This window comes from Uloborus diversus, chromosome 8, assembly GCF_026930045.1.
Source record: "Uloborus diversus isolate 005 chromosome 8, Udiv.v.3.1, whole genome shotgun sequence".
Classification (NCBI taxonomy): Eukaryota; Metazoa; Arthropoda; class Arachnida; order Araneae; family Uloboridae; genus Uloborus; species Uloborus diversus.
In genome coordinates this window covers 151,377,035-151,449,123 of record NC_072738.1, presented here as the reverse complement: position 1 = coordinate 151,449,123, position 72,089 = coordinate 151,377,035, and the positions used below count along the sequence as shown (strand labels likewise).

The 72,089-nt window shown below is 35.4% G+C and overlaps 1 protein-coding gene across 1 annotated transcript; it reads right to left on the bottom strand.

Moving 5' to 3' along the window:
* Positions 1–49,455: 49,455 nt before the first annotated feature.
* On the bottom strand, positions 49,456–70,080 carry LOC129228254 (uncharacterized). Its single transcript, XM_054862921.1, has 4 exons — positions 69,993–70,080; positions 57,368–57,481; positions 53,790–53,903; positions 49,456–49,574 (listed from the first exon to the last, which is right to left on the bottom strand). Exons 1-4 carry the CDS (start codon positions 70,035–70,037, stop codon positions 49,536–49,538), a joined length of 312 nt encoding a protein of 103 aa, XP_054718896.1. The 5' UTR covers positions 70,038–70,080; the 3' UTR covers positions 49,456–49,535.
* Between the last annotated feature and the right edge of the window lie 2,009 nt (positions 70,081–72,089).

The window sequence follows — 72,089 nt, the reverse complement described above, 5'->3', positions numbered from 1 at the left end:
ATGGACAGTATGCAAAATATTTTCCTGAATATATTATCGTAGAACAAAATGGATAACCGAGAAAGAATTTACTTTATTCCTTTTATTCACAGCTGAAAGGTTTCGCCAAATTTGTTTAGGGTTATAGTTTTAGTATAGTGCGAGCAAAGTAGCCTTGGCGAGATTTCGCGTTTTTAGTTAAACCATTTTTAATTTTTATCATGAGTGGAATAAAATGGTAGTAAGATTACAGAATTCGATAAGTGAAAAGAAATAATGGTCAATCAACTGAAAAGAAAACTACCACCATATATCCGTGAGAATTTTGTTGATGATTTGCATAACATGACACAATTAAATCGTAACTCAGAAATTAGAAAAATCGAAACAGAAAATTTTTAAATTAACCGATTCGGGAATTCGAGAGAAATAACTCAGCTACAAATGGAAAACAATAAGCGCTAGCCAAGCAAGGCAAAAAAGTATCATCTTCTTTCGATAACAATTTGTAATGTCATATTGAATTTTCTAGCATTAATTGTTATTCTTGTCAGGCCACATTTATTATTTAGTTTTATCAAGAATTGATAAATATCGAATTCAACATCGTGGAAATAGCTGCTTAGAACTACGAACTACGTAGTTTGCATTAATCTTTGACGTTTAGTAATGCTTCTTGAATTCTCATTTCTTTCTACGTGGGCCAGAATATCCACAAGGCTTTGAAAATTAATTTAAAAAGAATAAAGCGAAAAAATCATACGTACGAACAAAAATCACAACACTTTTAGCGTTTTCTTCGTTACCATGTGCGTTTGTTTTAGTTTTTAAGTCCGCCATTAGACAGTGACTTCAGTGTCCCCTATAGTTCGTTGGAGTTGCGTTGGAAATGATCAGAAATATTATCTCAATGATTTAAAATTTTTAACTGTTGCCATCGTATGTTTGTTAACAAATAAAATATTTATAATTAATTCAAGCAAGGTTTTTAAAATAACTTTCAATTTTCGCTCTTTGCTTTGCTTTTGCAATAATTCAGACATTGGGATGGTCGTCTAGTTTTTGCATGTGTCATTTTGTTTTTGTTGGGAATACTGCATATTGTCAAGCATGGGGAGGGATCAGAAAAAAAAAAGAAAAATATAGAAGAAAGTTTCGTGATGGCCACAACATACTAGTTTTTAAGTTGAGGAGGGTTGCTTAGATACATTTTGGGTGAGACATCACTTTCGGGTGCATTATTGGTGGTGTTTGTGGCTCCACCTGCGCTGTTAAAACTGAACCAAGTTGACTCAACTAGTTAACTCGTGGGTAAAGCGAACGCTTGGCATGTCCGGATGAGTTGAATCAACTAAAAAGTTGATTCAACTTATCGGGATGACGATGGTAGCGGCTCATGTGCCTGATGAGTTGACTAGCGTGGGAAAGATGTGGGGCGATTCCTTCACGTTTCTACTAGGATACATTTCCTGATAACCACCCGATTGTGAAGTGGATTCAACTAAGTGGTCTCGTATCTGGGATGCCCAAAGCAATTAATGCAACAAAGGCAGAATTGTACCTGATTTTTTTTTTTTTTTTTTTTTAAGCAATCACGATTGCTTATTGCTTTCATTTGACTGTTTTGATGTCCTAAGATTTTATTTTCCCGCCAGCACCCTCTGCAGCAACACCATCGACCGGCCGCCTCACGATGGTGCTCCTATAGCGAAAACCGTCTCCAGGCTACGTCCATATCCTACACACACACACGCATACATACACAACTAACACATACGCATACATACACAACTACACACGCGCACACACATACAAACACATACCTACACATACGCCTACACGCACATACATACAACTATCCACACATTAATGCCTGCACACAGACACAAACACATATGCCTACACACATACACATCCCCCTCCCCACACACATTCATACCCACAACTACCCACACTTATGCTTGCACACAGACACAAACACACATGACAACACACACATACACATACCCCCTACACACAAACCCACATACACACACTCGTGATTGCGAAAAACATAATTTGAATTTAAAATGTCAAAATTCAAATTAATTTTTCTTTTTTTATTTGGATTTAAAAAGTAAAGAGTATATAACATGATACTAATCATGGTCTAGTAACAAATACATTTTTTAAAGTCATAGCTGATAAATGAATAAGTTAATGCATGGCCCCACTAGATGGCGCTGGCGCTTAACAGGTCTTGACAATTTATCCCTTTTCTGTCTTAAACCAATGCAGCTCATGCATCCACCAATCAATATCAACGTTTCAACGTTTTTTTATTATTGATTAGACGTTGCCCATTTGGACCGCAAGAGGCGCTACAGGGAACGCCTGCATCCATCAATCAGTGGCAACGTAATGGAAACAGGGGTTCTCTGTAGCACCCTCTTTGTTGCCATGAGTTTCAGCGATTGTCACGACCTATAAGAATTAGTTAGGCCATGGTTAATCATGTTACAAATTCTGTAAATAGTAATTATTTTTGTGATTAATTTGTCGTAATCTAGCTAAATTTGGGCATTTATTCCATTATCGTTCATCTAAAATTATTGTAGTAACGTAACCTGTAAATAGTTTCTTGTAAGTAATATAAAGCCCCCGTACATCCGGCTGAAGTATACGGTCCCCTCATTTCTGAATGATAAAATTTGTGAATGGAAAGAAATAAGAAAGTGTAGAACGGTGTAGGATTTTCTGGAATAGTTGAGAGTTCTCTTTCGATGTCGATAAAAAACCGTCCCACATGATAAAAGTCAGTCTCGATTGAGAAGTTGTACTGAGAGTGTATTAGCTTTGTTTATTGCGAGGCATTTCGCCGTGTTGTTTTACGTATTTGGATGTAAATACGTGTGTAACCGTTGAGTTTACGGTGTTGATTGATATTTGCTTAATTGCTGATGATTAATTTAGCAGTTGTTGACGATCTTTTCTGTACATAGTGTAAATAAAGTTCCTGTGTTTTTCTCAAGAACTGTGTCGTCCTTTCAAGAAAGTGGAAGTCGCACCAGATCCGTAACAATATCATATGCAATTTAGTTTATTGGTTACATGTAGGAGTCAATTCACGAAATAAAAATTATATGTTTCGGATTTTACTGTCAAAGAATCTTCTGTTTTTGTGGAAAATAACAAGATATTGTCTACACTGTAAAAAAAATTCGGAAACGTTTCTGAGTATATCGTGCAGCTGCGGTTCATGAAATTTTCAAAAACGTTTCTGAGTATTTCGGAATTCTCTTTCTGTAATGTCCGGAAACGTGTCTGAGTATTTCGGAATCCTCTTTCTGTAATGTCCAGAAACGTGTCTGAGTATTTCGGAATCCTCTGTCTATAATTTCCAGAAATGTTTCTGAGTATTTTGGAATCCTCTTTCTTTAATTTTCAGAAACGTTTCTGAGTATTTCGGAATCCTCTTTCCGTAATTTCCAGAAATGTTTCTGAGTATTCTGTGCAGCTGTGGTTCATGAAAGTTTCGAAAACGTTTCCGAGTATTTCGGAATTCACCAAACAATTTTCAAAAACGTTTCTGAGAATTTCGGAATCCTTTTTCCGTGATTTTTTCTAAAAAATAATTCTTTTTTAATAGTATTGCATGCCATATCAGTTTCAATTCTTTCATATCTAAGAGCAATGAAACAAGCAATTTTAGAATCTTTCGTGGATTTTTTTTCTGAATTTCTAATGACAAATAGCATGGTTAACAGCATAACATATGCACAGTTATAAATTTTTGAAAATTTATGAAATAATATAGTAGTTTCATTCATAATCACAAAATCGTCGGGGGAGGGAAGGGGAGTACTTTCTCAGAAGTGGAATTGTTTGTTAAACAATATTAAACTTCAGTTTTTCTCTCAATATTTTCAAGACAAAATTATCAACATATTGTATTTTTAATGTAGAACTTAAAAACATATCTTGTATCAAACTTGATAGCTTTTATTTTCGGATAAAATTTGACAGAACTTACCTACACTTTGCGTTCCGAAATTCGTTCACGTCAAGTCAATTTCTGTGACGAACAAAGTGTACCGAAAAGTACCAACAGAGAAATTGATGAATTTAAATATGACACCAAAGTCCCCCTGCTGGAACCATTCGGGTTTATTCCTCTGTTCTTGCCCTTTTCCAGTTTATCACAAATATAGATACTTAATCAAAATAGGTTACTGATTTAGAGTGTGCGCAAAATGCATTATATATTTTATTTATTAAAACATTGAACTCTATTACATGATTATTCCATTTCATATATACGAGAGTTCCCTCCCCCCCCCCACACCATAAGAGTGATGGTGCACCCATAAAATGATATAAAGCGCCCCCACCTTAAAAAAAGTAACCTCTTGAAAATGTCAATGGCAGTCTGCGTGGTGAACGCCCCTCATCTTCTCACCATATGTGCATTGCATATTAATAACATAGTATTTAAAAACTGATCACTTTTAAAACGATGACATGAAATAATATTACTTTTTATTTCAGCATGTAAATGCAGCTGTTCCATTTTTGCCACTGACTCATTCCTCCTCACTGTCCTACATTAAACTAGTATATCCACGAAGGAAATGTTATTTTCGGAACTAATGTCAAGGAATTTTTTAATTGTTAACCACATTTAACAAAATGAATAAGCAGATGAATTAATTTCATAACTATGTTCTTACTAATAGATAACATGGTCATTTTCTAATGGTATAAATATTTTTAAATGAATGAATAAATTATAATAAAAAAAGATAAATTATACCGGCACATTTTTTGTGAAGCATATTACAATACTAGAAAATATTTGCATTACCATATTTCTAATGAATTAAACAATTGATTTTTTTTTCTTTTTGAACCAAAATGTATGTACATCCAAGTATTTCGAAATAACTTTTCTGTGATTGCTTCTCAAATATAAATCTTACTTCTTTTGCGTAATTAATCAGTTTCAGTTAGTTACAACAAATAGTACACCGCGCACATAGGTATGTAGGATAACTTTAAATTAATTCGATAAACCCAAAAACAGTTACAATTGGAGCCTCATAAAATGCAAATCAACAAAAATATAAATGTATATAACAACATGTTTTAAAATATTCATTAATACTTACAAGTGAACATGAGCGGAAGAAAATCTAAGTACCTCCATTACAACTGAATAAGTAATCCAAAGGGTTTCGTTTCATTAAGTATAAACACGGGTGTTAAAACTATTCACGCTTGAACACACAATATATATCTAATTATGAACGCATTGGAAATTGTAAAGAAGCAAATGGTTATTAACTAACTTAATAGCTGCGTACATCGTCTAAAAAGTCAAGGGCAGTCCAAAATGCAAAGGCGTAAAATTAGTTTCGACACATTTTACTACTCTCTAGACATGAAATAACAAGCAATCCAATGCTACACAGTTGCTGACTGCAGCAACCATAGATAAGAAAAAAAGAAGTTCTCGTTATTTCCGACTCATTGGCGCCTGTGTTGGAAGGATGAAATAGGTTTCGAAGCGTTGCGTCATCACTTCCGCTTCTAGATATCTTGAAATAACAAAAAGCTTTCTGAATATTGAGGAGTTCGCTATTGGATGAAGGATTCCTACTATTTCGGAAACGTTTCCGATATATCCAGAAACGTTTCCGAAATTTGTTACAGTGTATACACAGTTATTTAATGAAATACCTAGTCATTTCATGAAAGAACTGATTAGCTGTTTGATGAAGTACCAAGTTTCATGAAATAACGGATTTCATACTTCAACAGCCATCCCAGATTTTTTTTTCAAGTCGAACATATCTTGATGGTGTGCACTTAAAGTCATAATTTTGTAATGAAAGGACCAGTGCCTGTTTTGCTAAATATTCCGAATAAAAAATGATTTGGTACGAATTCGGAAACTAGTGCGTTACAAATATTTTAATACTACCTCAATGGAAGAGGATAATACCGTCGTCCTAAAGCAATATTTTTAAAATACTATTACGGAACTTAAGAAAAAACTTATTGTTAGAAATCTACAGATAATCGTATAGAATAAACATTCAGCAGTATTTTGAAATTAATATTTTTAATTAGCATTTGCTACAATATTTGAAGATTATTTTGCGTTATTTTTTCAAGAAGTGTTATTTTTTGATAAAGCGATCCTTTATTTTAAATTTTATAGTTTGATAATTGTAAATCTTTGTATTTACCATGCTGTACACTATCAATTCATGTTTTTAGTGCTCTCAATGCTCATTACAATTTCTTAATGTAATGTAAACATTAAATGTTTACATGATCTTAAGAACTGAAATGCCCAAACATATTGTTCATACAAAAAAATTCCAATCCATAGTGTATAATATTTTATAACTACGCTATAATAACTTCTTCGAAACGTGTTTAATAATATCATTCGAAATATGAAATATAAAATTCCCGAAAAAAAAATCCTGATATCACACGTGCAGCAAACATTTAATGATGATTTTTACGACGATTTAATTAAAGTCATATTTTTTTATCAAGCAAGATCAATGACTTATGAAGTGTGATAAAATCATGTGGAAGCGAATGTTTATAAAACTCAAAAAAGTTTTAGGGAACTGATGTGATATACCCCACCCTTGGCGACTTTTTCCAGTTGGCGCCAAGAAAGCGTCGCCAAGAAAACGATGTATGACGACATATGTCATCATCGTTCTTAGCGATGCTTTTTTAGCGCCAACAGGAAAAAATCAGATAAAAAATATGATCAAAGAACTTCAGAACACAATGTATATAAAAACAACATAAAACCACAACAAAAAACACCACGAATATACGCTTCAAAAATACCAGAAACTAGAAAGTTTTTGTACACAAAGAACAATGACAAGAAAGTATTTAAAATGCTTAAATTGACAAATTACTATAACAGCTCACCAATGAAATATGTACCAATAGAAATAAAAGCTATTTTCTATCATGCATCTCATCGAACAAAAACTTTTCTCATACTCTGCTAATAAAGAGCAAAGCGATTCAAATCGCGATGTTTAAAGCGGAAAAGATCTCCAAAATCCATAACTATTTCAGCCAAAAAAGCGCTTATTTACTCAAATTTCGATGTATGAAAAGTAGAAATGTTTTAACAAAACATCCTAAACATAAACAGTACAAAAATACCATACATTTATTTGCTATCCAGACATGCTTTCAAAATGCCTATTATATTTTACATAAAATAACATCTTCATATTTTTATAAAATGCTGGAGTCGACTTATTTTCAGAAATTCAGTACCTAAAGGAGGCACGTTAATAGAATGTCTAAATAATTCGTGGCATCGATAAGAATTAACTTTTAGAACAAAATAACCGTACTATTTTTGAAAAATTAATTTACAAACAGTAAAAATAAAGTTAAAAACTACAAGAACCCCTCAAGGCAGGGGTGCCCACAGGGGGGGATTATGGCGCAAGTTGCGCCATCAAAATTTTGGGGGGGGGGATTTTTTTCCCAGATGGGTTTTTATTTAGAAAATAAAAGTTTTGAATTTTGGAAAGAAAAAATATTTAAACTCATTCAACAAGAAATAGAAGCATTAATTATCCTTTTTCCGCGTACTTTTCAGAGCCGTCGCTTTACCAAGCTCCCCCCCCCTTCCCGTTTTTCAGAAGTGTGGCCGCCAATTTCATTTTAGTGATGCAACTAACGAAGAAAAAGGAAAACTCTTCGTTGTTTTAAAAAATTAAAATAATAATTATAAATGAACAAGTGAAATAATAGTGACAAAAAGGATTTTTTCTGTCAAATTTGAATAGAAAATGTAATCTTAAAATACATTTTAGGAACAACCCTGATTCTCTTTTATCAAGAGTAAGTAAGGGCCCCGGAAATATACACTTCAAACATTTTTATTAACACACAAAAAAAGTATTCAGTACAGTACACTCTTGACTTCTCCGCAGAGTGCGTATATCTGCCAAGTCGGAAACTATGGGTTCGGCTCGAATTTAAAACATTGTGCATAGAGTAAAATGTGAATAATGGGAGGAAGGACAGGCGACCAAACTAACATGTTCCACGCCTTGTCTCTCGGCGGCCCTGGTTGTACAAAACCATACTTCATGATTCTGCATTTAAAAAAATAAATAAATAAATAAAAATACATAAATAAATAGGACAGCCCATAAGATAGAGGTCGCCGAAACATTCCCATATGTACATACTTTTTTTTTTTTTTTTGATGAAAAATGTTGTCCTAAAAATCATTGCTAAGTGGAGAAAAATGTATTGGTTGCCGAAATAAATTTGAAATAGAGAGATAGAGAGGAAAAAAAAACAGTTAAATGCAAAAAGAGATTTAAAGTATTATAATGAATACTCACACCAAAAGTTCTAAATGTTTGAATGTAAAAATCGTAAGTAAATCAAAGTTTGACCATGAGATGCAGGTGGCACATTTAAAATAAAATGAAGTGGAATAGAGACCTAAGGTATCGCAGAAAATTATTACATCCGTTCAAAATGTTTAAAGCCCCTTTTCTAAGGCCGCAAATGCTTGTATTGCAAGAAAACAAAAATATTGTGCGGGAAATTGAAAACTTTATTATGGAAAATCCAAGCAAATAATTGTGTTCGGTAAATGAAAATTGGGAAAAAAATATTACCACAATATGTTTATCAATTATTGAAATTTACAATGCAGATAGGAGGCACGTAGCCAAACTGAAAGGAAGAGTGGGAATTCCAAACCCTTCTTGTTACCTCCCCAAAGCTGGCCTGGAAATGAGTTTTTAAAACTTAGATTTTGAAAAATCCCGGGAAAACGTTCTCAAACCCCATCCCATACCATAACGTCATTAAAGATGGCCTACACCTAAGTATTTAGGACTGAAATTTCGAAAAGCTGTGAGAGTGCTTCCAACGTAACTTCCGAGAAACGCCCTGTCAATTAATCATTCATCATCATTCAAGGTCGAATAAATTTCGTCTTTTGGACTTTAATTTAAAAAAAAAACTTCCTGGGGTGTCCCGAAACTGTCGTTCTCCAAAAATTACCGACGATCCTCAAAAATTTCATGGTTAAGGCTTTAATTCAGAAATTTTTTCGGGGAAGATCTCCAAAACCTTATACTCCTCTAACACTATTTAAAATCGTCTACGATTGCGTTAATTAAATTTAATTTTGAAAATTTGCCAGGGGACGACTTCGAATCTCTCTACCCATTAACAATACCGAAAATCTTCTAAAACTGAAATTTCAACAGACCGAAATATTTTCGAGAGCATTCCGCTCCCCCCCCCCCCCCTCTCTCTCGCCAGTATCATCGAAAAATGTCTTAAATCTCGCTTTTAGTGCTTCAATTACAAAACATTTCTGGTCTCGAGCCCTTTCAAAACTCTCCCCTTTCATCGAAGGTTGGCTTAAATTGCGTTTTCGGAGCTTTAATTTCAAGAAACTGGCGGTGCACTAAATTTTAACAAAAAAAAAGCCTACAATCGCGTTTTAAAGGCTTCAAATTTCAAACAATTTTCGCGGGGGGGGGGGGCACATCTCTCTCTTCCTTAATATCACCATAGATCATCTAAAACTGCATTTTTCAAACTACAATTTTCAGATTTTTCCCGGGGGAGAGCTCCCAGTATAACAATCACAAATAATTCACAATTGGGAATGCGTGCTTGAAGTTTGCACTTTGAAAAATTATAGAACGATGACCCCGAGTCTCTTCCTCCCTAACATCACCATAGGTCGTCTAAAACTGTGTTTTTTTAAATAACTATCTTGAAAAATCCCTGGGTTGAGCCCCAAACTCCCTCTTCTGAACATAATTAAATATAACGTACGGTTGGGTTGAGAATTTAAATTTGGAAAAATTATCGGGAGAGGTTATCCTGGACCTCCTCTCCCCCTTCCTCCCAAACTTAAAATATAGTCTAAAACTGCGTTTTTCTATCTTCAATTTCGAAAAAATGCAAGAAGGTAGCCCTCCGACACCTCCTAATTCTGACTGAATATTATCCTTACGATTAAATTTATATTGCTAATACTAAAGTCAAGTAATATGACTATCCCTGCTAAACCAGAAGCCAAATCTTCTCTCTCTCTCTCTGCATATTGGAATATGCGTTTGAAACAATTAACGGGCCGCCAAAAGCGTACTCCCCTCCCCTCCCCAGTTTTTTTTGACCTAGCGACGGCTCTGGTACTCTTTCCAAAATTTAATGACCGTGTCTCTTTTTCAATGAAGGGAACATCACAGACGGCATGGAGTTAGTGTCCGTTTCAAAGCTGGATCAGACGATTTGATTTCTTTTCAACTTTTTAAATAAATTTTCTGGAAGTAGCACAATTCTGCATGATGAATGCTTGTGTAAAAATGACGAGAGGTAGAGAGGTCAAAAATGTTTTATCGTTTAATAATTATGACCAGTATGCTCTAGTCTTCCGTCGATTCATTTGCACCTCGACAATCGTTAAGAACTTGTTTTGAAGTTTGCGAATAACATATTTTTTATCCCTCCAATTGAAAATTAATATATTTTCTTCATTAACGAGCTTAAGCTCGAGAAGAATTTTTCTCCTTTCACTTTACTCCCATCTTCTCTACCATTTTTAAACTAATTGATTCAATTTATCATTAGATGATTTTTATTACAACTTTCAGTGATGTTTGCTACAACAGTCTGTTCTTAAGGTGCTTAAACTATGTTTCGTAAATCATATTTACTTTCTTCTATATCTGATATGTATAGAAGGATATTTGATTCATTAAAATTCTCGAGTTCTGATTTTCGATGTGTGCTGAATAGCCGAATCCATTTTTAAGGATTTCCGAAACATATCTGTCACTGTGTCTGATCCATCTTTTTTGGATATGCAACTTCAATTTTGGAAAACTTCCAGGAGAGCGCCCCCCCCCCCCCCACTGTAGTGCCAGAATAACACCCTCTTTATCATCAAGAGTCATCTAAAACTACGTTTGTCGAACTGCAATTTTGAAACATTTATAGGAGAGAGTCCCTGATTCCCCCTTTTTTCCTTAACATGATCAAACACAAGCCTAGAATTGCGTTTTTGGAGTATCAATTTCAAACAATTGCCGGGGGAATGACACCGAAATTCACCTTCCACTAACATTATCCAAATCTATCAAAACTGCGTTTTTAAAACTACAAAATCGAAAATCTAGGATCTCTTCTTTCCCTAACATTACCACAGATAGTCTAAAACTGCGTTTTCAGAACTACAATTTTGAAAACAAAGGAAAAGCTCTCTTTCACACAAAGTTAAACAATCTACAATTGTGCTTTTAAAGTTTCAATATTGAAAAATTACCGGGAAGGGCACACTAAACATCTTATCCCCCAAACATCACCGGAGATCGTCTAAAACTGGTTTTAAAACTACAATTTCGAAAATTTTCCGGAGAAGAAATCCTCGAACACCCTATCTAAGTGACAGTAAAATAAGATTCATATTTTATAGATTCATATTGCAAACATCTAGTAATGACTCCATCCCAAGCCAGAAAGTTGAATCCACTCTTCCTGTCGTTGTTCATACGTTTGAGAAAAAAATAAGGTGTAGCAAAATTTAGGGGTACCCAAAACTTATTTACTCAAGGTGCACGTTGTAAAATTTGGGAAGGCAAGGCAGGTAAACAATCCAACAATATTTCAGTTCAGATGCTACTTGTTAGCGTACCCCCTCCCCCCCCCCTGATGAATTTGATTAGAAATTAAACACTCGAAAAACTGTTATATTTAACCCGATTCGAAAGCGAGAAAATTTTTGGGGGGGAATTAGCGCCATTGAGCTTGGGGGGGGGATGGGCACCCCTGCCTCAAGGATTTGTAAAAACAAAGAATTTCGGAAGTGAAGTTTTTTTTTTTTTTTTTTTTTTTTGAATTCTAAAATAAAGCACTTACCTTTTTATGGTATAAATCCTCACACTCAGTCTAAAACAATACATCATATGACAATGGCACGTTACAGATACACACCACGTTGGAGGTAACTTTTAATTAATGTTCAAGTTTGAAGAAACTGGCATTTTCTAATGTTTTTACTTCAAAACACAACTACTGATTTTAAACTAACACAAAATAAGCTTTCCTGTAAGGTATATTGCACGAAACAACACGTATCTCTCCTGCGTGAAACCAAGTAAACAAGTTTGAACAGATCTAACTAGCTTGCCTTTGGGTTACCAAACACAGGTTAATTTCGCCAGGGATGCCATGCTTAAAAAATTATCGCCTCATTGGCGAGATAAATATTTCAATTTTCTACAAAAAATCGGATGTCGCCAAATGGGGGGGGGGGGTATATTACATCTGTAGCAGTTTTAGATGCACACTATTCGGTTTTGAATTAATTTGTATTCTTGCCATATTGAAAAGGGAGAATGCAATCGGAAATTATTAAAGATGACAAAACTTGTGAAGTTGTGAAAATAAGATCTAAAGCTGCTAAAAATGCCACAAACATCTAAATAGATTTTTAAGCAAAAATACTTAACGAGAAAAGAAAATGAACGGGCTGATGTGTGCATCACATGACTTCCTTTTACTCCAATTTAAAGATAATAGTGCCTCCAAGTGCGCAAAGAAACACTATAATATTTTCACCCCAAGTTTGTTGCGAACCGAAGCAAAGAGAACTTTATACAGATAGCTTTTCGCAATATTGGCAGTTTTAATGTGATTCAATGGTTAACTCTCTAAATATGGCGAAACTGAAACCAGATTTAAAAAACCGCCAAATTCGTCGCCAAGTTGACAAAACTTGGCGACCAAAAGCTTGGCGATATATTTCCAAGTGTTTGCCAAATTATAGCACCGCTTGAGTTTACATTAAAATTAACAATAATTTTACCCCAAAAAGGTGTAAAAGACCCCCTTTGGAACATCCGAAACGCAACCAAAAGAGAAGGTGCACAACTAGACCCCACTTGGAGTCTATGTACCAAATTTCAGCTTTCTAGGGCATACCGTTCTTGAGTTATGCGAAATACATACACACATACACCCATACAAACATACGCACATACATACGCACATACATACGTACATACGGACGTCACGAGAAAACTCGTTGTAATTAACTCGGGGATCGTCAAAATGGATTCTTCAGGTGTCTATATGTTCTTAGGCATAAATCCACGTGTGGTCGGGTTGGAAAAAAAAATCAATATTCATTCGGGGGTGAGCAAAATGAAAATTAAGGCCGATTTTTGAGTAAAAATTTTTTCACGAATAAAATACTTCCTCTTTTGTAAAAGGAAGTAAAAATGAAAATGTCACGGAATTCCACGCCTTTGGCAATGTGCCACGCTATTATCACTCCGACTATATATAGCTCTTTATATACTACCTGAGTATTGAGTAACTTATTTTGAACACGTATATCTGCAAAATATATGTACACGTATATCTCCATAATATTATCTGGGTAGTTACAAAATTTTAAACACTGCGGTGAAGCATCTAAACAATCGCATGTCATAGATGGAGCAAGTGGTTGTTCAACAATATAATTTCTAATCTTACCTTGTGAATTGTTTCTTCTACTTCCGGTTCGTAGTACTCGTTTAAAGATCGACTGGAAGCTCTAAGAGCATCTCTTGTTCCCCTCAGGGTCAATAATGTTTGATCTGTCTCGTAGTCGGCTGCCATATTGGATACTCAACGATCAGCTGATTGCGTTTAGAATACCACTTTTCCACTGAGAATGGTAAACCGCTCTTTTCCCATCAAGTCCAGCTGTAATTGAATCTCGAATTTCCGTTCTCAGAGCGCTAAATCTCAATCGATTCCAACTCCACTTTTCTCTTATATAGTTTTTGAAAAATCGTCTGCAGATATTTGAAACAAAAAACACTTGTTTTATTTTTATTCAAATCCTATTTTTAATTCTGTTTGAATTCTGCTGCGACTGCTTCAAACATGAAAATTGTTGAAATGATTTGACTTACTGATGAATAAAAATTGTAGAAAATCTTCTAAAACGGGGAAATCAGAATTTCAACTAATAAAACTATTGAAATTGATCATTTCATATCACAAGAAAACTATTCTTTGTACTTTAAAGGCATTCTTGAAGTAATTAATCGGTCATGATTGGGCTTTTATGTCAAAGATATGTTTCACAATTACGTTTCTTTTTTCAAATAAATAACGCAGTTGTAAATATTTCGAAAATTCGAAAAAAGTATTTTTTCAAAAAATATTTTTAAAACTCATTGACGAATGTTACAAAACTGAGTACTTTAATATAAGTATTTGATATGATTACGTGAAATATTAAGGCATTTATTGTAATTTCACATTGGTTGGTACAAATTCCATCCTTTTTTTTTTTAGAAATTCACCGCCGAATTGATATATAATTTCTCTTCGTATAAACTAATTCTATAAAACATTTGATGATGCAGTTGTTACTTTGAAATGTAACTAAAGATTGTATAAAGTAATACGCAAATATATCTCACACTTCGAATCACTTTTTCAAAAGTGTGCTACTGTCAATCAAACTAAATATCACACTTAAAAATATTTTCTCCAGTTTTTCAATCAAGACATATAAAGTACGAGAGCGTATTTAACACATAATTACTCCGAAACAGCTGTTATTGAACAAGATGAACACAGGCGTGGCGTGATTTGAACTTTTACTTCAGCAACACAAGCTTCCAAAATTACTTCACAAAATTCTAAAGGCTTTCTTTATCCATTTATTCTTTCCGAGTGTGTAGCAGCGGAATTCTTCCGAAACTTCCAAGTACCGACTCATAACACCAGAAAATGAAACACGCTTGCTGTTGAAATTTGAGACAACACTCACAATCCAACAACAAACAATCCTCCTCCACAGCGCGTAGCTGTAACTCACAGAAGCTCTGCATAAAAAGATACGAGCGTTTACTACGTCTGTGTAGAGACTCGGAAGATTTTGTCTCAGCTGCCAGGTGCGCATGCGCTTGTTTTCGAAAGCACTCGCTGCGATCGATTCCTTGGGTCAAATGAGCCTTTTTGAATGGTGTGGTCGACTGTGTGATAACTCGTGGGCTGTCTCTGAAATTGAAAAGAGCCTGTTGTCCTTTCCGCGCGAAAATCAATACGAAACATTGTGTCTTTTCGATTCACTTTTATCTTAAATCTGTATCGGGTGTTATCTGTTTTTTCCCCCTATGCAGGGCTGTGGAGTCGGAGTCGGAGTCGGACTGATTTTGGGGTAAAGGAGTCGGAGTCGTTAAAAAACATGTCGACTCCGACTCCGGGCTTCTTTTTTCTTTCCTTTTCACTGACTCTCCTTGCAATTTTTAAAAACTGACTACCAATTGTGAAATACACCGCCGGGCTGATGAGTGCTAAGAAGCACGAAACTGCAGTCCTCGGCTGGAAATGACTGAGCTGGCGGTGTATTTCACGTATTTCTGCTTTAGTTCTGGCTAATGGGCGGTAATTTACTGACTACCAATTGGTTCGATTACATGTATAAAAAGATACTAATGAGAAAATAACAGCCATTATGGCAATCAGCTAGCTTGAGTGCTTACCGAACTTTTTGTAGCCGTCCCCTAGTTTGCTTGCTTTTCAACTTAACTAATAGCAACTGTCAGAAAACGGTTTTGTTGCCTAACATTTTCAAGTAATCACTTTCAATTAAAAATAGAAATATAGTGTTTTGTTCGATCTCAGTTATAAAATAGTAAAAGAAACGTAACAAATTCGTAAATCGAAACCCGCAGCTAAGGTTGAAACGTTTAAGGGTGATCGGCAAATTCAAAGAAGTTCTGGCGCGAAAGCACGAATCCAAAAGATTCGATGAAATAATCTAATGTTTTTCTCTTTATTAAGACTATTTCCATAAGCTTGGTTCTCACTAAAAAGTATGGAACAAAATAAGTGTAAATGATTTCTTGATTACAACACTCAATAATTGCAGTTAATCTTAAAATCTTCATATTAAGGTTAATTCTAAAGCAGCCAATAAAATTTAAATTAAAAATTTAGCGAAGAAGAAATATAGGTACAGTAACAGCTATTCGTACAAATTTGTATACCGCCGCATTTTGTGTGAAATTAGCTCCTGACGTATATGTGCCCTATTTTCGTTGAAATTTTATTGATGAAATATAATTTAAAATATATTCGCGAAAATTTTCAGAATTAAAGTACTTATATTTCTTATAAACTCTGAAATTAACTTTGGGTGTCATCTAGCAGATGGGTGTCACCTGGAGCAAACCACCCCCTCTCAAGAACTTGGATTTAGAAAAAAAGCTTTTTTTCTCTCAAGTTACAGCTTTCAAAAATTGAAAGCACACGATTTGATCAATATCTATTTGTTAAACATTAAAAGGGGGCAAATTACAGATAATCCTTTTCAAATTTTTTAAAAAAGGATTTTTAAGTCATCTCACTTTTTAACTCGTAACTATTGGAAAATTTGATTTTTAAATTGAATTTCTAACGTTGTATGCGTCTTGGGTTTACAATAAAAAACAAAATGCGAAATTTTCATAAAAAGGAGTTAATATTTCAATCTCTGTTTAGAGGTTTTCCCCCTTACCCTGAAGGAAGAGAGGGAGTTGAAAAAATACAATAAAAATAAAATTTTAAAAAATCCGGAGTCGGAGTTGGGCGTTTCAAAATCCAGGAGTCGGAGTCGGCCATTTTCCTTCCGACTCCGCAGCCCTGTTTATATGCACATTTTACTCTGCGTAGGCATTAAATCTATATATATAAAAATGAATGTTTGTCTGTATGTCATCCATGAACTCAAAAACTACCCGGCAGATTTGGCTGAAACTTTCACCGTTTGTTATTTTTGGTACTGGGAATGTTTATAGACTAGTTCGAAAAAAATCCGATCGATAGTTCCTTTTGTATTCCAATTTAAGTCACAATCCATTGGATAAATACGAATAAAATGATCGGCTGCAGAAATTAATTCGCGTGAAAGATCTCATCGATAAGAAGTTAGCTGTTGCCATTTTTCTTGAGTTTGAACAAATAAATTCTTTCTTTATTGTTTTATGGCTTTTCATGCAACGGGGGGATTTAAAACTTTTTCTATTTGATATTTTTAGCGATTGATTGATTTTGCAAACTGCGTGAGTACAAAATTTGAGTAGTCACGGCTTCACTTGATACCTGGACCGATTATTATGAAAATTGCTATATATATATGTATTTTTCCACGGAGAAGGTGCATAATATGCTCATTAAAGCCACTCGCCACCAGGTGGCACTGCAGAGTAGCAACTTCTGCCGCGTTCAACCGATTGTCATGAAAATCAGTATAATGATGTATTTTTTTGTTGGCGTAGCAACGCGCGTCGGGTACAGCTAGTATATTTATAAAAAACATCCAGCGTTCATTTGAAATTTGTCGCCTTGAATTCGAATTATGTTTTTCGAAATCACGAAATACGATAGCACCCTACTCGTTGGGTTTCTTGTTTCTACTAATGGAATGGAATGGAAACGAAATTTTGCAACCGTCATATTATGACTGGTGATTTTCTAGAATAGGTAATACGAGGCATATTCATAAAAAAGAAACGGTGTTTAGGATGCTGTAATAATAGGGTTAAAGATTTTATGGCCGATATCCACCAGTTCACTAATCATAAAGATTTTTTTGCAGCGTAGAGCGTGATGTATTTTTGTTTGTTTTCAACCTCAATTAATGAGAATTAGTAATCTGGAAATTTTGTATTTAGATGAAGTTTGCTGTTTAGGTTCATCTATATAGGTGTTTTCTCTTGAAAAAACGTAATTTTACACATTTTTTTTTCTTTTTTTTTTTAATTTTAATGTCAAGGCGCAGACGATCTGTAACTATGTGGGGGGGGGGGAATTTTGCTCTCTAAATAAACATTAAAAACAACCGTTGCCATGGTAATCTAAAAAATTCAGAGCAACATCAACTTTGATTAAGTGAGGATTATAAGCTATTTGGTATTGCTCAACAAGGTAGGATGCAAATACAATATTTTTCAAGTTGAATAATTTTAAGTTCTTACGAATATTTTAACAGAAGTTTTTCAAAAATCTTACTAAACTGAAATGAGTTAGACAAGGGGTACACATTGGAGAAGCAGCTATTTGCTAATACTAACAATGTAAACTTCATAAAAGTGTACGAAACATACAATCAAATAACTGCGATTTAGCATAATTACAGTAATATTTTTCGCCCAGTTTCTAATTGTGAGGGTAATCTGCCGTGTGCAGGTAAACGGCAGTATCTGCATAAATGAGATTTCGAGATATTTGAAGAAATCCATTTTGGATTCAAAATTAAGAACAGCAATGTTGGAATTAGACGGTTTTCTCGCGCTATTATTTCATCGGATAATTTCAACCAAATAAGAAAGCTTGAACATTAAAGCTAACGTAAACAGATAAAAAAAAAATGTAATTAGTGGAAAATTTTCAATGGGGTTGCTTCCTTCAGTCAAAAGTAGTACTTCTAGTCACTGAAATTGATAGAATAAGCAAAAGAAATAACATGAACCCAGAAAATTCTTTCATTTTCCCAACAGTTATTTTTTAATTAGTTTTTTAAAATGTCCGATTTTGCAAGCAAGGCGTGGTCTTGATGGCATCACAAATGATGCTCTTTGGCGCATTTTGTGCCGCGTTTCCACGTTATGATAATCAAGAAGCGAATTAAAATTGCGCTCTACGCTTACATCAACCATATCGTTGCCAATACGCGTGAGTAAAGATGCGAATTAAATATTTTGCTCGGTGAAAATGGCATTACTGAATGGCATTTCATCATTTGTGATGTCATCGGTAAGAAATGTAAACAATAAAAGCGCAACGATTTAAGTAATTTTTTAAATATGTTAAACTTAAATAAAGTATTTAAAAAATGATTAGGTCCTATGTTTTTAAGCATGTTCTTTCAGAAAAAAATACTTTTAAAATTTTGGAAACGACCCCATTCCCGCCCTTTACTTGCCCACGCAGCCATGTTCTTAATGCGTTCTATAAGAATGGATAAATTTGATTACTACATTAATTTCCAGGTATACTCCTCACCACGTTTATACTTAATTACCTTAAGTTCTAATTTATGTACTTTTAGCCAAAAAGGTTAGTGCGTACTTACATTAATAGGGAAAATCCACAGCAATAATTGAATTTCAATGTATTACTGCGTGTCGGCACAACGTAAAATTATTTTCAACGTAATGGCGTTGTCAGAACATCTTTTGCTCATTTCCATCCGCAAATGCATTTCAATCATAGACTAATAATAAGAGTAGACCCAGCTTTCCCAGACTTGCTGATGAAAAAATTGGTTCATGGATACATCATGTGACCGGTGGGAGGCTTGGCGAAAGCTTTGGCAGTATGGTTGCTAGATGGCAACATTATCTATAGTTTGGCACTCGACATGTATTTTAAGACATAATGTGTTTTCATTATAATTTTTTTTTTCCAAGTGCAGAGATTGAACTGTTTTTCTTTCAGTTATGCATTATTTTGACATTAGTAATTAGTTTTTGATCACAGTTTTCAGTAGCTTTTATTTCATTCGGAACTGCTACGTCAGCGTTGGCGTAAACGTAATGGCGTAAACGTTTTGCGTTAACGCAAAAATGTACTAATCGGTATCTTAAATTGATATTGTAGGTAAAAATCTTACCATTTGCCGATTCTTTTTGGGCGCTTGCATCTTAAATTGAATAAAGAAAATGCACAATACTATCTAAATGAAAAACTCACTATATTAACAAAATATTTACAACTTAGAATAACAAATTTACAAATCGGACTCCATAAAATATCATTCTTCCGTGTTCCATCAATTCTATTTATTTTACTTCTCGCTCGCGTTGATCGTCTGCTACGATCAACGCCCGCTGTTACTAGGACATCCACCAGTCACATGGTTTGGTTTATGAGCAGCAAAAGGGTTGCCATAGGTCTATTCTTATTATTAGTCTATGATTTCAATGTAGCTTCATCAAACGGAAAAAGGCGAACAGTTTTTTAATTTAAAAAAAAGTTTGTTTTTTTAATTCATCACTTGTGAAACTAAGAATCCAGCATCCAGCATTCGTTTGAATTTAGACGGCTTGAACGCAAATGATGTCTTTTAGCCTACATTCCCTGTAAATGTCAGAAAAAGAAGAAAAAAGCATGAAAGAAGGCTTAAGAGCCATTATTTTGAAATTCAGACAAAAAGCGGAAATTTTGGCAGTGACCATTTTTGATTTCCCTAATTTTTTTATATGTCAAAGTAGGTCATAAGAAGTGAACATTCTGAAATTTTTAGCTTTCCAAAAAATTTTTTTCGCTCGTTAAAAATTCCCAAAGTTTGAGGTTTTGCAGCACTTTTTTAGAAAAATTCTATAAGTCGCATTTCAGGCGCTATAGCTCTTTACAGAAACACCACCTCACTGTTATGTATATATTTATTGGTTGTACTGTATCTAGTGATGATGACTTCATAGTTATTTTGGTTGGGGATTGCTGCTTTCTTCAGATAAGGGGTCACAAAGTATGGATTTTATCCGTTTTCGCTCAAGTTTAACCTACGATATTCCCCCCCCCCCCAAAAAGCCACCCTCCCCCCCCCCCGAAAAATGTGACATATACTGAAAGTTTATGTTATGAAGAGAGTAAATAGCACAAAATTTGTTTGAGGTTTAATTTTTTTAGGAGAAAAATGCCCTGATATTTTTCAAATTTTCAAAAATTGTGCTTTTTTGATCGCAATTAACTCAAAACAGCGTCACTAGGAAAAAAAACCTTTTATTTATTATGGTACCTGGCTATGTGTAAAACATCATGAAAAAGAAAACAGCATTTGATCTCTTCTTGTTTTCTAGAAAATAATTTTTTTTTGTAGCTCATGGTATGCGTTTTCTCGTGCGTAAAACGTGTGTCCAGTATGCAGATGAGATCTGCTAAAACTGAAAGGATGTAGTAAAAATTTATGTATGTATGTATAAAGAAAGAGAAAAAGGCTAGCACTACTTTATTTTTCTGATTTTTAAAAATTGGTGGTATTTTAATTGCAGGTAAATCAGAAAACGGTAAATCGATATCATATATATATATATATGTATATATATTGATTTATCGTTTTATCGTATCAATCCCAAAATAATTCTTTCTTATTTATTTATTTATGTCCATAGCAATGTAAGAAATTTCATGAACAATATCTGCTTCACTTTTCTCTAAATGTCTATTTTTATTGTTATCTTCAAATACCTCTAAAAGGCTGTCGGTTCTTGATAAATCAGTATTATTTGCTTTTTTTTTTTTTTTTTGCTTTGTATATCGGCTAAAAGCAGCTTGAATTTGACTTTTTTTTTTCAGGCTAGTTTAGGCAGGAAAAGTCCTGTGGCTCCACGGAACCGTCTAAAAATGAAATTTTGAGGTATAGTGATTGCGTTGGAGAAAAGGGGGATCCGGGGTCCTTCTACAAAAGTTCTTGAAACTGATGTTTGAAAAAGGTAATTTTAGTTAGTTTTTCAATACGTTAAGTGAGAGGAGGTGGTATTAGGGGCCTCTCTAAAGACGCTAATTGCGACTGTCTTTGGTAGCAATGTTTGGGAATGGATTTCGGGGCCCTCCATCGCAAAAATTTCGAAAAAGAAGTCCGAAAAATGTCATTAAGCAATTTTTGATGACATTAGGAAAGACTGTCCTCTGAAAACACATTTTGGATTTTAGAGCCAACATTTTTAGGCTATGTTTGGTTAAGTTAAGGTGGAAGGGGTGAATCAGAGACTTAATTGGGTCCTTAAGATCGGTGGTTCAACCAGCAAAATTTTCCGAAATTTAAGTCTTAGAAACGCAATTTTAAGCCTGCTTTAGTCTCGTCAAGGAGGTCATGGCATCCTTTTGGATCTTCGTTTTAGAGCTACATTTAAATTTGCTTCCGGTGCAAGAGCCCTGCCCTCTTACCTGATCTGAAACCGGGCAGTTCATTCGATTTTAATTAGAAAAAATTGACGTAAAGGGGGAAAATTACAAAATTTTAGTTCGTCATTCAAATATGTTTGACTTTCAGGGGAGTCGCAGTTTTCCATTTTCTCTCCACGCATCCACAATTGTTGAACACAGAATTTGTTGTTTGAAATGCTTGCGAGAGTATCTAATCAGTATAGCTTTTTTTTTTTAAATAAATAAAATATGTCATCATTGTTTAGGTCTGTAAAAGTTTGGGGGATAAACATTAGTGGCCGCCCTCAGTGCTCCTTTTAGAAGGAACCCTTTCATGCTTGAGGAGAGGGGGTCATTTCCTTCAATTCCCCTCCCCTGTATCCATGCCTGATTAGCGGTCCTGTCACAAATTTTGCAACCAAATGAAGCATATGTGTAAGGGGTAGATATTAATGGGCAATAAACCAACAAAATGTTCCCTAACATTCTGTTTTTCCTTGAACTATGCTATGCTGTCGGGAAATCGACACTTACTTTGATAACTGAACATTTGAAATTCAACATATTTATTCGACTTATTATAAGTTATCTTGTGAGAAATTCTTGAGGAATTTTGCTAGATTATAAGAATTATATGATGCCGCCCCTTGCTTTGGCCGCCCTTGTGCGGTGCATACCCGCTAGGATCGGCCTTGACTGAACAGATACAGATCTGCTCACACGTAAGTAAAGAGTGGTCGTTTTACATGCGTGGATGCTACGTCATCGCAAAACCCTCCCCATTTACCCGGGCTTGGGACCGGTGTAGGGACGGGCTTGGCCACCCAAAGCCTCGCTCATCTACAGCTGGGCTTGAATAGGGAAGTTGCAACCTATTAAATGTTCATATTTTGGCTATTGGATATTGTTAATTGACCCTGAAAACTAAAAAATTCACCATCGCCGCATTTTTAAACACCGTGGTTGATTTTTAATGAATTTTTAAAAATCCACGCGCAAAAGTGCGCGCTTCTGAAACGTCACGAGCCTACGTCACAGGGCGCGAATGGGCAGCCTTCCGCCGAAGATCCCTTGTTTTCGCTAGGAACATTTTGAGCGCGCTGATATTTTTATTTTTTAGAAATTCAATAATCCTTTTGAACACACTAGGAGACCGGATTCGTTAAAGCACAATCTAAATAATCTTCCTTCAGTAACATCAATGACGATATTCGAATATTTCCGAGAGGATGAGAGGTTTAATGTTCCAGAAACGCGAGGAGTTAAATGCGAGGAGATAAGCCTTTTACGTTTCGTCTTCGAAGTCGAATGCGTGACCTTCGGCTTCTCCCCTATCGGAAGAGGGCATGACGTCACTTCCTATGCCATTTCACGTCACAAGAGCTTGAACTTTAAAAATTAATTTTTAAAAAACTACTTATCGTATCGCAAAATTTTTTTTACCTATGATGTTCATACATGTTACTCTATCATACAAAAATAAAATTGAAAAATATAAAACTTCCCTATTAGGTGGTATGTAACTCGCAAAATGGACGAACATTCAATCTAAATACTTCCGAAAATGCATTACCGACATGTAAACATTGAAATAGCGGAATACCGTTTTGAAAATAAGCCATTCACGTGGAAATCGTGGATAGAGCAGATTTCGATACTACTACGTCGCCCATGAATAGCGCAGGATAGGCAGTGAGAGGGTTAAAAAAAGGAAATACAGAGTAATTTTTAAATTTTATTTTTTTTCGTAAGAAATATTGCTTTCATCTGCTGTCTTGAGGAGCAGGCGATCACAGAAAGCTAGGCAACTGGACATTTTCCATCTTTGCATCTCTGTAGAAAAGAAAAAAATAATTTGATTGTAAGGTAGAAGCTGCTTTAACTCGAATAAAACTAATATTTAATATTATGCACACAAGACCACTAACATGTTTAATTTGACAAAAAAGATCCGTAATACAACTAGATGCAAGAATTACCTATTCCATTATATGCAGAGATAATAAATGGAAAAAAAAATCAACACAGAAAGAGCACGAACAGCAAAATTTGGAGGCACTACTCTCAGAGTTAACCTTAGATCCAGGAAGTAGTAAATGGAGGGGAGCAAATCCAATTATTAGCTTAGCAAAAGATTAGGCAAAGACGTCAAGTCACGTGATACAACAACGACGAATGGTGGCCACGTGTTGTGCATAAGACTAGCAAAAGAGACCTGATTTCTTCTAATGCTTCGCTTTATCATCTACCATTTCACCTGCAGAACAATGGGAAGTTCGGGGGAGAAATCTGAAAGTTGTTCTTAATTTCTTACGCTCTGGATTACAGGATATTTTTTCTTCAGATTTCTTAAGCTCCTTAAAATTACGATATTACTTCAATCTTCATTGAAATTAACATTGATCTGCCACAAAAACCTGGAAAGAACATCCCGTTTGAAACGTCGGATAAAACAAAAAGGTTTAGTCAAAAGTATGCCCCAGATAAACTCTACAATACGAAATTACTAAGATACATGCGTACGCACAACTAGACACCGCGTCGCGAAAAAAAACTGCTGCTAATTAAGAAGGGGATGGACAAAACGGATATTTTTGTTTTCAATTCGTTCATCACTGCTGAGTCATAGATGAATCGACTATATCAGAAAGGGCGTAAGTCCTACAGAAATCCATTGGACTTACGCCCTTTCTGAAATAATCGATTCAGATGTAGTATAATTAGATGCACAACTCCGTAGCTGCAACCACACTGGCCGCCACAGAATGCGAATCTCGAAGAGAACGGGCGAAAACGTAGGCTAACGTTTTTGGCCGTTCTCTTCGAGAAGGAGGCTGCAGCGCTGTTTGCATGCCTCGCAATGAACAAAGCTAATACACTCTCAGTACAAATTCTCAATCGAAACTAAACTTTTTATCATGCATAACAGCTTTTTATACACACCGAAAGAGATCTCTCAACTATTCCAAAAAATGCTACACCGTTTCACACTTTCTTATTTCTTTTCATTCACAAATCTTATCAATGAAAAAAATAGGGGACCATATACTTCAGCCGAATGTATAGGGGCTGTATATTCATTACGGGAAACTATTTACAGGTTACGTTACTACAATAATTACTATTTACAGAATTTGTAACATTGCCCCCTTCCTAAGGACTGCACGTCCCGGGCAGTACAACCCCCAGAAATGGTGCCAAACTTCTATCACAAGTTCACAAATACACACGCTAAATAATAACCAATAATGCATAGGAAACACAATAATAAGAAATATTACTAAACATAAAAAGCAAAAAAATTATCTACAACTTTTATGATATCAACCATGGTTGTTTGCGTAAATACTCATGAGCTATGGCCATAGTATGGGGCTAACCGATCATAATGTACAAACCTAGGTTTTGCATTAGGTGATTTTTGGATCCTCACTACGACGTCATTCAGTCGGTTAAGGACTTTATAGGGTCCATCCCAATGCGACTGCAATTTGGGTGAAAGACCTTTCCGTCGGATGGGATTCCATAACCAAACCTTGTCGCCTTCGTTGAATTCATGTCCAGTACCTTGTGTCGTATCGGGTCTTCATCTTCTACGCCGCGATGTTGATTCGCTCTCGTGCGAAGTTATGAACGTCTTCCAACCGGGCCTGGAGATCCTGGATGTACTCCTCAGGCGATACAGGCGCATCCGGAGGACGACCGAAGACGAGATCACAAGGTAGCCGAAGCTCTCATCCCAAGAGCATCTGAGATGGGGCATATCCGGTAGTCTCGTGGACAGCACTGCGGTAGGCCAGCAGGAACAAAGGAAACTTCTTGTCCCAATCCTGTTGATTTCTGGAGACCATAAGCGAGAGATTATTCAGGATTGTGCTGTTACATCTCTCCACCATACCGTCCGATTGTGGGTGTAGTGGTGTTTTCCTAGTTTTCTCAATTCCGAGAATTTACATAGGCCCTTAAACACAGCAGAGATGAAATCCCTCCCTTGATCGGAATGGATCTGCAAAGGTGTTCCATATCTGGAGATCCAATGCTGGACTAGAGTCTCTGCTACGGTGGTAGCTTCTTGATCTGGAATGGGATACGCTTCGGGAAATTTGGTTAAATAGTCGATGGAAACCAGAACGTATTTGTTCCCATCAGCAGTTCTGGGTAGAGGACCCAGGATGTCGATCCCAATTCGTTCGAAAGGAGCTCCAACGTTGTACAGATGTAGCTTCCCTCTGCTTCTCTTCTTCGGCCCTTTACGAGCAGCACAGGCGTCACAAGAATGGCACCACTTCTCCACGTCATCCTTCGCCTTGCTCCAGAAGAAGCGCTCCCGAACTTTATTGAGGGTTTTCAAGACAGCAAAATGTCCTCCAGTCGCACTACTATGTATTTCTTTCAGAACATCTGAAATCCTTGATCGGGGAAGTAGTAACTGCCACTTAGATGTTTTGCCGTCGTCAGATTCCCCTTTTCGGTGTAGCACGCCGTTCCGTAAATGGAGCGAGTTCCATAAAGCCCAGTATCTTTTTGTTGCAGGACTGAAGATGGAAACGTCCTGCCAGCTAGGTCGCCGACTGTCACTCTCCATGAACTCCAAAATTGGTTTTATGTCGGAGTCTTCAAGTTGATCTTTTCGAACTTGGTCGTCACTCCATGGATCAGGTTTTGATGATGTTGGAGTCACTGTCACCAGATAGGCAGTAGGGCTAGTCGTTCCATGCTGTTTCTCGATTCGGGAACAATAATTGCAGTTCTCAGGACAGAGTCTCCTTGATAAAGCGTCTGCTTTACCGTGAGACAACCCTTTTCGGTGCTTGATCTCCATGTCATATTCCTGGAGTCGCTGTATCCATCTGGCTATCTGGCCTTCCGGATTTTTGAAGTTCAAAAACCAAGTTAACAAGGCATGATCTGTCCGAAGCAGAAATTTTTGGCAGTAGAGGTAATGATGGAAGTGTTCTACAGCTTTCACTATGGCCAGTAACTCCTTTCTGGTGACGCAATAATTTCGCTCCGACTTTGATAAGCATTTGCTCCAGTAAGCAATGACATGTTCATTGCCGTCAATTTCTTGGGATAAAACAGCTCCAATGCCATCGTGGCTCGCATCAGTTCCTGGCTGAGGATATGAGAGAATAGGCGTTGATGTTAAAGCCTCCTTCAGTCGTAGAAATGCATCTTCGCATTCTTTGGACCATTCAAACTTTTGCTTGCTCTCCGTCAGCTTATGCAAAGGTCGTGCAATGTTGGAAAAACCCTTCACAAATTTCCTGTAGTACGTGCAGAGCCCCAGGAAACTTCGCAGCTGATGGATGTTTTCGGGAAGACTCCAGCTCTTGACCGCAGATACCTTTTCTGGATCGGTTTGTACACCTTCAGAAGAGATGATGTGACCGAGGTAGTTCACTTCCCTGCGGAATAAATTACATTTGGACGGGCTTAACTTCAGATTGGCTTCCTTAAGCTTTTGCAGCACCTTCCTAAGGTTTTCCAGATGTTCTTCGAAACTGCGTCCCACGATGATGATATCGTCTAAGTAGACAGACAGGATTCGTAGGAAAGTCCTCTTAACACTGTCTCCATTAGACGCTCGAACGTAGCTGGTGCATTACAGAGGCCGAAGGGCATCACTTTAAACTGCCATAAGCCTTATCCAGTTGTAAACGCCGTCTTCTCTCGGTCATCAGGGTGTATCTCAACCTGCCAGTAGCCGCTCTTCAAGTCCAGGGTCGAAAACCACTTGTGTCAGGAAAGAGTGTCCAAGGTGTCGTCTATCCGTGGAAGAAGGTAACTGTCTTCCTTGGTGATTTCATTCAGCCGTCGGTAATCGACACAAAATCTGGTGGAACTATCTTTCTTTCGGACCAAGACGATGGGAGAGGCCCAAGGACTGAATGGAGGTTCGATTACATCATTCTCCTTCATCTCTTTCAGGAGGGTCTCAACCTCTTCCTTCTTGGCGAACGGTATTCGTCTTGGATGCTGTTTAATAGGGAGGTGTTCTCCAGTGTAGATCCTATGCTGCGTTAAATTCGTCCTGCCCACATCCTCCGATGTAGATGAAAACAGATGCTTGAAGTCCTCCACCAATTGTTCCGCAGCAGTTCTTTGATCCTTCGATAAAGGTGCACTCCCAATAAACTTCGATGTCAAGGACTCAGAAGACAGTCTCGATGGAATTGATTCTTCTAATGATGCAGTTTACTGGAGTACAAGTTGCTAACACTTCACCTTTTCGGATATTCCTTGGCCTTTCATTCACGTTGACGACTCTCACAGGAATTACATCCTTAGAAAGGTCCACAAGCGTAGATGCTACCAGCACTCCTTTTAGGTTATTACTTAGGTTAGGGTATTCAATGAGTCCAAATCGAAAACAATTGCTTTCTTCAATGAAGCCAGGTATTAATGATTCTGACCTTGAGGGGATCGATCAATCTGTTTGGGCTATTATTTGATGAGCGGATTTTACATCATTTTCAGCGGTGAAGATGGCTATGTCTTCTCTCATCGAGTGCAGTTCATTAGTCTTGAAGTCCAGGGTGAAGTCATATTTCTTTAAAAAGTCCAATCCGAGAATGAAGGGGTCCGTGATATCAGCGACGAATGCCGTATGATGGTAGGTGGCATTCCTAAACACTATTTCCAAGTTCACTTTACCTTCAATCTCGATTTTGTCACCTGTCACAGTCTGGAGACTTACGCGTGGCGATGTCCACAACAGTTTCAATCCAAATTTACGAGCCACATCTGTCCTAATGATTGTCACATTGGCTCCAGTCTCGACAATCAGTTCGCAGGGATTCCCATTTACATGTGCGTAAATGAAAAGTGCATTACTCTGCCGCTACTAGAAGAGGAAATCTGCAGAGCTCTGGTGGTGGTGATTTCCGTCCCTCGCGTAGCTTGGCGAGCCGGACAACTCCTTCGCAGGTGCCCTTCACTACCGCATTTCCAGCACTTCTGCTCTTGTTTCTTTTGGGCTGTTATGATGTTCAGATGTCTTGCCAAGTCACCATGAGTTGTCTTCCGCCACTATCATGAGTTGTTTCTCAAGTTCAGCGAGGTGGGACGACCTGGAATAAGACTCATCAGCTTCCTGAGTTCGGATTAGATGGCGATCCACACGGGTTGCTTCTTGGGCGGCCTCGTATCTCATCGCATATACCAAAGCGGATTTCAGGTCGTTTACATTCGCCATCCGGAGGGCCTTCTGGATTTCAGGATCTCGAACCCAGTCGATGTAGTAATTGAGTGCCAGGTTGTCTCGAACATCCGCAGGACAGTCGCAAAACGCAAGATGAGACAGTCTCTCGACGTCCGCCGCTAGCTCTTGCAGGGTTTCCCCGGTTTTCTGGAAACGGGACTTCAACTGGAGTCGGCTGAAATCTTTCTGGCACTTCTCACCGAAGCGAAGCTCCAACGCAGATGCGAGGGCGGCGAAATCCAAGCGCTGGCCGTCCGGAAGGGTCTGAAGAATGTCCGCTGCATCACCTCTCAGGGATGCTGCAAGATGGCAGGCCTTGGTAGCAGAGTCCCATCCGTTCGCTTCCGCCACTATCATGAATTGAGTTTTGTAAACCTGCCATGAAGTTTTCCCATCAAATGTGGAAAGTTTGATGGACGGTCGAGCAACCGATGTGGGAGCGCCTAACTGTACAGAGCTGCTTTCCGCTGTCGCCAATCTCCTTTTCATGTTTTTAATTTTCTCATCCACATGATTTTCAACTGTTGCGATACGGTTTTCTACTGTTTCAAATTTTTCATTAAAAGCATCAACTCGATGCTCTATCTCATTAAATTTATTTTCCATCACAGTCTTTACCAAAGTAAGGTCGGTTTTAATTTCCTCTTGGTTAGAAGCTAAATCATTTTTCAGCACCATTAAATCACTTTTCCATTGTTCTTGATTAGCCGCCATATCATTTTTTAATTGTTCTTGATTAGCCGCCATATCACTCTTCAGAGAGTTGATTGCGTCAAGAAGTTGTTTTAATTGTTCATCCATTGCGCGAGTAATCACCATAAAAATAAAGTCCAAATTCAAAAAAAGTCTTTATGAAAAAATGTCCAAAGTCACACTTACTCCAAGAAAGTCCAGATGAAGCCCCACGTTGGGCGCCAATTGTAACGGATTCGGCGCGACTTCCACTTTCTTGAAAGGACGACACAGTTCGTGAGAAAAACACAGGAGATTTATTTACACTATGTACAGGAAAGATCGTCAACAACTGCTAAATTAATCATCAGCAATTAAGCAAATATCTCTAAACACCGTAAACTCAACGGTTACACACGTATTTACTTCCAAATACGAAAAACAACACAGCGAAATGCCTCGCAATAAACAAAGCTAATACACTCTCAGTACAACTTCCCAATCGAGACTGACTTTTTATCATGCATAACGGCTTTTTATACACACCGAAAGAGATCTCTCAATTATTCCAGAAAATGCTACACCGTTCCACACTTTCTTATTTCTTTTCATTCACAAATCTTATCAATGTAAATAATAGGGGACCATATACTCCAGCCGAATGTATAGGGGCTGTATATTCATTACGGGAAACTATTTACAGGTTACGTTACTACAATAATTACTATTTACAGAATTTGTAAAAATATATTCTTTTGTGACAGAGCAATCCGAAATGTATTTGGATTACTACACGTATTCGAAACAAGACAGCTCCAATACATAATAATTGATTACCGAAAGTAATAGTAACATTTCATAAAAATGGCATTGAAATTAGCTTCACAGATGCAAATTCTAGCAGAATATTGAACATGACAAAATGTTTGAAAATAAATTTTATAATTAAATAGTGATTACTGAAGGTTTTTAAAATGTGGATGGCCCCTTCATTCACCGAGGTTTTCCAGTTTCATTCAAATCTACAAATTAATCAAAATATAGCTTCAAAGTGGAACTATATGACGTAGCTTTCTCACTTAGGAGATGTCCATAAATGATTCTTTCGACATATTTGAGTCCTCTCCGCCCTTTTGCCACATGTCACGCCATTTCATACGAACATGTTTTTATTAAAAAATGCATGACGTCACACTTCTTGTTACCCACCAATTGCCACAACTTCACGAAACCGAACTCCTCCCCCCCCCCTCAAAGAATGACATCATTCGTGGGTGACCCCTTACCTCACTTCACTGTATTTCGCTTGCATTTTTTAATGAAACGAATCTGTACATAGTATAAAATGAAGTGTCCAAAAAGCGTCTGTTTGTTTGAACTCGCAAAACTCGAGAACTACCCGGCCGATTTCGCTGAAATTTTCACAATTTGTTCTTTTAAGTCCTGAGAAGGTTTGTAGACCAGTTCGAAAAAAATTCGATGAATAGTTCTTTTTTTATTCCAATTTAGGCCCAATTTTCACATAAATTCCCGAATATGGGGGTAAAAAATTACTCGCAATTAGTAATATTACATATTGTTGGAAAGGGTAGAATTTTCCGCGTTCTACGCAATTTGTTCCAACGCTCTAACTTAATTGCGGCGGGAGTTATTTACGTTTTTGGCTCGAATTTGTTTAGGCTTAGCTGAAATTTAGGCAATACTTTCTTCATTAAATCCATCAATAAAAAGTGAAGGAATTGTCCTACAGTTTTCGTTTTGACACCATTGAAAAGAGCTACCTGTTTTACTTCAGATCTAACTCGACCTATGGTCGGAAGTTTAATTCTCTATCTCCATTAGAAAAAAAGTTACAAGCGAATTAAATGAAGTTCAAAAATCTGTTCTCTATTCAAGTTTTTAACCATTTTATTTTGCTTTTCCACGGTAACGCTTTTTGAATCCATTGTTTCTATCTTTCTCATTTTCAACTCTGAAACTTATTTTATTTTGTGTTCCCATAGTTACGCTTTTTAAATCCATCTTTCTCATTTTATTTTAATTTCTTAAAAGTATTTTAATATCTGTCGTCATTGTTTGGAGTTGAAATTTTGCATGATGATTTTTTTTTCCTTTTATTTATACCTAATTGTTGAATATACGTCACTTGACACAATTTTTGTTTTCAAAATAGACCGGGCAAAGCCGGGCAACGCAGCTAGTAACTAAATAAATATGAAATGTATTATTGTCTTACCCCAGTGAAGACCACGCCCATGTCGGTGCATAGCTGGCCGTTGGGAGAGTTGTACTCTTCTTTTGACTCGTTTTCATATGTGCAAGCAAACTTGCAGTCATTTGGTTTGGTCTAGAAAAATTGAAAAAAAAAAAAAAAAAACAGAGGTATTTTGAGCAGAAATAAAACTTCTGAATGTACTAGTAGTACACGGAGCGTCTCACGTGACACGCTGAACTCTCCTTCTACTACTGGTGAAAAGATGGCGGAGAAACTTTTTTCGCTGTGGCAACGTCTTGATTATTATGAGCGTTTTACTTTCGGATTTGGACTTGGGCGTTTTTTTCGCACATTTTGGACTTGATCGTTTTTTCCGATTTAGCTTATTTTGGACTTCGATTATTTGCTGCCTTTTTGGACTTTGATCATTTTCACGCATTTCGGACTTTGACTTTTTTTCTCGAATTTTGGACTTTATCGTTTTTACTTTCTTCTATATCTAATATATAGAAGAAAGTATTGGATTCGTGCAAATTTTCGAATTTCGAAGGATTCGAACGTTTTGAGGTGTGCCGAGTCCATTTCGACTATTTTTGGAAAATGTCTGTCTGTTTGTGTGTGTGTGTGTCACGTCTGTGTGTGACCAGTTTTTTGTGGCCGCTCTACAGCAAAAACTACCGCATGAAATCGAACGAAATTTGGTACACATATGTGCCCCTATGTGAACTTGTGCCCATATCCTTTCGCCTGGATTTTCTATGTTTAAGTATATTCTGAAAATGCTTTGGAAGCATTTGAAATTGCTTACTTACTGAAGTTTCGTAAAAATATCGTTGTCTTCGTTCTGGTTTGAAATTGGAAAATTATCTCTGTAGTTGCTTTGAAAATCTGCATTAGTTAAATGAGTTAAATTGATTCGAATAATTGAAAAGAATAGTCTTGGTAGTGTGGAAAATACATAAAGTAAAAATGTGAGTTCAGAAAACATTAGGTTTGCTAAGATTTTTACTTTCTGCTATATCTATATATATAAAAATGGACTTTGGTAAATTTGTTCCCTAAGAACTCAGAAACTACCCAGCAGATTTGGCTGAAACTTTCACCGTTTGTTCTTTTTGGTACTGGGGAGGTTTGTAGACCAGTTCGAAAAAAATCCGATTGATAGTTCCTTTTTTATTTTAATTTGTCCAAATTTTCGCATAAATGCCCCAATATGACGGTGAAAAAATACGTGCACATATTAAAATTATATGTCCATCGAAAGCGCTTATTTTTCTGCTGAAGACGGCATCTGTTAGAAAGTTCTAAGTTGTATGAAAAATGAGTTATGAGCTTTTTTTGTTCCGTGTTCGAAGGCTTTCCTCAGCCCAATTCATTATTTAGTGTATCATCTCAACTCCCAGTTCATAGTTAGCATTGTTGAATGTTTTTGTGTTTCGTCTGACAGTTTGAGGCTTTTCTCAAGTCAAATCTTAAAGTAACGTTTTTTCCCCAAGATTGGCTAATAACTAGATTTGGTTGATTATTTTCCATTTAAACGGAACTTTAGTGTAATTAATGGGTTTTTTTTTTTAAATATTTGTGCTGATTGGATTTTTTAATCATTATCCAATCTAACAGCAGAAACCTCGCCAAAATTTATGCAGAAAGATTTCAGTAGCGGATGCATTTGACAGTTTTTTCAACTTCGCGGTTTTTGAAGTCAAAGACTACGTAATAATGTTTGTCATCTTTCACCATGTAAACAAAATATCGTCAATCAAAGAATCTTTAAAAACTTTTTTTACTGTAAAATAATCCAGCAACTAAATTAGGCAAATCCATAAACAGCGCAAAAACTTCCATTAATGTGACTTTGCGCACAAATTTAAACCATCGCGAAATTTTACTACTTATTTAGGAAACATTTCGGATTAAATTGTTTAGCGCCATTTTATGGTGACCAAAAGTATCTTAGCATATGGCGACAATATCTCTTTAACAAAAATTAGTAACATACCGGGGGGGGGAGCATTATTTAAGGTATCCCAAAACGATTCTCGCAAATTCGGTAGCATTTTAAATCGCACCTAGAACCCACAATAACTCAGAATTTCCAAAATAACTAAAGCGAGTTTAAGGGGATCACGGGCGCGCGGTTACATTTTTTTAAACAGTTCGTTCTTCAATAGACATACAGAGAAAGTAAGACTCCATGTAAAAAAAATAAGCATTAACTGATAAATCTTTTTAAACATGTGAAGTTTAATTTCGTGTTTCGGAAATTCTTCAAATTTGTATACACTTAAATTTTGTGTTTCAGTTTCTAAATGAAAACTATTTTGCTCTTTTTACTTACTGCTACTTTAGTTTTATGAGTAAGGAAGAAGCTCGATTTTAAATCACGTCAAAAAGGTGTGTTTTAAGTTCTTTCACTTAAAACAGAAAACAAATGCAAGTAACGATTGTTTCTCATAATTACTGCTAACCAAGGCAACGCCGGGTATTTTTGCTAGTGTAATATATAGATGAAAGTATTGGATTCATGCAAATTTTCGAATTACGAATTTTGACGGATTCGAACGTTTTGAGGTGTGCTAAGTCCATTTCGACTATTTTTGGAAAATGTCTGTCTGTTTGTGTGTGTGTGTGTGTGTGTGTCACGTCTGTGTGTGACCAGTTTTTTGTGGCCGCTCTACAGTAAAACTGAAATCGAATTAAATTTGGTACACATATGTGCCCCTATGTGAACTTGTGCCCATTGGTTTTTGGCGCGAATTCCTCCAAAGGGGGTGGAACAATGGGACGTTTTTTGAGTTACGCGTGCTTGCTATTCCTCAGGAAGTAACAGGTGGAATCAAACAAAATTTGGTCCATATGTTGCCATTAACAGGAACAGGTGCTGATTCAGTTTTGGTGTCAATAACTCAAACAGGGGTTGAGCTATAGAACGTTTTTTGTCGTCAATTGTAACTGCTGTATCTCAAGAAATAATGAACGGAATGAAAGAAAAATTTATCGGCAAGTAGCCCTTAGTGGGTATAAGAGCTGATTTTATTTTGGTGTCAGCAGCTAAAAAGGGGATAGCGCAATTGCCCGTTCTTTTTTTCCATTGTGAGTGCCCTATCTCAAGAAGTAATGCTACGTTCTGGTTGAAATTTGGAATACATGTGAATCCATATGTAAACAGGCTTTGGTTCAATTTTGACGCCAATCGCTCCAAGAGGTGTTGATTTTTTTTTTTTTTTTTTTTTTTTTTTTTGCGAATAAAAATAGCTTTGTTAATGCAACAATAAGAAAGATAAATCGTAATAGATTGTCTGCGTATTTCTCGTGATTTTAATTGTATGGAAATGATCGGAAATATTATCTCAATGATTTAAAATTTTTAACTGTTGCCATCTTATGTTTGTTAACAAATAAAATATTTGTAATTAATTCAAGCAAGGCTTTTAAAATAACTTTCAATTTTCACCCTTTGCTTTGCTTTTGCAATAATTCAGACATTGGGATGGTCATCAAGTTTTTGCATGTGTAATTTTGTTTTTGTTGGGAATATTGCTTCCTCGTCAAGCATGGGGAGGGATCAGAAAAAAAATAGAAAAATATAGAAGAAAGTTTCGTGATGGCCGCAACATACTAGTTGAATATCGTAGTAAACTTCTGTTGATGATGTCTGTAGATGGTAAAGTAATAATGGTAATAATAATAATAATAATGAAGTTGTTTTGATCGTTTTTTTTTTAAGTATATCATCAAAAAAAGGGAAAGCTGTGCTTTTTTATCCCTACCATCACAATCATCTTCACTATCTCCTACTTCAGGTTTTAATTTTGCAGCCTCCCTTGTTTTGATCTTTCTTTTTTTTTTTTTTTTTTTTTTTTTTTTTTTTTTTTTTTTTTTTTTTTTTAAAGTATCATCAAAAAAAGGAAAGGAAACTTTCTCTGAGTTCAGGATCACAGATTTCTAATTATTTTATGCAGTTCTGTGCCTACATCATCTTCATAAATACTCTAGTATTGAACCAAGGATTTTACTAACTATAGATCTTGGTTGCTGCCGAAGCTGAATCGCAGACTTAAACCATACTTTTCCATAAATATCGATGATGAACATTCAAATATCTTCAATACCTTTTATCTCTAAATCGATTGAGGAAATCTGACCCATGAAAAGATATAATTCTTAAAGAGTATATGAGGCAGTGAGAAGCAAAGGGATATAATTGAGATGTAATTGACAGAATAAAAATTTTGGAGATAATCAGAACAAATAATAGGGGAACCTCTACACTGCTTAGGGGCAAGAGATGGTACTAGTAGCTCTGTTAGGGACTGTTATATAGCATGATTTAGAAAAAAAGTTCAGTGAAAGCCTAGGATCTAAACTCTAAACACGTTTTATAAAGAACTTAATTATAAAAAGTCCACTTACATCCCTTTGCTTCTCACTACCTCATATGGCCTTTGTCATCCATCTGGTGCGATGAATAGCGCCAAGTATTTGAAAAGTAACTTTGTTTGGAAAAAGACTCCCTAATCAAGTTAGGCAAAGATGATAGAATTGCTTGTAGTCATCCCTAGGCTGCTGCTGATTTTATTTCTCAAAAAGAAACCTTGAAATTTCACCAGGATTGCTTATTTTGTTTTTAATCTTCTATACTTGCTTTGGATTGCTTCTTATCTATACCATTCATCCTGAAATTCTTGAAAAATATCTGGTTAAGGATTAGTGGACGTACCTATTTTGCTAATCAAATCTTCTTTTAATCCAACTAAAATGTGATAGAGATTTGCTAAATGCAAAAACTCTTTCAGTAACAACTGTATTCACAAAACGCTAGTCCCCGTCCAAGAACACAGACCACTTTCCAGGAAATCGTAAATTTTCCTTTCTCTAGGGGGATCGAAAGCCGTTACAAGACTGGGATTTTTAAGCTATTGGTTAGCTCTAACCACCGAGGAATAAAGCATCGTTCCGTATTTATGGCCTCTACAGCTAATTTCTAAAATTTTACATGCAGTTGTTTGTTTTAGCTTTGAGTTTTAGAGACATTACTGTTGTACAGTGAAATCCTGTTACAACGAAATTCGAATTACCAGAACTTTTAGTTGTAACGAGGTTTTAGTAGTAATGAAATTCAAGCAACGTAATGGAAATCAGATAAGGGCTGAAAATTTCTTTCGCTAAATCGGATATTTCGTTGTATCGGTATTCGTTGTAACAGGATTTCACTGTATACATTTCTGATAATATTGCTGTATTTTTTTCTGATTACTTAGTATTGTAAGAAGGTTACAGCCATCAGCTAAAAGAACTAATACAATTTATTTTTTAATGATTCATTCTTTTCACGCAATGTTGAAGATATTAGCTTCGACCTGACTTGGAAAATCCTGAATAATGTTCAATCAATTTCTACAAGAATTGAAATGAAATTAGACTTAAAATTCCCTATAAAATGAAACCAGAACGAAGATTCTAGAATGAATAGTTTGGGTTTTACAGATGAAAAACTACGATTTTTTGCTAAAAATTGCTATTTTTTGTAACTTTAGCCTCTTTGCGGCACGTGTTAATATCATCGAAATGACTTGAAACTTTGCAAATCACATTTTCCAGTCAATTGGCACATTTTAGGGGGGTGCCACAAAAGATTAGTTGAAAAAAGTTTTTCCCCATGTACCTTGTGACCACCCTATTGTACACTGCTGGAATATGAGTCAACGATTTGTTGTATTGCAACTTTGTCGTAGTTGAAGACGGTGGTATGCTATTAATGTAGCTCTGACTCCAAGTGATAATAATATTCTTTTAGTGAAAACCAGGAAAAGGTAAAGTGGAATACCAAGATATATTGCACACAAGAATAGCAAAACACTAACGCGCGTGCTCAAGTATCAAATTTACTTTATCTACGGTTTTTCCGGTTGCAACATGACATCAGCTACATACAACAAAGATGCAAAATCAAATTCATAAAATTTTTGCATAGAAATAAATCGTTGATCTACATTCCGGAAATGTTCTCTAGCCCTCTTTCTACCCCAAAGGCCAGAGCAGCGGAGGCTGGGCAAACATTTTCTGAATGAACAGAGGGTGTTTCCATTAAGATATGTTAATGGAAATGTAATGTGTTAAAATAGCAATACCTCCCATCATCGCTTTTCTTCTATCACCGAATCCGGGAGCTTTTACTGCTGCAACTTTTAAGCCGCCGCGTAATCTATTTACTACTAAAGCTGCAAGTGCTTAGCCCTCAACATCCTCGGCAATAATTAATAAAGGACGGGAGGATTGTACTACTGCTTCAAGTATAGGTACCATCGGTTGTAGATTTGATAATTTTTTCTCGAATAATAAGATGTAAGGATTCTCAAGTTCTGCTACTATCTTTTCGGAATTCGTTACAAAATAAGGAAATAGATAGCCTCTATCAAACATCATACCTTTAACAACTTCAACTTCCATCGCATCTGTGGGCATGAAAAAAAGCCTGCTCATCGTGGAAACATATAACAACTTTAATTTTTCCTACTCAAAATCCATGATACTCCATGATCTGATGTATCTGTACATGTCATGTTCGTTTTTCTGCAGAAAATTAAGTGCAAACTGGAGCATTGCTTACATTAACTACCAGGGTGTATAATGCATTAACGGTTTATTGCCAGCCGGTGGACAATCTATGGGAGAAATGCTCTTTTAGCTTGAGTAACATGTCATTTTTATATTCGTTTACTTTTATTTAAAGCTTTTCACTTTCACAATTTTACTTGCGTTATTCTACTTTATAAATGTTTGGACGTTTTTGTCTTTACTTTTTCCATTTATCATTACCGCACAAGGGTACTTATTTCACTCTTCCAACGAGAATGAAGGAGTTCTTGGACCTTAGTTCACATAAGTAAAACAACGTAGTCCGAGTTTTTTTTTTTTTTTAAACAAAGAAAAATAATTAATATGCCTTTTACAGAATCCTAAAAATAAAAAAAGGGGGGGAAATTGATAGTTTTTTAAAAGCTCACGAATTTTGAAACATATTATCTCCGCACGAATCAGTTATTTAAAGTTAATCAGTTATTTATATTATTATAGTTTTACGCTGTATAATTTAACAATTGATGATTTTGTCCGCAAGTAAACAGATTTTGAGACACAAGACAAAAATGAAAATGAGATACAAGACAAAAATGAAAAACGGAATTTGATTTCAAGATAATGGCGCGAGCCCAACGACTTTTAGTATGTTCGTTAAAAGATCTTTCTGTACATGTGGACCAATTTTCAAAAACTATCTCTGTTTTGTTTTCACCCTCATTTTGGGACTCCGCTTGCTTTACTATGGTGGAGGAAAAACAAATGAAAAGAACATCAATTTTTGTCTTTCTTCATTTCTCGCCCCCTTCCACTACCATCTGCATTCCAGTTTCAATAAATCAAATCACTTTAATCACCCGTACTACATCTCATCAAAAAGAAGAAAGAATCAATCTTTGAGGAGTCTTCAAAAACAAAAAAGAGTATGAAAATGGTGAGTTTTTCAAAAATCCACGAATTTTGAAATTTAATGTCTCGGTATCTATTACAGCTACAATAAAAACAAAAAGAAGTTTTTAAAGATAATTTTACACTGTTCAATTTACTAATGGCAATTTTTCGGTCAAGCGAATAGGTTTTGAGATAAAAGACAAAATTTAAAAAAATGCATCTAAAATCCAAGAAGGCGGCGCGAGCTCGTTCATTGCCTACACTAGAAAACCATTTTGCGAATATAGTGTTCAATTTTATATCATTGAAGAAAAATCAGGAGTTCCACGAAAAAGTAGGCATTTTAAAGAGGGTTCCACTTTTTAAAGGAATTAAAAAATCGCTGCCATAGACTGAAGAATTGCATCTTTCGTGTCCCTGGAGCAGCTTACACTGTACTCGGCCGAGTTTAAAATTTCAACTTTTGTTTCAGATGAGCATTTCTGTTTTCTTTTGAGAGCCCTACAAAGTTGGGATATTCGTCGATTAACAAGGCATCGTGTCAAGAGCTGCGCATGCGTCAGAATTACCTTTCTGGCGTGGACAAATTCTCTTCCTTTGGCTTCGTCTACACAGATCCGGACTTCGTCTTCCCGAGCCGGAAAACGGGCTTGATTCGCCGCAAGGATATACATCTGTTGGGAAAAGGAAAGGACATGGGAGGACTAACTTCTTCAAAGCAGTGACGATAAAAAAAATAAAAATAAAAATAAATAATAAATTAATTTTAATTTTTAGCATCATGAATTCAAATTATGTTTTTCGCAATCACGAGCGTGTATGTTTGTGTAGGCGCATGTGTGTGGGTGCGTGTATGTATGCATGTGTGTGCGTGTTGTGTCTGCAGTGCTGTGTGTGTAGGCGTTCGTGTGTGTGTATGTAGACATATGTGTTTGTCTCCGTGTGCAGGCATGAATGTGCGTATGTGTGTATGTAGACGTATGTGTTTGTGTGCAGGCATGAGTGTGTGTATGTGTGTAGGAGTGTGTGTTTGTGTCTGTGCGCAGGCATGAGTGTGTAGGTTTGTGTGTTTATGCGTGTGTGTGTGTAGGACATGGACGCAACCTGGAGACGGTTTCCGCAAGAGGAGCAGCATCGTGAGGCCGGTCGACTCGACGGTGGTGCTGGCAGAGGGTGCTGGCGGGAAAATAAAATCAGCGTAACGCCAAAAACAGTCAAATGAAAACAATAAGCAATCGTGATTGCTCAAAAAAAAAAAAAAAAACATAGTCCTTATGGAAAAAAAATTGTATAATAAGTAATCGTAAGAAATACATATGTATACTCGATTAACGAGCAATATGATAAAATTTCAGTCAGAAAATAAATTTTATCTATTGGGTAGTTGAAAAAGTTCTCGTTGTTTTGAAGCAGACATCGATGTTATTTGCTATCGATTAACATCGAAACATCTCTATCTCTCTCTCTCTGTACAACTATTATGGATCTTACTTTGACAGATTTTGACTTTGTAATTTTAGCTATGAGTTTAGTGCATTAAAACACTGCCAAAAGAATTCATTGACCCAGTTTAAAACATTTGTTAGAGATTATCATTTGTGTAAGTTTTTAATATATGGAAAAATGTACGTTATATGTCTATAAAAAAGATCGATTTTTTAAATAATAGTATCGATGTTTTTTGCTATCGATGTCGTATCACTAGTTCAGAACGCAAGAAATATGGACGCTTTTCCCACAGCTAATTGCAGAAAAAGGTGCGTGCAGAATTTTTTTTCGTTTATGATGATGGTTTTCTTTCAGTTATTTCTGTTTTACAAATAGTACTGCTATATTTCAACCTTATTTGAAGTAGAACCATCCGTAAAAACACTATCTTCATAAGGTACTCGATGTTGAAAATTTAAAAGCTTTTAATGACATAATGGAAACGAAGAGCACTGTAAAAAAATTCCGAAACGTTACTGGTTATTTCCGTGGAACGTCTCGGGATTTCACACGTTTTCACCTATTTCCCCGTAAAAACAAGTATCTTCACAAAAAAAGTTTCCCGAATCGCTACAAGTTGCACGCGTGCAGACTTTTCACTGTTGTGGAAAATATTTTTAGCAACCACTTTAAAGATTGAATGAACGTGTTTATTAAGTGTATCGGCTTAAGGTTGCTTACGGCCTGTCCAGATTGACTAAGCTCCCAATGAGAGCGAAAATGTCAATGGATAACTGCAGCTTTGCGAGGCAGGACTTGCAGGCAAGAGATATGCTTGGTTCCTTCTTGCATAGCTTTGGCCGTGGTCGCTCTGATTTTTATGGAGCCTTCTTGGTAAATTAGGAAGGTGCTAATCAATTACACTAAACCTATATAATTTTTTTAGAAGGTTATAGAGACATGACTGGCTTTAACAGGGCAGATTTCGCACGTCTTCATAAAGTTTCAATGTTAATTTCAGAAAGGTTACTGACTTTTAGCTGAAAGCGTTCCTGGTTTTTCCAAGATATGTTATTGGTAGAAATTGGGCACATCAGCTGCCCGTTATTTTCCAGGAACGTTTCTGAATCGTTTTTACAGCGAGTGAAGCCACATTGGTTAATCTCATCAGTCCATGAACGAACACACCACAATGCATGAAGAGTTCCCATATTTTTCTTTTTTAAGTGAGAGAGAGAGGGGGATACTTTAAGCAATGTAAAAGAATAAGTACCCGATGCATCGATGTTTTCAACCCAATGTCGCTTCTCTATTACATATTTCATGTGTTTTTTTTTTAAATCAAATTTAAAAAAAAATTAAATTGAATTTTGTCATCTTGAATTCAAATTATGTTTTTCGCAATCACGAGTGTGTGTATGTAGGCGTGTGTGTTTGTGTGTACGGGTTATGTGTATGTGTGTATGAATGTGTGTGGGGGTATGTGTATGTGTGTGTGTATGTGTGGGTGTCTGTATGTATGCGTGTGTGTAAGTGTTTGTATGTGTGTATGTGTGTGTATGTGTTTGTGTGTGTATGTGTTTGTGTGTTTGTGTGTGTGTGTTTGTGTGTGTGTGTTTGTGTGTGTGTGTGTTTGTGTGCGTGTGTAGTTGTGTATGTATGCGCGTGTGTGTAGGACATGGATGCAACCTGGAATCGGCTTTCGCTACAGGAGCAGCATCGTGAGGAGCTAGCCGGTCCACGGTGATGGTGCGGAGGGTGGCGGTGGGAAAAATCAACGTAACGCCAAAAACAGTCAAATGAGAACAATAAGCAATCGTGATTGCTCAAAAAAATCGATGTTTTAACAAAAACACCTGTGTTTAATAAAAAATTATTAAATAAAAAGAAAAAACCCGACTGCGTAAAACCCCCCGATCCCAACACCTCTTGCTGCTCCCCCCCCCCTCCTTCCGAAACATTGCACACTGATCAGTTCAGTACTATGATTATGCGCGTACAGCTTGAAAATTTATCATGTTATCGGGGTGTTCCTTTTTTTCCGTTTTTTTTTAATCAAATTAAAAAAAAATCGATGTTTTAACAAAAACACCGGTGTTTAATAAAAAATTATTAAATAAAAAGAAAAAAACCTGACTGCGTAAAAACCCCCGACCCCAACTCCTCTTGCTGCTCCCCCCCCCCCTCCTTCCGAAACATTGCACACTGATCAGTTCAGTACTATGATTATGCGCGTACAGCTTGAAAATTTATGATGTTACCGGGGTGTTCCTTTTTTATTTCACTTTTAACAATATTGTAAACTAGTGGTGGCAATGTAAGGCCTAGGTGCCGTATCCGGCCTGCGAAGCTGATCCGTGTTGCCCGTTGTTTTATGAAATGTTACAACTCGAAGAGCACGATTAATGACTATGTTACAAATTGTTAACCAAATATTTAGAAATTGGTTTCTGAAAACATTGTTGGGGACCACTGTTATATACAAATTATGAAACATACACTTTTTATGTAGATAGCTAAGTTTCACCATTTACCAACTTAATCATATGCCAGAAATCTCACAACAAAAACCACCAAAAGTAACTTCAACAAATTAATAGCTTGTTATCATTACGTCTTGGAAAGAAATGTTTGACCAAAATTTATAGATAATAATATGATAATAGTCATTTTCTTGAAATGGATCAACAATGTAATAAAACAAGAGTGGTGGGAGTCGGGACTTTGTACTTTTTTAAAGAATACATTATGTACTAACATCCTGCCAAAACTCAGCTTTCTCTTAAGTAGTTGCAACACGAAAAGCGTATAATCTTAGTACTGCTCTGGAAATGTTTCGGAGCGGGAGGGGGGAAGCAAGAGGGGTGGGGGTCGGGACTTTGTGTCTTTTTAGTGTTTACTTTATGTGCTAACATCCTGCAAAAACTCAGCTTTCCCTAAATTAGTTGCGACACGAAACCTTTATTGACTGGGCTATAAGATATTCAATCGTCAATCTCCAAACAAATTCAAAGCAAATAAAAATTTTCCTACTATGAGATTGATAATTTTCCTAGAGTGCGACACAGTGTGCAACACCCAACGTGCGCCGATCCCGAACTGACAAAATATGGCAACTGGTTGTTGATATGGTGAATTTGATTACTGTCATGTGTTTAGTGACACTCCCAAGGTTAGGACAAATCAATTGACGTAAGAATTACCAAAATTGACCAAGGCGTTTAGCCCCTAGAACGCCACATAGAAACAGACATACATACATACATAGACTTATAAACATATTACCCGTCTTTGCGTTGCGTACGCGCAGTCGGGTAAAAACATCGACATTGATGTTGCAGTACTACTCCTAGTCCATCCCTTTTGACTGATAAAAAAGTTCATCATAATTACCCAAACACGTGTATATTTTATTGCTATAAATGCGTTTATAATGTTCTCTCATTTTCATTATTTTGCACATCGGCAAAGTTTTCATTTCTCAAAGGTAAACCTTCTTAAATTTTTCGAATAATTTGTTATCTTATCCCAGAGGTCAGAATCAGCAGAACTTGAAAGACAGACGAATTCATTTCTTAAATTTTTTGAATAATTTGCTATCTTACCCTAGAGGTCATAATCAGTAGAACTTGAAAGACAGGCGAATTCAGTTCTTAAATTTTTTGAATAATTTGCTATCTTACCTTAGAGATCATAATTAGAAGAACTTGAAAGACAGGCGAATTCATTTCTTAAATTTTTTGAAAAATTTGCTATCTTACCCCGGAAGTCAGAATCAGTAGAACTTGAAAGACAGGCGAATTCAGTTCTTAAATTTTTTGAATAATTTGCTATCTTACCTTAGAGATCATAATTAGTAGAACTTGAAAGACAGGCGATTTCCTTTTTTCAATTTTTTGAATAATTTGCTATCTTACCCCAGAAGTCAGAATCAGTAGAACTTGAAAGACAGGCGAATTCATTTTTTTAATTTTTTGAAAAATTTGCTATCTTACCCCAGAAGTCAGAATCAGTAGAACTTGAAAGACAGGTGAATTCATTGCTGTTGAACTAAATGAAATAGCTTTCTGTGTGACACTGTATTTTGCTTGATGGCGACATCCGTTGTTTTTCGCTATTAATAAATAGCATGTTACATCATTCGTTATTGCAGCTGGTGATCCTATCTTGAAGATTATAAAACAGGTGTATAGCAAGAAGCAGAACCTTTACTTTTGTGCTAGAATAACTAATAAGCTAAACAACGTATCAATAAGAGAATTTCAAAAAAAAAATAAAAAAAATAATAATAATAATAATTATAATAATAACAATTATAATAAAAGTGGATTTTCGTTAATCCTTGAAATTTACTGAATACACTATTGGCTCACCCTGACACTTTCCATGTTGAAAAGTTAAGAAAAAGACTATAAAGATATTACGTAGGTATTATTTATTTTAAAACTTGATATTATAGGGTCTGGTGGGGTAAAGTGATCATAAAATCACAAGTTTTCACCTTATGTGAATAATAGATACAATAAATTCTTTAAACATTTAAATTTTTTTTTTGTTTTTATTTTACATTGCATTATTAAAGAACACAGTACATTGAGTCTTAGGAAAATAAATATTGATTTAAGTAGTTTTATAACACTTTCTTTTCCCTTTGTATTCATGACCACTTTACCCCATGGGGTGGGGGAAAGTGGTCATAGCATGGGGTAAAGTGGTCATAGTTAAAAATAGACGCAAAACCATTATAAACAACCCTAATATTTGTATATTTCGGTTATTTTTATAGTTACAAGTATATGCACAAGCATATGTGTGTATACACGAGTATATACGTGTCGTGTAAACATTAGTAAACACGTTCATATATGAGTAGCTACATGTGTGCATCAGATACATGCATGCACATGCCTACTCAAGTATATACGTGTATACACGAGTATATAAGCATGTATACGTGATTACCTATAGGAGTGTGTACGTACACGGTACGTGTGTACGTAAAACACGGGTATATACGTATCACGTGTATATACGTGTCACGTGTACGTACGGGTATATACGCGTGCAAACGAATATCATATGCGTGTATGCTCTTGTATATCGAGTACATACGTGCATACCTGAGTATATACGTGCAGAGTAGACGTATACACGCATATATAAGTGTATATACACACATATAGGGATATAAACGAGTTAATTCGGGGATACATCTAGTGCGTGTTTGGGGGGGGGGGTACGGGTCTACTCACATATATATATTGTGAAGCACGAGTATATACGTATGTACGTGCAAACACGATTATGTTGTATATAGACGTATATAAGTACATTTACGTGTATACACCAGTACATGTATGTATACACGAGTATATAAGCTTATATACATGTGTGCCTGCAGAATGAGCAAAAGCTCTTGGGCAAAAATCTAAGGAGTGTGAAAGGGGAGGATAAGAAGCAAAGAACTATAAGAAACTTACGTTCGTTGACGCGCTACATGTACTCAAACCCAGAAACTGATGGATGCAAACAAATCGCAATTTTGTTACACAAGGATGATTTTAACCAACATTTTAGTTTTTAAGAAATATTTAGAGCAGTTGGTAAACGTTACGGCCTGTAGTAACTCTAATACAAGCATCGCAACAAAGGCGCAGCGACAGATGAAACTTTTTCAAAAGTATCGTTATTGCAAGATAGTGCTTTGTGATTGCGACGCACATGTATTACAGCAACAGGCCGCAAATTTCATCAATCGCTATAAAACTTTCTTAAGGCCTGCAATGTTGTGTTAAATTGTTTTTGTGTAATATATAAATTTGTGACCTGTTTTGCATCCATTAGTTTCTGGCTTTGCGTGCATGTAGTGCGTCAGCATATGTTCCTTATGATTCTTGCTTCTTATCCTCCCCTCTAACACATTTTAATAATTTGCCTATAAGTTTAAACTCACCCTGTTTACTTGTATATCATATACTTGTATATAAGTGTATACTCGAGTACGTACGCGTATATTCGTGTCTGCATGAGTATATAAGTATTTATACATATACGAGTATAAGCGAGTATGTAGGTGCATAGTCGAATGTATATCTGTATAGATTAAAAATACTTGCAGATACTCATATACGGGAAGTTTTTCCCCTAAGAATGAGAAAAATATCATGGCCAAAACTAAAAAAAAAAAATGTTCGTAGATGAAACATTAATGAAGGTTATTGATAGATTGGACGTTTTGATTCAACTAGTTCTGAAACTGTGAAGTGCATAAGTTTGCATGCGAAAGAAAGAGCTTCAAACGATTTTATTATCGATGCAAATGATGTTTCTAGAGATAATATTTTTTTATTAAGTTCCTTTGCTCCAGGCTATACATATTAAGCCTATTAAGTCTGGTATCATAATCTAAATCTGAAAGTCCCCTTACTAGTCTAGTTAATTTCAATATAATCTTCTTAAAATTATAAGAGTTAAATTATTAAATTATGCTTCTTCCATTTCGTAATTTCAAGATTTATACTTTCAGGTGAAATTTTGTAATCTAGCTTTGCATTTTATTTGCCTGTGTTTCATGCTAACACCGCAGCTGGAAAAAAAATAGTGACACGACCAAAAAAGTAACTTTTTCAGGAGACCATTTTTAAAATTGTTTCGATTTGTAATTTATATTTGTTTCAGTCATAACAGTATCTAATTATTGCCATTCCCCTTAAAAATATTATTATTTTTGTTTGTTTCATGCAATTTTGGAGTTAGCCTTTTAAGGATCCTAGCAATAATAATTTAATTTTGTTCAAATTAGGTTTTAATCAAAGTTGCCATCTACTGGCACTTTTGATATATCTACGACTCTTGTGTGTCTTTATTTCATAAAAAAAAATATCACTTTTTTTAAGAACTATCAATTAAAAATCTCATTTTGGTATTTTTTGAGTTGTATCACTATTCTTTTCAAGCATCGACGTATTGAAAATATGTGCCTGACTTAAAATGTTTGTGACTTTAGACATTAATCTTTTGAAATTGGAGAAATTTGGCAACTAACATTTTCAGAGAATCTCTTCGAGTTCATTTTTATAGCAGTTAATGCTTTCTTCTATATATATAAAAATTGAATGTTTGTCTGTATGTAATCCATGAACTCAAAAACTACCCAGCAGATTTGACTGAAACTTTCACCGTTTGTTATTTTTGGTACTGGGAATGTTTATAGACCAGTTCGAAAAAAATCCGATCGATAGTTCCTCTTTTATTCCAATTTAAGTCACAATCCATTGGATAAATACGAATAAAATTATTGGCTGCAGAAATTAATTCGCGTGAAAGATCTCATCGATAAGAAGTTAGCTGTTGCCATTTTTCTTGAGTTTGAACAAATAAATTCTTTCTTTATTGTTTTATGGCTTTTCATGCAACGGGGGATTTAAAACTTTTTCTATTTGATATTTTTAGCGATTGATTGATCTTGCAAACTGCGTGAGTACAAAATTTGAGTATAGTCACGGCTTCACTTGATACCTGGACCGATTATTATGAAAATTGCTATATATATATATATATATATATATATATGTATTTTGCCACGGAGAAGGTGCATATGCTCATTGAAGCCACTCGCCACCAGGTGGCACTGCAGAGTAGCAACTTCTGCCCCGTTCAACCGATTGTCATGAAAATCAGTATAATGATGTATTTTTTGTTCGCGTAGCAACGCGCGTCGGGTACAGCTAGTTTTAAATAAAAATTTTAATTTGATTTCAGAGAATTCTTTAAATCGTAAAAAAAAGTTTGGCTTAATTTGAAACTGGGTCAAATGAAAGCGGAAGAGAGCTAACATCAGTACCGATGTTAACACGCAGCAAAGTAGACTCATTCAATTCAGGATGAATTTCTCGGTTATTAAAATAAAACTATGTTTTTTCGATAAGTCATATTTCTAGAATTCCTTCGCTGAATGCTTTTCAAATCATATACGATCAACACCGATACCGTTGAAGATTGTCTTGAATTTCCTTTCAGGGTCTTCGATCAATTTCGGAAACTTTCCAAGGGAGAACCATCGAAGTCTGCTCCCCCCCCCCCCTCCCTCCTTCCTAAAAATCATTTAAAGTCTATTAAAATTACGTTTCTGGAGCTTCAATTCCAAAAAAAAATGCCAGTACTTAACGTAAACAAAGATGGTCTAAAACCGTGTTTTTAAGATTTCAATTTCGAAATTGTATCAGGGGTGGTTCCCAAATCCCTTCTTCCCACATCATCAAAGAGTATTCAATTATGACAGCCGCAATTTGTGGCTAAAGCCCCATAGCTCCCCCCCCCCCCCCCACCACCACCACACACACCAACATAATTGTAGACAACTGTTGCGTTTTTAAAAGTGTCAATTTCAAAAAATGAACGGTGGGGTGTTCCCGAACCTTGTTTCCCGAACAAAATCAAAGACAGTCTGAACTCTGAAATGCATTTTTAAAACTGTAATTTAAAAAAATCCTAAATTTGTAGTACCTAGGATAGGAGACTTATTAAGAAAAAAAAAAGATATTAAGAATGCAGTTTTGAAATTTTATTTATTTTTTTCCCAAATAGTGAAATAGTTATCGTGCGCTGTCTTGTGAAGCAGAAGATCTCTCATAGTTTGCCTAAGTCACATTTTCCATCTTTGCATGTCTGTGAAAGAGAGAAAAAATGTTTTATTATCAATAAAAGTTGATTTCATTTGAATAAAAAGGTTTCATTACTTTCATAACAAGTTAGGGGAGAGTGGGGCACAGAGAAACGAAAAATATAAAATTCAAGAAATTTGGAAACTTTCATTCTGTAAGAGAATTTTTAAGGGGAATTTGTAATGCAGCTTAAGTATACAAACTTTTGAAACGCAAAACATTTCATTAGTATTTCAAGTTTTTGAGATAATATAAAACACAAGCTGATGTGCCCATCACATGACTTCCTTTTACTCCAATTTAATGTCATTTCCCCATTATTGGCATTTTTAATGTGATTCCGTAGTTTACTCTCCAAATATCACCAACAGTGGCAAATTGAAGCAATTTTTTTTTTAATCGCCAAATTTGTCGCCGAGTTGGCGAAAAAACTTGGCGACCAGAAGAGTGGAGATATATCAACAACTGTCCGCCAAATTACAACACCACTTGAGTTTACATCGAAATTAACAATGATTTCCCCCCTAAAAGGGGCAAAAGACCCCTTTAGATACTCTCGAATGCAACCAAAAGGTGAGATGCACAACTAGACCCTACTAAGAGTCTACGCACCAAATTTCAACTTTCTAGGACATACCGTTCTTGAGTTATGAGACATACATACGCACATACGCATATCCGCGCATACATACAAACGTATATACAGACGTCACCAGAAAACTCGTTGTAATTAACTCGGCAATCGTCATTATGAATATTTCGCGTGTCTATACGTTCTTAGGCATATATCCACGTGTGGTCGGGTTGAAAAATAAACTCAACATTCATTCGAGGGTGAGTAAAATGGAAATTAAGGTCGATTTTTGAGTGAAAAATTTTTCGCGAATACAATACTTCCTTTTTACTTCCTTTTTCAAAAAAGGAAGTATTGTATTCACGAAAAAAATTATAAATTTTCGGGAATTAAGGTAATTTTCAGCGAAAATTGATGGAATAAGCGCCAGACTTAGTAACATGACAGCAGATTGAGCACATGAAAATAATAATCTACAGTCGCCCCTCGCTACTTCGCGCTTCGACTTCCGCGGTTTCACTACATCGCGGGTTTTTTTTTTTCCAATTATGGCAATGAGCCTTTTTTATGTTTTCGGGTAAACTTTTTCTTAGAAGAGAATTACAAATTATGTCTTTTAAGTAAGGAAAGCTCTTCTTAGGGACTGTAGTTATACTAGTTGAGTGAGTGGAGGTTTAAAATCGCCGAAGGAAGTTTATCTCAATTTAACCTTAAACGCTAACTGCAAAGTGTAAATCACTGTATTATTACTAGGGGATAAATACCAGGGCTGCGGAGTCGGAAGGAAAATGGCCGACTCCGACCCCGATTCCGACTCCTGGATTTTGAAACGCCCGACTCCGACTCCAACTCCGGATTTTTTTAATTGTATTTTTCAATTCCCTCTCTCCCTTCAGGAGAAGGGGGGAAACCTTTAAACAGAGTTTAAAATATAAATTCCTTTTTATGAAAATTTCGCATTTTTTTTGTAAACCCAAGATGCATACAACGTTAGAAATTCAATTTAAAAATCAAATTTTCCAACAGTTACGAGTTTAAAAATGAAATGACTTAAAAATTCCTTTAAAAAAATTGAAAAGGATTACCTTGCCCCCTTTATTATTTAACAAATAGATATTGATCAAATCGTGTGTTTTCAATTTTTGAAAGCTGTAATTTGAGAGGAAAAAAGCTTTTTTTTTTTCTAAGTCCAAGTTCTTGAGAGGGTGTGGTTTGCCCCGGGTGACACCCATGTGGTAGGTGACACCTAAAGTTAATTTCAGAGTTTATAAAAGGTATAAATACTTTAATTCTGAAAATTCTCCCGATTATATTTTAAATTATATTTTATCAATAAAATTTCAACGAAAATAGGGCACATATACGTCAGGAGCAAATTTTACACAAAATGCGGCGGTATACAGATTTATACGAATAGTTTTTACTATACCTATATTTCTTCGTCGCTAAATTTTTAATTTCAATTTTATTGGCTGCTTTAGAATTAACCTTAATGTGAAGATTTTAAGATTAACTGCAATTATTTAGTATTGTAATCAAGAAATTATTTATACTTATTTTGCTCCAAATTTTTTAGTGAGAACCAAACTTATAGAAATAGTCTTAGTAAAGAAAAAAAAACATTAGATTATTTCATCGGATCTTTTGTATTCGTGTTTTCGCGCAAGAACTTATTTGAATTTGTCGATCACTCTCAAAAGTTTCCACCTGAGGTACGGGCCCCGACTTACTAAATTGTTACGTCCCTTTTACTATTTTATAACTGAGATCGAACAAAACACTATATTTTTATTTTTATTTGAAATTGATTACTTGAAAATGTTAGGCGATAAAACTGTTTGCTGACAGTTGCTATATATTAGTTAAGTTAAAAAGCAAGCAAACTAGGGGACGGCTACAGAAAGTTCGATAAGCACTCAAGCTAGCTGATTGCCATTGTAGCAGTTATTTTTTTTCATTAGTAACTTTTTATACATGTAATCGAACCAATTGCTAGTAGTCAGTTTTTAAAAAATGCAATGAGAGTCAGTAAAAATGAAAGACAAAAAGAAGCCCGGAGTCGGAGTCGACATGTTTTCTAACGACTCCGACTCCTTTACCCCAAAATTATTCCGACTCCGACTCTTCGACTCCGACTCCACAGTCCTGATAAATACATCTCTAATGGTGTTCAACAACGTACTAGCTTTTTAAGTTGTATGCGCAATACCTTTGATGAGGATAAATGTAGAGGAAGAAAGGGGGTACTACGGTCACTAACCAGGGTTGGCTTTCTGCCGGCAGAAACTAGTTTTTGCCGTGCCAGTGGCAGAAACTGGTTATAACCGGTAAAAACCGGCAGAAACTGGCAAAAACTTAAAAGCGTCTTTAATAACTCAAGTAAATACTAAATGATATTTGTTTAGATAAAATAAAAAAAATAAACTTCATTTCATCATTTAAAAAATAAAATCCTTTGCTAGTGCCCTTGATTTATTTCGGAAAGGGAACTTTTCAGTTGCAGATGCTCGTAATATTTCGGTTAATCTAACAAAGGACGAAAATTCATATGGGTGCTTAGGAAAGAGGAGTGACATAGAGGATTTAACGGGCATTACTGATTGTAATATGCTCGCTTATATGCTTCATCTAAATTGCTTGTGATTGAAATTATCATGTGCTTCAAGAAGAAAGTGCCAGAATTTTACTTGCTAATATTAAGCTAGATTTTGTACCTATTATCACAGCTTTGCAAAACAAATAGGCTCCATTTCTCGAAACTTGTTTTTCCAGTTAAATTTTTACTATTATCCCAATTACTACATGGTAGATCAGTTTTTAAAAAAAGGAAGTTTCACAAACATTGCTTGTTCCTTCATGCATTGCCTGCTAGCTCTTCTGTTCGAGGAATATTCTAAAGTTTCTCATTTGTGCATATTAAATTGAGAAACTGTTTAGATTTTTTACACCACCTTTTCTAAGAGGCAACTGCGGGGTCCAATCAATGTAACATTTGATTTTGAATTTTGATAATATTGTAATTAAATTGCTTTGGTTAACAACTAATTATTTTCTCCATGCATTTTCTATTGTATGTGATTAGTTAATTTTTTTGCCATATTGTGAGTTTTTCCCAGTTTCTGCCATAAATGTGGCAGAAAGTGGTTTTTGCCATGCCGGTTTTAACTGGTTTCTACCAGTGGTTTTAACCACCTCGGCAGAAACTTGCCAACCCTGTCACTAACTGGAAATTAATTCATTGTTGAACAAGTTGAAGTTCAGCTATTTTCATAGGTTAGTAGTAGTGTGTAAGAACTGCATGTGTGTGTGTGTGTACTTTATCTCTCAATAATTAATGTGATATCGATTCCGTCCAATATATCTCGTTTTCTCATATTTTGTGCAATATATTAAGTAATACAAATGTAATGTTGGATAAGGGTGCTGTTTCATGTCTAGGGGCCTCTAACTATGTTAAAAACCAATTTAAATTGCCATCAATAAGTTTTATGCCCTCTAATTTGGAAAATATTCGGTTTATAAAGACAGAATCCTAATTCGCGGGAATTAGGGAAGAAGTTATCGCAGTAAAGTCTGGAACGAGTTAACCGCTATAAACGAGGGTTAACTGTATTTACAAAACTTAAGACACTGTTATTTTCTTACCCCGGTGGGTCCCACGCCGACCATGTCACAACACAGCTGTCCGTCGGGAGAGTTGTACGTGTTTTCTGATCCATCTTCATAAGTGCAGACGACATGACAGGAACGTGGTCTGTCCTAGTAGAAATGATGATATTGGCGTTATTTTTAGCGGTCCTAAACTGATTATTCACATACCTAAAAGTGGGCTCAAGTTTATGTTAACTAAATTGACCATTTCGCACTCCGGCAAGGGAAGTAACACAATGGGGTTGTTTCCTTCAGTCAAAAGTACTACTTTAAGTCACTGAAATTGATAGAATAAGCAAAAAAAAAAAAAATACCATGGAGCGAGAAACAACCTGTATTTTTTCGACGCTTATTTTTTAATTCATTTTTCAAAATATCATATTTTAAAAATAAGGCGTGGTCTTTATGATGTCAAAAACAATGTACTTTGGCACATCTGTCTCCCGCGTTTCTACGTTATGATAACCAAGAAACGAATGCGCTCAAATATTGCGCTCTACACTAGCTATCAACCATATATTTGCCAACACATGTGATTAAAGAAGACAATTAAGTATTGTGCTCTGTGAATGGCATTTTATCATTTGTGATGTCATCGGCAGAAGCGTAAACAATGAAAGTACACCTTAGTCAGTTTAAAAATGAATATAAGTTATATATATATATATATATATATATATATATATATATATATATATATATATATATATCTTATTAGTAGTAATAAACAGTTTAATTTTGTAAAAATATTTACCAACAATGTCACTTGTTATTTTAACAAGAAAAATATTGTTTAATAACGAAAAATTTTATAAAAATTAAATTAAAACTAAGTAAGCAAACATTTAAGCAGTAAGTTACCGCCCCTAAACCAATGCTAAAGAATTTACCATAGCTATTCAATGAATGAAAATTAAACTGACCTCTCTAAAAGGAACGTAAAATATGAACAAACAGCAGTAACGATTATTGCTTTTGAACTGATTACTTCATCGGCTTATAATTAAATCTATTAATAATGACCTTACATAAATAACAAGCACATATTATATTGTTACAAATTCTGTAAATAGTAATTACTTTTGTGAGTAATTTGTTGTAATCTAACTAAATTTGGCGTTTATTAAATTATCTTTCACCTAAAATTATTGTAGTAACGTAACCTGTAAATAATTTCCTATAATGAATATACAGCCCTCGTACATTCGGCTGAAGTATACGGTCCCCTCATTTCTGAATGATAAAATTTGTGAATGGAAAGAAATAAGCTAGAGGTATAATAGTCTACGATTTTTCTGGAAGATTTGAGAGCTCTTTTCGATGTATATAAACAGCCTCCGCGGCCTAAAAAGTCAGTATCGATTGAGAAGTTGTACTGAGAGCGTATTTGCTCTGTTTATTGCGTTGCATTTCGCTGTGTTGTTTTTCGTATTTGGATGTAAATACGTGTGTAACCGTTGAGTTTACGGTGTTGATTGATATTTGCTTAATTGCCGATGATTAATTTAGCAGTTGCTAACGATCTTTCCTGTATATAGTGTAAATAAATCTCATGTGCTTTCTCAAGAACTGTGTCGTCCTTTCAAGAAAGTTTGAAGCTGCACACAACAATACTCAATACAAATTTTTGTTGAAAGAAGGTTACCATCGGATTTATTTGTTTTTTGCTTATAGTAGTTTGCTTTCTGATTGGAACTGAATGGGGAAATTTACTTCTGTTTTGTTGCAAAATAATCCTCGAATCATCTAGCATGTCGGAAAATTCGAATTCCCCGGCATGCTGGTCAACTTCGCTGTTTTCCGGCATGCCGCATAATTCGTGGTAATACGGTATAATGTTAGTAAAATTTTGCGCCATTGCTGCTTATTCCTCTTCTAGCGCCAATCGCAACACCGAAATCGTTCCTAGTCTCAATTTAACTGCTACCAAGCGTCTCCCTAGAAAGTTCCATTCATGCTCGATGGAACTTAGATGAATCCCTGGATTAAGACCTCGTGGATTAAGAATCTAATTATGATATTTCGTAAAGCGAACATCTCCAATCGTTATTCCCTTGCCGGCCAAGCGATGGCGATTAAACCTAGGCGATATATCGCCAAGTGGTCGCCAAATTTTACCATTAATTCAGTCTGCATTGAGGTTAACACCGATTTGCCCTAAAAAACGTTTAAAATGCCCCTTTTGGAGTATTCGAATGCAACCAAATTAGGAGGTGCATAACTAGCCGCCACTCAGGGTCTGCATACGAAATTTCCCCTTCTACAGCCCACCGTTTAAGAATTATGCGAGGTACAAACGTACAGACGTCTCGAGAAAACTCTTAGCTTGCGTTCGACGAGCTCAACCGGTAGCGACCAGTCGATTAATCACATGACAGCTAATGACGTCAGCCAGTGTTGAAGCATTAGAGATGACGTCATTATTTGTCATGTGATCAACAGACCGGTAAGCTGCCAGTCGCTCATCGAACACAACCTTAATAAGGACTCGAAGATCGTCAAAATGAATATTTTGGCTGTCCACGCGTTCTTAGGTACATGTGCACGAGAGGACGGGTCGAAAAAAAGGAACTCAACATTCTTCATGGAAATTTAGTTCGAAATCTGAGAGGAAAAATGTTCGTGATTACAATACAGTAAGACCTCGATATATGGTCACCCGCTTTAGAAGGTCACCCCGCATATAAGGTCACTTTTCTAAAGTCCCGGCTCGCTGAATAGGAATTCTATGTTATGTATAATCGGGTACATGGTCAGGTCATAATACATTAATCGCTTATAAGGTCACTTTTGTCTGACTTCTTTAAATGATTTCATTGCCTAATAGATTTATTTCCAAGAATTTTCCACGATCTACAATCCTTTAAAAGAGAAAAGTCATTTTTCCTATTAACGTAGTAAATTAACAGTAGAAAGTGAGTGTTACGACAGTGATACTAAAATATGAAGTAGTAACGTGAGCACTCAGTACATACTGCAATTTTTTACCAGTCATTAGAAGCCGAAGAAAATTTTCAGAAGATACTTAGAAACCATTGTGCTTAAACTAAAGAAAAAAACGCGCCAATCCTTTATTAATGTAATTTTAAGCGAGGTAAGTTGCACATCAGTTCTTTGCTTGGGCATATTTGAATGCAGTTTTATTCTAAATGAAAGTTTTAAAAAAGCATTCGAAATTTCTTATTAATTCCAAAAATTTCAGTTGGTTCAAATCAATTTAACTATTATAATTTAATTAATTGATGTTTTTGGACGTATTAAATTTTGAAAAGAATTAATGTATACATCCTTGTAAATACATCCTTATTTATCAATAAATATATATATAAATCGGTTATAAGGTCACCCCGCTTATAAGGTCAGTTTTGTGAAGTCCCGTGGAGTGACCTTATATCGAGGTCCGACTGTACTTCTGTTACTATGGAAAAAGAAGTAAAAATATGATTAAGTGGTGGAAATTATTGAATTTGTTTTAAAAAAGATTCCAAAGTGCCGGACATGCTGGTACTATTTTCGCAAAAATGACCCATTTTAGTGTCATGAGTTCTAAAATGTGTAGAGGTCAGGGTTACCTTTTTGACGTCTTCCACTTCCTTTTCTCCTGCGTTTCTTTCGCAGACCTCGCGTTCCCCGTCGGTCGGCATAACACCACTCAGCTCATTTTTATCAACCGCCAAAATACACAACTATTTTTTTAAAAAAATGAATAAATAAATAACAAAAGAAAATAAAACTAATTAACTTCTACAAAATGAATGCGACAGAAAAAGACTTTAAAATCTCAAAGTGCGCAAAGAAGTAAATTGAAAAGAAGAAGCTGTGTGCTTTCGGTTAAAAAGAGCAATATAAAAATTTCAGTCAGAAAATCAATTTCCTCAATGCATTAAAAAAGTAACGTCAAAGAAATCGTAAAAGGATGTCAGTGGCGGGCCAGGATTCAGATTAAAGCCATAGCACTTACTGCTTGAAATTTGGTACACAAGGACTTCGAGCCCAAGCGTTTGCACCTCGAAGCGAGTTTTTTTATAACTTCGAATTTGATTTTTTTCGTAATTAATTAAGCTAAAACTTCACATAGATAGCCTATTAAGGGATGAAAGATTTTTCATACCCCTTTACATGAGCTTTTTGCCTTCATTAGATTAAGCTTTTACCAATATTCTCACTTTATTAGAACAGCAGCCGTAAAGGTTTCTATTTTAGCGAAAGTCCGGGGCTGAATTAAATTCAAGAATAGAATGGAGGTAAAATGTTACTACAGTTCATAAATTTACTTATCAAACGTACATAACTTGTAACCGTGTTTAGGCGCACCTATAGCTCTGCAAGCTCGTACAAGTTAGTTTGGAATCCGAGAAAAAGATGATCTTCAAAACTGTTTTTTTTTTTAGTTAATTAGTTGATACGGTTTTTTGCGCATTTCCATCAAGTTCATTTTGTGTTCAGGTGGGAGTGAGATTTTAATATTGTAATATTGTTCAAATTGTAATGAGTGCTTACATAAATTCTATTTTCTACTGGAGGGGGAAGGAGATTTTTATTTTGTTCTTTTAATCAGATTCTTCTTAGCGGAAGATTAAATCTTTGCGAATCAAATAAGTTTAAGATAATAAGTTTTCAATAAGTTTATCTTCGGGGGTGTTGGTAAGCGTTATTTTTTGTTTATTCATTTATTTTTTCCTTTATTTATATTTTGTTTATTCATTTATTTATTTATTTTACCAAATGGGCCTTGAATGGCCACGTGGGTGCCGCACGAATTCATCACATAATTTTCTTTACATGGCAACAAATCTGGTCGTATCAACTCTTTGAATCTTTAGTTTATTGAACAAACAAGCTGCATTGCCCGGCTTTGCCCGGTCCACCTTGAGAATACAAATTTTGTCAAGTGACGTACATTCAACAATCAGGCTTTTTAAAAAAAATTTTAAAAAACATCATGATTTCCCTTCCAAACAATGACGACAGATATTAAAATACTTTTAAGGAATTAAATCCAGAGAGATGGATTTAAAATACGTAACCATGGAAACACAAAATAAAATAAGTTTAAGGAATTAAAATGCGAAAGAAAATGGGTCACAATTTGAATGGAATTGAAATTTCTTAAACTTGATTTAAAAAGGCTTGTGACTTTTTTTCCTTTCGAGATAAAAGCTTATTTTTTCGACCACAGGTCGAGTTAGATCTGGAGTAAAAAAGGTCGCTTTTTACAATGGCGTCAAAAAGAAAGTCTGTGGGACAATTCCTTCACTTTTTATTGATTTATTTAATGAAGGAAGTAGTGCCTAAATTTCAGCTCAGCCTAAAAAAGTTCGAGCTAAAAGCGCAAATAACTCCCGCCGTAATAAAGTTAGAGCATTGAAACAAAATTGCGTAGAACGCGCAGAATTCTACCCTTTATAACGATATGTAATATTAATATGTGCAAGTAATTTTTCACCCCCCATATTTGAAAAATTATGTGAAAATTGGACGTAAATTGGTATAAAAAAAGAACTATTTATCGAATTTTATTCAAACTGGTCTGCAAACCTTCTCAGGACTTAAAGGAACAAACTGTGAAAATTTCAGCGCAATCGGCCGGGTAGTTCTCGAATTTTGCGAGCTCAAACACAAAGACACTTTTTGGGGACTTCATTTTATACTATGTAGAGATTCACTGTCACAATTTTTATAATTAATGTAAAGCACTTCCTTTTCATGTTGAATCGGTTTGGGATTTAAAGGTTTTTTGGAATTGGGGCTCATTTTTATGAAATAAGAAAACATAAAACATATTCAGAAACTCCCAGATGTTGAATATAGTAAGAAGGGGAGAAAATGATGAATTAAGATCACGACAAATTGATTTCTGACGAATTTGCATCGCAAGATTAAAAGGGATTTTTATGCGTATACGTATGATAATATATTGTTGCGACGAATTGATATACATTGTCTTACATGAATATTGTGTTCCAAGAATAATTAACTAATCACTACAACGTCTGCAGATATATCTTGAAAAGCATTTACCTCAGATTGTTTATATTCTTCAAACTTGGAGGGCCAGTTATGTGAAATTTGAGTTTACAAAATAATTATCAATCTAAAGTTCCCTTTAAAAGTATAATTTCCCTTAGCTTAAAACCAGGTTTCTTGTAATAGAAAATGCACAGTTAGTTGATGCATGGGACATACCTAATCTTTTGGTTTAATTTATGCAATCAAGTTGCAAAACAGGCATATTGTAACTAAAAAAAGTTGTACTAATGAAGCTCTGCTGAGACAAATAATATTTCATATTAAAACGTAAGCAAAAAATAAAAAATGAATCAAATCTGGATCATTCCACGTCAAATCGCTTAGATTAAATAGTCGGCCGTGCTCTCATGTCCCCAATTTTGTCCGTTATTTTGTTACGAATAGATGTTCAGAATGAGATAAGCTTACTGTCCAACCACGGATTGTATGGAATTTTCAAACGTTCAGATAAGACGAATCTATCTGAATGAGGGGAAAAAGTAAAAGTTTCATGCTCATTTGAATGAGGCTCTGCTTCTGCAAAAGCTGAATCGCTAAAAAATAATAGATTCGTCCATTTTCGGCTGTAAAACGGATGTTTGTCTTTCCATACAATCCCTGGTCAGACAGTAAATTAATTTTTTTTTAGATTTTTTGAATAAATATTGTGTTTTGGAGAATTTTTTTAAAAATTCGATTTTTGATCATTTTTCGAAGTCACCGTTTTGGCATGAATTTAGAAAAATCTCTAATTGCCTTATTTTTCAACCAATTAAGCTGAATGTGGTATCGATTTCAAGCTAGTTTATTTCTCTTTCAGTGTAAACTACAGAAAGTATTCTGTGAATAGTTAGATGTTCCACTCCTTATATTATCTAAAGTCGGGTTTTTATGCTTTTATAATTCAAGGATTAAATAAGTCATATCTTTGGAGTACCGACTAATGATCTGCACAAAATCTTTTTGTAGCATATTTAAATCATTTTTTTTTTTTTGATAGGTAGAAAAAATTAGATGGGAGTTTTTGTTGGTTTGAAATTTTGTTGTTGTTGTTGTCGTGTGCCAGCCAGACTGGCAATTTGGGGTGCGCTGCTTCACTGAACTGGATCCGGTAAATTAACTGCTTTACTGTTAAAACTGTGTCATTTTAGGAGAACACAAAAAAGAAAAAGTGGTCAAAAATGAACGCTACCTACTGGAGTTTAGGGTTCATCCACTGGAGTTAGAGTTAAAATGTCAACAATCAAAATACCACCAAACAAGCAATGGCTTCGTTCTAATGTACAAGCAATTTTCATCCGTTGTATCTTGACGGGAGATTTTCTAGTAGTTTAATAATTGTGTGAAAATACAAGATTATTTTTTTTGTCATGCTTTTTTTTTTTTTTTTTTTTTTTTTTTTTTTTTTTTGAGCAATCACGATTGCTTATTGCTTTCATTTGACTGTTTTTGGCGTCCTATCATTTTATTTTCCCACCGCCTCCCTCCGTCACCGTCGACCGGCTCCTCACGATGCTGCTCCTATAGCGAAAACCGTTTCCAGGTTGCATCCATGTCCTACACACACGCACACATACACACACACACGCACATAATACACACACACACAAACACATGCACACACAAACCCACACATGCACCTACACACACATAACACCTGCACACACATACACATACACACACAAACACATATACACACACATATATACAGACACCTACACATACACACAACCTACCCACATACTCATGCCTGCACACAGACACAAACACATACCCCCCACACACACATACACATACCCCCCACACACACATTCATACACACAACTACCCACACACCTTAAATCAGCACACAGACACAACACACACATACACATACCTCCTACACACAAACACACATACCCCCCACTCACACAAACACACACGCCTTCATACACACACTCGTGATTGCGAAAAAACATAATTTGAATTCAAGATGTCAAAATTCAAAATCTTTTTTTTTTTTTTTTTTTACTATTTGTAAAAGTTGAGGCTCGACAACGAAAAAAATTAAGACACTTAAATCTATATAAACAAAACTAAAAATATATGTGCGTGTATGATCCCTATACAAATCCACAGATAACGTCGGATTTTGACCAAATTTGGCAGAGAGGTTCGTGAGCACCCGAGAAGGGACGTAAGGGGGGGGGGGGAGGAATTCGAAAGCCAAAAAATACCGAACCGTTCAAATTTTAATTTTAGGACCCAAAAAATGGCATTAAATATCTCTTTCTACTCGAAATAATTTTCCCGATTGTTTTGATTTCGAGTCTCGTTCGAAAGCCCGTGAAAAATAACCGTGAAGTACATTTACTTCATCCGGATTTTAAAACCACCAAGGCTGTAAAATCACCAGGAAAAAAGTTATAAACATTTTTAAGTTTTTGTAACATTAATTTTTTAGCTGAAATTTATCTTTTGCCGCGAGATCAGTTTTAATCAGCAAAAATAAAATCATTGAAAAGAAAGATGTTGCCTACTTTTTTTTGAGAAATCACGATTGCTTTTTGCTTTCACTTGACTGTTTTTTGGGCGTTCCTATGATTTTATTTCCCCACCAGCACCCTCCGCAGCACCACCGTCGACCGGCTCCTCACGATGCTGCTCTTCTAGCGAACACCGGTCTCCAGGTTTCGTCAACATCCTACACTTACACGCATACATACACGCACCTACACGCATATACATATATACACCTACACACACATACATACACCTACACACAAACACATACACACACATACATACACCTACACACAAACACATACACACACACCTACACACTCACATACACACAACTATCCACACACTCATGCCTGCACACAGACACAAACAAACACACATGCCTACATACTACGGAGTAGGAAGAAGGAGAGAAATGTCCTACGGGTTTGCTAGTGTAAAAGTGGCAAACGATTGTTCACTTTTTTAGAGGGCGCTGTCGGCGAACCGCTTTCCGTCAATCGCAGCAGATCAATGTAAATGATGCTAAGTTTCTCATTTTTTTAGAGGCAGCTATTAAAGCCAAAAAAGAAAACAAACTACCGGAAGTTGGTTGTAATAAGGGGACAATATAGTGGACGATGTACGGCTTTAGTACACACGAAGTCAGCGCAGTATTTTGAAGGAAAAATTTATTTTATTTTTCATCACCAACTTGCCGAATTTTTCTGCTATTAATATTGCGCTGTGCGATGTTTTATTTATTACGAGTTGGATTTTTTCTATTCCTGTAAATAATTGACAAAAGGAGAATGTAGTACAATTATTTACGTAAATACATTTTTTTAAATTAGTTGTAAATTTCGTGACATGTTTCGAGAACTAATTAAAGCGAAATAATTTTTTTCTTACACTACTTTTAACAGATAAAAATAAATGTTAATGTTCTATTTACTTAACTCCAAACTAATATTGATTATAAATATTTTATTCATGTATTTACTCACTGCTTAGACATAATTATTATCATACCGTTTTATTATTATTGATTTTTTTTCTGCAACCAAACCAAAAAAAATTGGAAAACCTTTTTCATTTAAAAAATACATGTACATATAACATAAATACATGTAAAGAGTAAATTTTAGTTTTTGAAAACTTGATTAATTTCAACAGAAAATCCCACAAATATCTCAAAAAAGCGTTCCAAGGTATAATTTTTTTAATGAATAAGGTTTCTCGATTTCTTTTCCATTTGGTTGTCGAAATAAATGCAATAACAAAAAAAAAAAAAATAATGATAACAATTCTGTTTAAGCAGTGAGTAAATACATGAATAAAATTATTATAATCAGTATCAGCTTGAAGCTAAGTAAATAGAACATTAACATTTATTTTTATCTGTTAAAGGTCGTGAAAGTAAAAGTTATTTCGCTTTAATTATTTCTCGAAACATGTCACGAAATTTACAGCTAATTAAAAATATATATTTATGTAATTAATTCTACTATATTCTCATTTCGTCAATTATTTACAGGAATAGAATCATTCCACCTCGTATAAAAAAGAACATCGCACATCGCAATATTAATAGCAGACGAATTCGGCAGGTTGGTGATGAAAAATAAAATTAATTTTTCCATCAAAATACTGTGCAAACTTCCTGTGGACGAAAGCCGTACATCGTCCACTATATTAGACCCTTATTACAACCAATTTCCAGTAGTATTATTCTTTTTTTGCTTTAATAGCTGCCTCTAAAAAAATGAGAAACTTAGCATCATTTACATTGATTTGCTGCGATTGACGGGAGCGGTTCGCCGACAGCGCCCTCTAAAAAAGTGAACAATCGTTGCCACTTCTAAATAGGAAAGATTTATCTCCTCCCTTCTACCTCCCTGCTACATACACATGCCCCCCCCCCCCCCCCCCCACATACAACCACTCTTTACTTGCGTTTGAGCAGATTTGTATCTGCCCAACGGCTATCGAGTGGAACAGTGAGTAGGCAATGGGCACCACCGGAGTCAGGTCCGTACCTGGGTCCACGGTGTCTAGAGTCGTAAGTGGTTTAGATCTCGTTCCCTTACGGGTAAGGGGGCCCCGGCCGAAAGGTCAGTTCTCTGGAAGCCACAGATGGCATAGCAGAGCGGGGTTCCCTGTTTCGTACCCCCCCCCCCACACACACACACCTACACACAACTACCCACACACTCATGCCTGCACACAGACACAAACACACTTGCCTACACATACAGACATACTCCCCACACACAAACACACACGCTTACATATACACACACACTCGTGACTGCGAAAAACATAATTTGAATTCAAGATGACAATTTTTTTTTTTTTTTTTTTGGCTGTTGTTGACTGGAAACAAATAAAATTCGCGCTTTTGTTTTGATGTTTTTCTACTCTCGGAGGATTTAAAATTTTAACCTTTTGATTAATTTATGGCTATTTATCCTTTTTTTTTCTTTTCTTTTCTTTTCGTTTTTTGAACTGCCAGAAGAAAATAATCAAGGATTTTAGTTGTATTAATGGAGGGTTGCGTTTAATTTAATCTGGACTTTTAGATTTGCCATTAACATCATTTAAGAATTGTTGATGATAAAGCGAATTTTATAGAACTGACTAGCAAAAATACCCGGCGTTGCCTTGGTTAGCAATGAGAAACAATCGTTACTTGCATTTGTTTTCTGTTTTAAGTGAAAGAACTTAAAACACACCTTTTTGACGTGATTTAAAATCGAGCTTCTTCCTTACTCATAAAACTAAAGTAGCAGTAAGTAAAAAGAGCAAAATAGTATTCATTTAGAAACTGAAACACGAAATTTAAGTGTATACAAATTTGAAGAATTTCCGAAATATGAAATTAAACTTCACATGTTTAAAAAGATTTATCAGTTATTACTTATTTTTTTTTACATGGAGTCTTACTTTCTCTGTATGTCTATTGAAGAACGAACTGTTAAAAATATGTAACCGCGCGCCCGTGATCCCCTTAAACTCGCTTTAGTTATTTTGGAAATTTTCAATTATTGTGGGTTCTTGGTGCGATTTAAAATGCTACCGAATTTGCAGGAATCGTTTTGGGATACCTTAAATAATGCTCCCCCCCCCCCGGCATGTTACTAATTTTTGTTAAAGAGATATTGTCTCCATATGCTAAGATACTTTTGGTCACCATAAAATGGCGCTAAACAATTTAATCCGAAATGTTTCCAAAATAAGTAGTAAAATTTCGCGATGGTTTAAATTTGTGCGCAAAGTCACATTAATGGAAGTTTTTGCGCTGTTTATGGATTTACCTAATTTAGTTGCTGGATTATTTTACAGTAAAAAAAGTTTTTAAAGATTCTTTGATTGACGATATTTTGTTTACATGGTGAAAGATGACAAACATTATTACGTAGTCTTTGACTTCAAAAACCGCGAAGTTGAAAAAACTGCCAAATGCATCCGCTACTGAAATCTTTCTGCATAAATTTTGGCGAGGTTTCTGCTGTTAGATTGGATAATGATTAAAAAATCCAATCAGCACAAATATTTAAAAAAAATCCATTAATTACACTAAAGTTCCGTTTAAATGGAAAATAATCAACCAAATCTAGTTATTAGCCAATCTTGGGGAAAAAACGTTACTTTAAGATTTGACTTGAGAAAAGCCTCAAACCTTCAGACAAAACACAAAAACATTCAACAATGCTAACTATGAACTGGGAGTTGAGATGATACACTAAATAATGAATTGGGCTGAGGAAAGCCTTCGAACACGGAACAAAAAAAGCTCATAACGCATTTTTCATACAACTTAGAACTTTCTAACAGATGCCATCTTCAGCAGAAAAATAAGCGCTTTCGATGGACATATAATTTTAATATGTGCACGTATTTTTTTCACCGTCATATTGGGGCATTTATGCGAAAATTTGGACAAATTAGAATAAAAAAGGAACTATCAATCGGATTTTTTTCGAACTGGTCTACAAACCTCCCCAGTACCAAAAAGAACAAACGGTGAAAGTTTCAGCCAAATCTGCCGGGTAGTTTCTGAGATCTTAGGGAACAAATTTACCAAAGTCCATTTTTACTTCCTTTTACAAAAAAGGAAGTATTGTATTCGCGAAAAAATTTTCACTCAAAAATCGCCCTTAATTTCCATTTTGCTCACCCCCAAATGAATGTTGAGTTTTTTTTTCGATTCGACCACATGCGGAAAAGTGCCTAAGAATGTATAGACACGCGAAATATCCATTTTGACCATCACCGAGGTAATTACAACGACTTTTCTCGTGACGTCTGTATGTATGTGCGTATGTGCGTATGTATCTCGCATAACTCAAAAATGGTATGTCCTAGAAAGTTGAAATTTGGTACATAGACTCGTAGTGGGGTCTAGTTGTGCACCTCCCCTTTTGGTTGCTTTCGGATGTTCCTAAGGGGGTCTTTTGCACCTTTTTGGGGGGAAATCATTGTTAATTTCGATGTAAACTCAAGTGGCGTTATAATTTGTCGGACACTTGGCGATATATCGCCAGTCTTTTGGTCGCCAAGTTTTGTCGCCAACTTGGCGACAAATTTGGCGGAGGTTTTTTTTTTTTTTTGGTTTCAATTTGGCCATTGTTGGTGATATTTAGAGAATAAATATTGAATCACATTAAAATAGCGAATAATGGGGAAATGACATTAAATTGGAGTAAAAGGAAGTCATGTGATGCACACATCAGCTCGTTATATATATAGATGTCGCTGTTACTACGAGAATTTTTATAAAAGAGACTTTTTCGGTGCTATTCTTCTAAATTGGGTGGGATTTTAAAAAAGAATAAGGATGGAATTTGGATTTTTTTCTCATTCTGAAAAGGATGTTTGGAGCTATTTTACCTATTCAGATAAATAATTATAGAGCTGACGTTATTGGAAAACTATGACCCTTATTCTGTAGGACATTTTTTTTTTTTTTTGACACATTTTTATAGAGATTTTCAGGGACTGGGGTTATTATTTTGACGGGACATTTTGCAGTACAGTCTTCCTTCGCTACTTCGCGCTTCGACTTTTGCGGTTTCACTGCATCGCGGTGTGTTTTTTTTTTTTTTTTTTTTTTTTTTTCCAATTATAGCGATGAGTTTTTTTTTTATGTTCGCGAGTAAATTTTTTCTTACAAGAGAACTACAAATTATGTCTTTTAAGTAAGGTAAGCTCTTCTTAGGGACTGTAGTTATACAAGTTGAGGGAGTGGGGGTTTAAAATCGCCGAGGAAAGTTTATCTCAATTTAATCTTAAACGCTTACTGCAAAGTATAAATCACTGTATTATTACTAGGGGATAAATACATCTCTAATGGTGCTCAACACATACTAGCTTTTTAAGCTGTCTGCGTAATACCTTTGATGAGGATAAGTGCAGAGAAAGAAAGTGGGTACATACGGTCACTAACTGGAAATTAATTCATTGTTGAACAAGTTGAAGTTGAGCTATTTTCATAGGTTAGTAGTAGTGTGTAAGAACTGCATGTGTGTGTGCTTTATTTCTCAATATTTAATGTAATATCGATTCCGTCTAATATATCTCGTTTTCTCATATTTTGTGCAATATATTAAGTAATACAAATGTAATGTTGGATAAGGGTGCTTTTCATGTCTAGGGGCTCTAACTATGTTAAAAACCTATTTAAATTGTCGTCAGTAAGTTTTATACCCTCTAATTAGGAATATATTCGGTTTATAAATACAAAATCCAACTTCGCGGAAATTCAATTATCGCTGTGAAGTCTGGAACGAGTTACCCGCGATAAACGAGGGTTAACTAGTATTTTCTATTATTTAAGGCTAATTGTGGAACACGTCTTAATTGGCATAACTTGACTGTGCAAAGCCGGGCGACACAGCTCATTTTTATTAATATTATAAATGCGAAATTGACTTTGCTTGCTTGTTTATTACATTTTGACGGCTTAAGTACCCAAACGATCATTATGAAATTTAAAATACACGTTGTCAGGGATTTATAGCTGCTTTGTTTAAAAGGTGCTAAATGTTATTCGTTTATTTATTTTTTATTTATCTATTTATTTTAGATGAACGAGGCATATTTTGTTTCTGGAAATCAGCTCAAAATGTTAAAAAGTTACGTCTGACACACTTTGCAGTCTCAGCTAATTTAGAGAACATTGATTAGATACTAGAACGTCGACGTTCGTGTACCGGAATGTAGGCTCGTTTAGTTCTGGACGAAACTTCTTCTTTCTCGAGTGTGAAGAAACAAAATTCTTGCTTTTACACTGTAAAAAAAATCCGTAAAATTTACAGAAAAAAACTGTCAGCCAGGACGCCAGTTTTCTTCCGTTTATTTTACAGAAATCTTCCGTATTTTTATTATTTATTCAAGCTGATTTATTATTTTATGAAGATTACAAAATGATACTATACTTTCATAAATCCATTTCAATATTTACTATACTACTACGAAATACATATATACAAAGGTAAATTTCCGAATATGCCTCTGTAACAGATGACAAAAAAACATAATAATAAAATATTGATTAGGATGCAATGAAATGGAAGTTGCAAACGATTTAAGACTTACTCGCTTTAAGTAAATATAAGATCAAAAACTCGAGCACGAGAACCAAAATCCAAACACGCGCTCGAAATTTCGAAGATTCGAAGAAAAACAAAGTATAACCGGTTACAGATTCAAAAAAACAGAGAAATCCTGTATTTTATTACGAACAGTTTTTTTCTGTAAAAAATACGGATAACTTCTTCAAAATTTACAGTTTTTTTTTACAGTGTACTTTGAGTCTTTTCCTGTAATCGGGAGTTCTAAAATCGTTTTCCACTTTTTGTTATATTACCGCGATTTACTAAATTTTTTGTGCTGCCAGTTGAAGATAATCAAAGATTTCAGTAGCATTAACGGAAACTCTTACTACGATGCGTGTTTTTAAAGTAAGGTCCGTTTTGAAATAAAAAAAGAACGAGTACAGATAGAGCAAAGAAATTTATTGCACAGAAATCTACCACCCTAACGCTATTTTCCGACATTGCTCCAGTGATTTTCCAAGCATTTGTCATAGCGTGGTACAGGTTTTTGTATACCTATTCGTACAAAGTTGCCGCCTGTGTAGTCGACCTTGAGGACTCTTGGGGGGGGCTTTGGCTAGGACGTTTCTGAACATCCTCTGGGTCTGCCCCCACCTCGCTCGCAGCAACTTTCATTTGTTTTGGCATCTAAAGCATTTTCTAGGTGGTCTGTGCCACAACAGCAATAATGAGGTCAGAGAACATGTTACCCCATGGTTGACTACACAGGCGGCAGTTTTCTACGAATTATTATTCAAAAACCTGTGCCACGCTATGACAAATGCTTGGAAAATCATGGGAGCAATGTCGAAAAATAGCGTAAGGGTGGTAGATTTTTGTGCAATAAATTTCTTTGCTCTATCTGTACTCGTTCTTTTTTTATTTCAAAACGGACTTTACTTTAAAAACGTTCCTCGTATTTAATAATCTATTGCGACTTTTAGATTTGCCAACGTTGTTTGAGAATGGTTGATGATAATATGGATTTTGAGAGACTGGCGTCGTGCCAAATAGCCATAATAACTGAGAAAATAAATATAAATAGAAAACTAAGGCTTATTTCTTAAAAATTTGACTCCATAGAAAATTGAAAAATCTGCAAACTTACCCCACAAGTGAGAACCAGCAGGACTTGGATGACTGGCCAATTCATTGCGACTGAAGTAATGTGCAATGGTGATTTTCTTAATGGCAATATTTATTGGTTTTCGTTCTTAAATAAATTGTTCCCTTCTCTATTGATACAGCAGATAATTTTCCCAAGATATTTTTATAGAGCAGGTGCAGAAAAAGAATGTTTACCCTTCTGCGGGGACAACTAATGAGCGAGCCAAAGTAACTATGACAGAATTTTCGAAATAAGTATCAATTAGAACATTTTTCTTAACTTACATAATTGTCTTTGCTGTGTAAAACATCATAATTTTTGTTTGCATGTTACGTAACATTGTATGCATTCTTCAAGGGTGCCTCAAGTACCTCAAAAATGATGAAACAATCAAAAAAATGTTTAATGCTTATTTCAAAACTAAAAACTATTCTGAACACAGGGAAAAAGCTTCGTTGCTTTAGTTCAAATATTTAAAAAGTTATGAGTGGTTTTAGACTATGCTCGCTATGCGTTCTTAGGCAAAAGAAAAACTTTAAATTGCTTTTTCTCGATGATAGTTTTTTTGTGTTTCCATGTCATTAGAATCCTTAAGGATTTTTTTCTATTAAAGATACAGATTTAAAGTAATACTTTTTGCAATTGGGATAACATATTTGAAAAAACTGTGCCATTGGATAAGCATTTTATAAATTACTCAAATGTTTAGAAAGTGTTAAACCTTTAAAAACCAAATTTAAAAAAAAAAAACTTTGATTTTTTACATAATTAATCACAGAAACTTTTCTAATAAACTCATAAGCAAATGAATGCACATATTTTTAGAGATGATTATAGTGATCGTTTAGCAAAAACATTTTTTAAATTAGAGCCAAAAAAAATCTTAGGGATATTAAAAAATGGAAATTTTCCTCTTTTTTTTTTTTTGAATTTTTAAAAAAAGTAGGCAATGTTTTTACATTTTGAAAATAAATAATTGATTACGAAACAAGTATGAACCAACGAAACAAGTTGTACGAAACAAGGTTTTTTTTTTTTTTTTTTTTTTTTTTTTTTTTTTTTTTTTGCGCCATCAAAATGTCAGCATGAATAATCAAACTGTCTATAGCGATAACCTGTCTATTACGATATTTTTTTAGGTCCCAACAGTATCGTTGCAGACAGTTTTTACTGTATTTATTTAATATATTATTATTATTATCATTATTATTAAATGGGGGGAGGACTCTTGTGAATATTGCCTAGGGCGGCAAAACTACTAGAGCCGGCCCTGCAAGGTGCCAAGCGACATATTGGCCCCAAAAAGGTTCGTGGAAAATATTGTTACGGATCCGGTGCGACTTCCAACTTTCTTGAAAGGACGACACAGTTCTTGAGAGAAACACAGGAAATTTATTTACACTATGTACAGGAAAGATCATTAACAACTGCTAAACTAATCATCAGCAATTAAACAAATATCAATCAACACCGTAAACTCAACGGTTACACGCGTATTCACATTCAAATACGCAAAACAACACAGAGAAATGCCTCGCAATAAACAGAGCTAATACACAGAGCAAAATAAATGCTCTCAGCCCAACGGTTCAGTCGAGACTCACTTTTTATCATGCGGGACGGCTATTTATAGACATCGAAAGGTTCCACAATATTCGAAATGCTTCTCGAAAATCGTAGACCGTTATCTTATTTCTTTCCATTCACAAATTTTATCCTACAGAAATGAGGCGACCGTATACTTCAGCCGAATGTATAGGGGCTGTATATTCATTACAGGAAACTATAATGACTAAATAATAATTTTAGATGACAGATAATTTAATAAACACCAAATTTAGCTAGATTACGACAAATTGATCACAAAAATAATTACTATTTACAAAAGTTGTAACAATATATTATAATGTTGTTTTCAGTTTTCAACTCAAAAAGGACTCTAAAAATGAATTGCGACGGGTCCCACACCTATACAGTGTACATCCACCACTAGCTAAAATTAACGTTCACTACGCTTAGATAAATGCTGAGGGTATCGTAATGCCTTGCAGCTTGCAGTCACACAAAAGGTTCCCTCATTTTGTAAATTTTGGTCTG

Excerpts from the sequence above, each read along its gene's own strand:
- LOC129228254 (XM_054862921.1), bottom strand. The coding sequence starts at position 70,037 with ATGAATTGGCCAGTCATCCAAGTCCTGCTGGTTCTCACTTGTGGG. Across the intron at positions 57,482-69,992 it reads TGCTGGTTCTCACTTGTGGG|TTGTGTATTTTGGCGGTTGA; the intron begins GTAAGTTTGCAG and ends TTAAAAAAATAG. Across the intron at positions 49,575-53,789 it reads TCGGCGTGGGACCCACCGGG|ACATGCAAAGATGGAAAATG; the intron begins GTAAGAAAATAA and ends TCTCTTTCACAG.